At 36.5% G+C, this 72089-nt stretch overlaps 1 protein-coding gene and 1 long non-coding RNA gene across 2 annotated transcripts; one reads left to right on the forward strand and one right to left on the reverse strand.

Moving 5' to 3' along the window:
• The first annotated feature begins 18876 nt into the window (after nt 1–18876).
• Nucleotides 18877–19419, forward strand: LOC147489683 (uncharacterized). The gene has a single exon (XM_086574702.1). It carries the CDS (start codon nt 18877–18879, stop codon nt 19417–19419), a length of 543 nt encoding a protein of 180 aa, XP_086430828.1.
• Nucleotides 19420–23293: 3874 nt separating this feature from the next.
• Nucleotides 23294–27715, reverse strand: LOC147489684 (uncharacterized). The gene is made up of 2 exons (XR_015203082.1): nt 27499–27715; nt 23294–23627 (listed from the first exon to the last, which is right to left on the reverse strand). It is a non-coding gene; the product is annotated as an uncharacterized LOC147489684 (long non-coding RNA).
• Nucleotides 27716–72089: the final 44374 nt, after the last annotated feature.

Below are 72089 nucleotides of genomic sequence, written 5' to 3' on the forward strand. Positions count from 1 at the left end.
TCAGCAACATGGCAACCCCACTCGATCTGGCGAAACCCAAACTTCACATTTGTTCTTCTCCACCAGATCCAAGCTTCCTTGGGCAATGCAACCGCAATATCCACTGATGCGGTGCATCATTTCCCGAGACCACCCATTCCTAAACACAACCCCCATAGGGGTCGAGTAGAACATCACCTACCAACACTACGGGTTCGCTACATATTAGCAACTCTCCTTCTACAACCACCAACTGCATCAAGCCAAACAATCTTCTCCACCACCTCCCCCAACAACAAACCACCATCTCTCGGAAACCTAATAAATTCCCCACCACCCAATACAAACTCCCACCAGCATAACCACAACGCTAGTTCTTCTTCTTCCTCATCTCTCAACAGAACTACAAATAAACTACTACAAAAACTACTTCACCAACACCTCAACATTTACTATGCTATAACTCCAAGAATTTCTATCAATAACCGGACATAATGCCCAATAGAAATAACAGAGAAGAAACACAGGAAAAATAGCAGCGCTTTTTGGTAAAATTTCTCCAAGTAGGCAAATGACAATGACTATATGACTTCAGAGACCACTTTATATCAACCTCCCAACCCTCCGACAATAACTATATGACTTCAGAGACCACTTTATATCAGCCTCCCAACCCTCCGATCCATATCAGCCTCAATAGCCACAATCTCAACAAAATATGTGCAAAATCTCAACCGCATATGTCAAGTCCAACTTTCTTGATCTCCATATCTCAACATACCATCTACGGATCTCCCTTTTCCAAGGACAACTCACTGCCTCTTGAGTGACACCTTGCACACTTGGCTTGATAAGTCAAGTCTCACGTAACTTCCGCATTTAACAACTGCAAGTCTCGAAGTGACGGTTACACTTCCTAAAACCAGCAATTTCCAAGAAGGACCAAATACAACTCACCCATAAATATGGCAAGACTCGAAGGTTACCTTTTCTTTACTAACATTCCTTATGCTTACAAGCTACTTGATATGCAGATCACATGAAGACAAGACAACACAGGCAAGAAGAAATTTCAAAAACAACAGTCAATTCAAAGGCATCCTACAACGAGCCCTACTGGGCCTCCCCAAGTGGAAAACAACTCGCTATTTCTACCATGAAAAAAGAAAAGAAAGAGGAGCAGCACAAGACATACTCTATTTTATCAGGTTACTTAGAGCAACATCATTAAAAAATCCTCACTAACACTCGTTAAACAATAAATTCAAAAAAACACGAGCCCTGCGTCAGTCGCTTCCACTGCTTCCACTGCCTGGACAACAACCACAGTCGAGGCTCCATCACTTGTCCCTTCGATTGGCGCATTAGCATCCACCACAACTTTCCCCTAACACGTATCAGAGCCCGCACCCACCACAGTCGCAGAAGATACTTCCGCTTCACCACCGCGGTCACCTTCTTCATAATTGTCACCACTCGCATCATCATCACTTTGGGAAATGGCCGTAATCTCTGCACCAGGTGCCACCACTAGTTTTCCATCCACAAGATAACCAACCAGACGATTCCACTTCGAAGTGCGCCTATCCACCAGCCTCTGATACTTCTGCACATCTTCCCTCGCAAACTCCAGGTCCATCCTCATACGCTCCAGCTCTAACCTTTGCCCCTCATACATCTTCCCCAGCTCTGCATGCAACATCTTTTTAGTATTGTGCTGAAAAGTTACGTTAGCCAAATCTTTCAACGTATGCATCTTCGCTGCCTCAGTCGTATGCACGTCCCCACGCAATTCACAGCCTCTACCTCCTCAAGACGTGCCCTTAAATCAGCAATCTCAGCCAATTTCGACTGCATCTCCATATCAAATGAAGCTGAAGCCGAAACCAACGCCAACACCTCCAGCTGCTGCACGTAGAGCATATTCTACACCAGCACACACTACACTATATTGATAGATTTGTAACGGTTATCTTGTGTTGACATAAAAGCGTGACAAATAAATTTTAACGAATATTAGTCACGTTTGTTATCCATTACTAAATTTAGTCATGGATAATATATGTACGTCATTGAAATTAATTTCAGTGACACATAAAAACTGTTACAATTCATTACCAACGTCTGTTAATTTTGCACAAGATTTGTTTGCAACTGATAAAGTGTGGGTAACCCTTTCTGACATTTTAAAACCGTTACTAATTTTCCATTACTAACGATTCTGTATCCGTTACTAATAATTTTTCATTTATAAAAAAAATAATTGATTTTATATGTGGGACTACCTATACTTGCACCCTTTTTAGTCCACAACTAGATTTTGAACCCGGGCATACGCCCGATATCTTTTAGGTATTTTACGTATATAAATCTCAATATTCGAACATTGTTTATGTACTGAAACACTATTAAGATCAAATGTGTTTCATGCTCCAATACATACTCTATTAATTTATCACATGTGTCCTATGCACTCCAGGTAAGACATCCATTTCCGATTGTGGTTTTGGTCTAGCACTTTTTGATGGAAAATATTTAAGTTATATGGCTATTTCACTGAAGTCTCCTATGAGTATAAACTACTAAACCCAGTGACCCACTATTAACATTACTAACAATTTGTTTCATCTGCACAATCTCTCTCTTCAAGTATCACTTTTATAATGTGTGATTCGTGTAATGTCGGACTGAGTGGAACAATAACATGTTATACAAAAATTAATACAGAGAACATAGTGTCTAGACTATTTTTGAACGTACAATATAATTTCTTTAATTAACTATTGTTTTGTATAAATTTAAGTAAACAAACAAACTAATAATTGAAACAATGCAAATCTTCAATAATCATGAATTCTTCTTTGTCGTCGGTTATGCATTACCAGTGGTGAAGATAACTAAAAAAATTCTAAAGAGTTAAGGTCAACAATTTCTGAGGATCCCAATAGACGTTTATACATACTCTCCCATGTAAAGGTTTATATCAAAAAGTTCCCAACTTATAAACATTCCCTCTAAAAGAAATGTAACCAATGACTTCTGTGTTTGATGGACTATTCAGACTTACTTCAGGGTAGGGGTGCAAGTGGATATCTAGAATCCGATTTGAATTCATATTCGAAGAATATAATCGGATATTATCCGAAAATTTCGGATATCGGATTCGGATTCGATTCGATAATTTTTTATGTCCGAACTGGTTTTGGATTCGGATTCGGATAATTTTTTATGTTCGAACTGGTTTCGGATACGGATTTGGATATTGCCAACATCCAAAAATATCCGATCCGATTTAAAAAATTAATAGTTGTTATGAAATCCGTGGGCTTATATGGATGCCCACCATTGATATGTGTTATCCTGATAATCCTCTATCTTGGTATTTATCCTGATAATCTTCTATCTTGGTGTTTATCCTGATCATCCTAAATCTTACTGTTTATCTTGTTAATCCTTTATCTTAGAAAGGAGGTTACCTAGTTGTATATAAAGGTAGCCTCCTCCCATTCAGATTTACCTCAATGAATAAGAATTCTCTCTATCTCATTCCCTCAATGATTCAATACATGTTAAGTTAGTGTGGTGTTCTCTCCAAATCGGTTTAATTCTAACAATAGTTATTATATATAATTTATTTATTTATTTATTATTGTATAAAATATTATATAAAATCATAAGCTAATAATATAAAACTATAATAAAAAAATAATAATAATAAATGACAAATATATATATTTATAATAGTTTTTATAGTGGTAAAATGAATTATTCAAAGAAAATAAAATTTTAATTAATATTAATTTTCGGATCGGATATTATCCGATATCCGATTCAGATAAATTTTTGGGTTTTTTAGACTTTGGTCCTACACATAGTTGGTTTATTAGACTTTGGTCCATAAAAACTTGAATATTAGACTTTAGTCCTAGTTCTGTTTGTTCACCGTAGTCAACTCAATTGACTAACAGTCAACATGGTCAATTAGCTTACATACGACTGAGTTGACTAACGGTGAACAAACAGAACTAGGACTAAAGTCTAATAAACCAACTATGCGTATGACAAAAGTCTAATAACCTGGACCAAAGTTTAATAAACCAACTATGCATAGGACCAAAGTCTAAAAAACCCTAAATTTTTTAATATCCGTCGGATTCGGATATCGGTATAAATTTTCGGATTCGGATTTGGATATAGGCATATTCGAATCCGAACCTATCCGTTTGCACCCCTACTTCAGAGCTAGGAGGACCAATTGTTTGCCTATTCCCATGGTTGACCTCCAAGTTGGCTGGAGTTATTGTTTGAAGCTAAGGCAGTTCCAATGCCTTACTTGGAGTCCTTGTGCTTATTTGGAGAGTTAAGTTAGATGATTCTTGCAGCAACAAAGGGGGATAATATTGAGATCTCTCAGTGGGTTCAGGGGATCAGAAAAAGCTAATTATGTCCTAACTCTAAGCCATCATCTACGTCTAAGCTATAGCATATGAGAAATTTTTAATAACTGTTTGTTTAGTTGATAGTAGATTATGAAAGATTTCTTAGGGAGTCCGAGGATTCAAGTTAAAATTCTAATGTTACACAACTATCTCTTAACAAAAACCCCATTCAAAGTGTTGATGTTCTTGAATACTTATCGACTGTCTATAGACAATATATAGCTTGCAAATTCAAGGATATTCTATAGCTTATTATCTTACCTTTGCAGGAGCAAGTTGCAATTTCTTACTATATATATACAATTTATAGCTCACACATTCAAGGATCTTATATAGCTTATTATCTCACATATGCAAGAGCAAATTGTCGTTTCTTGAAAGTATAGATGGGAAGATCGAAGTAAAGAACTTGATCGTGTGGGAAATTATGAGAACCAGGACTGAAAGTATATATAGAAATTCCAATTGTATTATTTTGTTTGTCAATGAATCCGGAAAAGAGATTGGACTTGTACAGAAGCAAAATTGGAAATACCGAAATACACTCGAACCCTTCGGCTATGTGTTCCAAAGAGAAATTGGACTTGTACAGAACCTATTTTATGGAAAGTGGAAATACCAAAAATACCATAATACACTCAAACTCTTCAAAGAAATTATGTGTGTTGTGTTGTACAGAATCTATTTTCTTCAAAGTGGAGTTAGATATTGACTTGTTGTGGACTCTGTAAAGATTATGTATATTTACTGATGTTGCATATGGAGCAGACTTATATAATTTTCCGAGCGAAATTGAAGACTCCCCACTTTTCGCCAGGCCCCGAATCTCTAGAATGTCACCTGTTTGCTCTGGATAATATACTATTTGATTCTCTGGCATTTTCATCAATGTTGATTACCTTGAATCTGGTATGTATGGTTCATCAGACTGCTTTATTATGATAGTTTTAGATAGTACATATATTTAAGCTATATTATGGTAGTTTCGCATAGTACACATACTTGGAATCGATTGAATCTTCGATTTTATATTGTTTCTGAAAAAAAGCTCAACATATTAAATATTTTATGCCCTGTCAAGAAAATATATATAAGTCGAGACTCGAGAGAGAGAGATAAGCGGAGGCAGTATAGAAAGCTTTGCCAATTTGGAAGTCTTTAGGTTTCTCAATAAGTCAAGAATTTTAATTGAGAGAGAAGTCTACGTGGCATTATAGGGTTTCTCAAGAAGTCAAGAATTTTAATTGAGAGAGAAGTCTATGTGGCACTGTAGGGGCTATTATAAAATGTTAATTCTCATATTAGAGTGCCACCTAGGATAGAAAAAATTCTCCATTAGAGGGCTCTAGTTTAGTATATAGATAGTAGATATATCAATTGGATTCTTCCATTCATCGATAACTCAATCTAGTTAACACTGGTCATTAAATTCTTCTATTCATCCACAACGAAAAGTAGGGGTGACTTCGGATCAGATCGGATCGGATTAACTACCTTTTTCGGAATTTTTCCAAATTTTTTTCGGAACCTAATATGCTAGCCAAATCCGATCTAATTTTTTTTCGGATTCAAAAGATATTTCCAATTTTGAAACTTTCGAAAATTTCGGAATAACTCGGAAATTTCAGAATACTTGGTAAATTTTCAAAGATCTCTTTATTTTCAATTATTTTTGGAATATCATACGCCAATGTTCATTGTAGGGAGAGAAAACCATGTCCACAACACCAATGTACCAACAACAATACGCACTTGTTTACTGAGAAAACTCATTTTCATTCAAACAAGTGATCCAAGAAAAAACGAGAAAAAGAACCTGCAGCCACCAATAGCAAGCATTGCATTCTATTGAGGTCTGGGTATTTGTAATGTTTCAATCTTTTTTCGTGTGTGGAAATTGAAACGTGAAGTGTCTGCATAAATAATGGATTATGGTCTTGGACTCTAAGCGGCTTTTACATAATATTCTATCTATTGGAATTTGGCTTTTGGATTGGTGCGAAGTCATTGTATGACTTCAATGACATTTTTTTTCATATCATTGTTGTTATGATTGACGGCGGTGTAATGACAATAGAAGAGGTCCAATTCAAGTGGGGAAGTAGCGGCTAGGTTATGTTTTGTTTTGTTTTGGAAGTAAAAACTAGAAAATGAATGAACGGTCGAGATCTAATCAAGTGGATAGTGAGAGAAGTATATATTTTCGGAATAAATTGGCAATAATATCGAAATTTCGATTTTTCGGATCGGATCGGATTTTAGAATTATATCCAAATCCGATCCAATTTTTTTTTCGAATTTTCGAAATCGGAAAATCGGCCCATGAAAACTACACCTTAACTGCACCAATTTGGTCGGATTTCGGAAAAATCGGAAATTCGGCAAAAAGAGACACCCCTAACGAAAAGTAATGAAAAACAACAAAGGTTATAAACGCCAGCGCCAAAAGTAAATTAGCAAACTTTAGCCCAATCAAATCACCTTTAGCCCAATCAAATCATTCAATTCATCATAGTACACTACACAAATAACATATATCACCACTGCCTATTTTGTAATAAAAACTTTATAAGCAAAACATATATAAAACAATTGTGTTTGACAACGAACCTAATAATGCACGATCAAAGCTGTTATTCTGCACATATTCATAGACTAAAATCCTATTCTTTCCTTGAACACAACATCTAATCAATTCAACAAGGTTTAGATGCTTGACATTGGTGACCACGTCAATTTCAGTAAAAAATTCATGCACCCCTTGCTTCGATTCGGTAGAAAGTGCTTTCACAGCAACTTGCCTTCCACTTTTTTAGGATTCCCTAGCAAATAGAAACGAGAAAATGAAAATTTACACGTAAGGACTATTATACCTGGCTTACTCTCTAAATTTCGAACGTGATGCTGAAGTTCATAAACATAGGAAGAAAATACCATTCGTGAAACATGACATCGACAAGAAGAGAGTTATATAAGCAAGTATTTCTAAAGTACCCAATACAAAGACCCAGGGGAGAAACTCAAACACTTGAGTATCAAGTTGTCCATGGTCTGTTGCATTTTCAAAGTTAAACAAGATTTTTTTTTCTTTATATATTTTAGGCCTACTTAAATGATTAGTTTTCTCACCCAACTACACTTAACCAGTTGACAATTAATGTTTCATGACCAGAGATGTGAATGCAGCTGAAAAAATGGTTGAAATGGTGGAACTAACACACTTGATTGAAAAAACTATGCTTACAGATCCTAGAAGGTTACTCACACACCAAACGACATAAGGACAACGCAACATTAAGTGTTGGAGTGAGAACCCTTTCTTGCTTTGGCCTGTAAGTATGATAGCTAATTACTGTTTTTCCTTGTCCTAGGACCTCTTGTCCTGGTTCAAGAACGGTGGTGTATATTTTTCTAGGTTACATTGACACGGACACTTGTACTAGTTCAAGAACGGTAGTGTATATTTTTCTAGATTACATTAACACGGGCACGCGTGTTGGTGTCCGACACGGATACGGGATGTCGGATACAGCGAGCTATAAGAGATTGACTCGGAGAGTCGGGGACACAGCGAATAATTAATTATTTTTTTAATAATTATAAATTAGAAGTTTTTTTTTTTTTTTTTTTTTTTTTCAAAAAAACAAGAATAAATTGGGGAGAAAAGTCTTACATACAAAACAAATATTAAGCGAATAATTAATTATTTTTTAATAATTATAAATTAGATTTTTTTTTTAGAAAAACAAAAATAAATTGGGGAGAAAAGTCTTACATACAAAACAAATATTAAAAATATTAAATTGATTAAAGTGATATAAAAATACAAAATGAGCTTACAAAGTTCAGAAATACACAATGTTAGAAACTGGACTGTTTTTTTGGCCCAATTTGGTTTATTGGCCTAATTTGTTTTTAAAATGTCTGTCCATAATATTAGAAAGACTCAAGTCAAACAATTTAAATTACAAGCCCAAGTAAAAAGCCCACTAGGGCTTAGAAAAAGCCGATCGTGCTTGTCCCTCTTTCCCATCTCCTTCTCCTGCGACTGGCGGCTGCTTTCTCCCTCTCTCTCTCTCTCTCTCTCCCATCTGTTGCTCGGTAACCATCATGTACGTTATTAGACAACCATCTTGCTCTTTCTCTCCCATCTCCTCTCCTGCTCTCTCTCTCTCCCCCATCTATTGCCGTATCTCGATGTTTTAAGCCGTATCGACTATCCGTGTCGACACACATTTTTTTCAGAATATGCCGTGTCCATGTAACCTAGATATTTTTCTATTTCTTTAGGGCCAAGATTCTAACAAATAGGCGGCTTAACGGTTACCTGTAAAACCAAAACTTTGTAGAATATGGATTCTTTTAGGAGCCAGATGGAAAACAATTAAAGTGTGAAGACACCGAATAAGTTAAAAACTTGAATTAGAACCACTGATAAAAGATACCAGAATTGGAGCCAAACTTGCAGTCTATTCTTCAATTTAAGACCTGAAATAGTAAGAACATAAATCAAGGTTAAAAACTCACCATGACTGAATAATTGCAAATTCAGAATGTTCTTTAGTCTACCTTGTCTGGTCATTCGGAAATAGTTTAGTTAGCCTGCAAAAGGTAGCTGCAATTTCTCCATTAACCAAACAAGGCATTATTGCTGAGTATTTCAGAAGTATTTCTCTATCAACTAAGAGCATCTCTAGGTGGACGTATCCGTGGTCGCATTCTTCAAATTTGAAGAAATGCGTCGGAATTTTCCGGAATTCCAACTCTAGGTGGTTGCATTCGTGGTTACATCACCTGCTTGTTCGCATTCTTATTCGCAAATTTGGCAATTTGAATGCGGATGCGGAGCGACATTAGTAATGTCGCGCGCCATTGCAAATGTCGCCCCAAGTTTTTTTTTGACTTTGACCAGCACCAGGCGCCAGTGGTACTGGCGCGCGCCACTACTATTGTCGCGCAAGTTATTTTTTTTTTAATTTTTTCAATTTGGTGCGACATTAGTATTGGCGCGTGAGTTTTTTTTTGAATTTGGGGGCGACAGTGATACTGGCGCGCGCCAGTACTAATGTCGCGCAGGTGGGTTCCCAATGAATTTTGCGACCACGAATTTGCGACCACTTAGAGTTGGTCGAAATTTGCTATCAGATTCTGTGGTAGCATTCTTCAAATTTGAAGAGTATGCTACCACCACCTAGAGATGCTCTAAGCAAGTATTTATGAAGTAGCCAGATTAACACCTTCCGTTTTAATGTTTTATAGAGCAATCATATACATCTAGCAAAGTGCTTCTGAAGGCATGAAGTAACTACAACATTCAGTTACAGTGTTACCAAATAGGACACCAATGCTTAGCGGGCTCAACAATTTCATCAACGTCATGACCCCACAAAGCAATTTTGCTATTAAATTTTAGGATATTCTCGTGGTAGCCCAGATCTAAATTTTATTATGTCAGGCAGTCTGACCAAATTAAATGCCCTCTCTTTCAGCACCACATTTAGCTACAATAAGTGGAGGTCTAACGCTATATTATAGTCTTACAGATCATTTTGGTTTCAAATTTCGTCAACTTTATGAATGCCAACCCTATCTATCCATTGTTTCTCCAATATCTAGCAGAGCTTTGACAAGAGATTCAACTACATTATTGCAAAGACAGAAATGGAGGAATGTATAACAAGGATAAACAGTAAAGATTAAACAAACTACCTGCTGAGAGGCATTGCTAAGTTGCTGCTCAAGATCCTGCAACTTCTTTTCCTTCTCTAAAAACTCCTTATCCTCCTCAACCAATGTTCTGGGATATAAGATGCACTGAGGGAACTTAACAAAGTTCTAGTCCATCTAAAAGACATACACTAACAATCACGACTAGCTATATGAGAAACTTGTGTGCAATCCACAAGGTGATGTACAAGAGACAATTAGAGCAACGAAATATTAAAGTGGTTGGAATTATACCATCCTATATATACACATGTAAGTACCATGTTGACCACGTGTATGATACTAATCGTGGACATCCTTGCTCATGCTTTAAAGACACTTATCTATTAACTCAAGTAACATGGGTACAACCTTGAAATTAGTTTTGGAAATGCTTACCTGAAATCTTTCACGTTACTTTGTTTGTTTCTTTAATCTAACAGCTCTATCACTATCTCATATTTGACCCAAACTCATATTTGACCCAAACATTAACAAAGTCAACTTACCCATACTTCTTTGGAAAGAAGTATTCACCTGCCAAGTTCATCAGATAAATAATTAGAAGCAAAACATATAGCAGTATATGGTTTCAAAATATCATTCTACTTAAAAGTGTTAATTTTGTTTTTTTCCCCATTTGATAACGTGTAAAGCAATTCCTACTAGAAATTCTCAAACAAGTCAAGCAAGAGAGTTAATCTTTTCATTATCTTGGACAAAAGTGATGTGCAGGGTAAAAGGAACAAAAGGTTTAATAATGGACGATTATGTGCATATATCTAAATGCAATGTATGTCGCAAGCTATATAAACTGACAAGGCCAAACACCTCTTTCTATAGTTTTATTTGTAAATAATTAGAGTAAATTTTCACATTAACTGATTTTCGTGGGTATTACCATTCTCATGGGCTGTTTGGTAAAAATAAGGCGTGAATTAGAATTCCCGTGAGAATAGGAGTATAGGACTACTACTTTCGTGTGAGAAACGGGAATAAGATTTTAGGGGAATTCTCTCAAAGTTAGTTGTGGAGTTGTTACGTGCCTATAAAACCACAACTCAACTCGCCATCGTCTTCACTATTCGAGGTAACCATTCTCATAAAAATTTATGTTTTTTTTTTTTTTTTTTTTTTTTTTGCTGATGTTAACCATGTCTTCTTCACTTCACTCGCTTCTTTTAACATTTTGTGATCAGTAAAGTTATTTTATAATGAAGATTTGTCACTTTTATGGGCTTTTTGTTTCGTGTTCCCATATATTCTATGGCTTGTATTTTCTTTCTTCTCCCAACCAATCCACCTTGAAAAATCACGACGCAGTTTTCTATAGCCCGACAAGGATGACTTTGGTTTCAAGTCAATATCCATACAACCTTTTACTCGAACGCATTGAAAGTGCCACCAAGAAATATAAAAAACCTGATAGGTGAGGGGCTTTGGGTCCGTTTACCGTGGCACACTACGATGGGTCCGCGAAGTGGTCGTGAAGGTTCGGTCGAAGAACATCAACTCGGGGAACTTCGTGAATTTGAAAATGAGGTAAACAGTTTGTGCATTTCACATTGTTGTGTAATTTTTGTTTTGCAACAAGCTTAACAATTCACACCAAAAATTTGATTGAAACGTTCTTTTGAAGAAACTGAATGTAAACACAGTAATGTAATTACCTGTCACAGCCCGAATTTCTAAACAATTAAAAAATGAATAATTGAAATATAAATATCTCAACCATCACTTGGTTCAATTGTCTAAAAACCCAGGCTATGACGGGGGGATACAACACATGTCAAAACCTAAAACCCACATCACAACAGGATCAACTTAACAACAAAAATCTCCAAATTCCTCAACTATCACATTATTAAAAACTTTCTTCCATCCCAATACAAACATAAACAAACTTTAAGAATAACAATTTCCAACATCGTATTCTCATGTCATATAAAAAATGTAACCTACGTTATTACATCCTTCCAAAAGATCAGACCTAATAAAAGAACTAACGGACTGCTCCAGGCAAGAATCCAAATCACATGCCGTGGTTCCACTTCCTTCAACCTATGTTCCCAAGAATACACCCACGTTGCCAAAACAAAGCAAATATGGGTCAGCAAAATGGAATTTGCTGGTATGAGTAGACTAACCACATATAAACATTATCATACTTTAATTATCCAAACAATCATGTTATATTTTCCCATAACTTAATCATTCACAGCTTGGAAGACAGGTAGTTCCGTCATTTCAACCGGCATAGCTTCTTCCCAAGCAAAACTTCCATTATATTAACTCATTCAAATCACTCGTTTTAATATCTAAATCATTGCATTAACATTTACCGATATCCACTGCTGTATAAGGGTAGGACCGCGTCCCTGCACAAAATGTTATTAAGTCCTACCCTCCTGCAAAAGAAAGTTAGAACTTCTACATAACATATGTAGATATTATTTTAGGTATTCAAAAGTAAACCCAAACACACTCGCACAATCAAATTAATTTCTCTTATTAATTAATCAATTACTTTTCTTATACACATATTTCACAACCTATGTACCTTAGGTCATTCCCGCCACATTCAAGGAATACCCAACCTTACATTCCCGTACACTCAAGGAATACAACTAACCCTGGGGCTTAATACCTTAGTTCCTCTCAGGGTAGTCCAAACAATCCGGGTCATTCATGGCACATTCAATGAATACCCGGGTCATTCATGGCACATTCAATGAATACCCAATTATAACGCTAACGGGCCATTTATGGCACATTCAATAAATGGCCACCTAACATATGACGTCAACAGTCATAAAACTCAATTCCAAAACTTGAGACGTGGAGAGTTCAAAAAGGGTGCGGTAAACTTATTTACGCATTATTGAACTTTATTTCATATATTATTTCAGAGAACGAAAGAGTATCTTGATTCATGTATTTTTGGTTTACGCGTTATTAATTTCATGGATGTATAAGTGTCATAACGCTGTATATCATAAGAGATTGAAATATCATGTAATAGTTAATACACGTACACACGTATATATATACAGGTCTTAGCCTAAAGTCAAACACCTATCCCAATAGACTTAATCATAGCCAAGTCAAAGGTCTTTATGACTATGTCTCTAAAAAAAATATAAATCTTGTCACGTGTCTAAAATACGCCATATCAACGTCAAATCTTTATTTGATAAAGACAAACCAATTTATCGCGGGCTTCCAATATTTTAAAGATTTGATTTGTCCATACAATCTACAACATAAAACGTAGCACAATTAAACAGTCAAAAGTCCACAATCAAAGTCCAAACCAAAGCCCAAAGGTCTAACTATTTAAAGACCCAATTTGGATCTATATTAAGTCCTATGGACTGGCCCCAAACAATATTAGAAATTGGCCCCAAACACTTAAACTGAACTGGCCCAAAACTAAAACAAAACCGGGCCCAAGCAAAACAAATGGTTTAGGCCCAAACAACTTAACCTAAACTGGGCCCAAACTAAACAATCTAATAACCAAAAGGTTATAACCCGGTCCAAAGGAAACTAACTAAGGCCCAAGCCCAACAAAAAAACAGACACAGTATCGTCTCTTCCTCCTCCATCTTCCTCACAGCAGCCTCCACCACCGGATTGACCACCACCAGCCACCCACCTTTGGCCCTTCAAAACCCAGCGGTTTTAACCCCCATGAAAACCCCCACCTACCGATACCATCATAACCCGATTCCCCTCATCTTCAAATTCAACCCCCGACCGCCATTAACGCAAATTCCAAGCTTTTCCCAAACTTTAATAGCACCCCTTAACAGCCCTCACACCCTACACTAGCTACCCCATCACCAACAAACCATTCAAGCCGACAAATTAAATATAAAACATCACGAGTTCGACCAACATCATAACACAGTAAATATAATACTAACGGTTCAAACTATATTGGAGGATGGGCGTGCCGCCATTGACGCCCTCTAAAAGCTTCGACAGCACCCACGAAAACCTCCAGCCACCACAAATCGAAATCCCACTACCTAACCCACACCACCAACAGCAAAGTTTTCTTAAATAAAACTGGCGAGTTCTTGTTGGCCGCCATTGATGCTCTGTCGAAGCTCCCAACAGCCTAAATTATAACCGACTTTACTAATACAAAAACAGAACAAATCATGGACGAGAACGAACAGGAAAAATCACAGAAAACATCGTACTCTCGCAAAACTGTTATACTCCCGTAAAACTGTTATCTCTGAATAAACTGTATAGGCGATATGCGAGAAAAAGAAAACTAAAATACTCACAATAACAGTTTATATGGACAGTAAATTCATAAATTCTAAACAGGCGAAAATCATAGTTCTAGTAGTGGTGAGAGTTAACTCTACTCACCTGTAGCGCTCTCCGATTATCAACCAGCTACCAGGAAAAACCTTCCTTTCCTTCCTTCAGTAAAACTCCCATTTTTTTTTTACTAAAACCCGTTTTTTCCCAAAAACTCTACGTGAGAAAACTCCCCGAAAACTTATCCATTTACCTACGGGCTTTTATCCGTATCTGATAGTTATCTATATTCAGTTTAACCTATTATTATTATTATTATTATTATTATTATTAGGAAAACAAAGAATAAAAACACGGGGTGTTATATTACCCATGTTTGTGGGACACCAATTTCAGCCCATTTCAAATGGTGTTGAGTTATTTCACCACTTTGCCAAATTACGAGAAAGTTGTTTATTCTTATCTTGTATTTTTGCTATAAAAGCTTTGATGCCATGCAAAAGTTAAACCTAGAGGTTTATTTACTTCTGTTGGTTTTTAGCTTCTGATTTGGTTATAACTGATGACTGTGGTATATGTCTTTCCAATTAGTTCCCTTATGTAGATTCAAAAATTCTATGATTGCTAGCCATGTTTTGACATCTTATCATCATATCATAAACATATCCACAGCTGATAGTCTATCTTTGATCTTATTATGGTTAAGTTTATCACTACTTGACCTGAAGAACATTTATTTTTATCGAACCCGAAAGAACATATCTCTTTTATTCTTACCAAGTTTTTAGTGAATATAGGAAAAATTGCATGAATTCAGGTCCAACAGTTCTAATTCGTCTGCTACATAAGTGCATATGGTTGAATTCAAGCAAGTGGGTCTATTACATTATTATGTTCAAGAATTTTACATGTTTGTTTATTTGTATTACAGCTAAACCTTCTGTCAGCTATGTGGCATGAGAATTTGGTTCCTCTTATTGGATACTGTTATGAAAGTGATCAACAAATACTTGTCTACCCCTTCATGTCGAATGGATCTCTTCAAGATCGCCTCTATGGTACCTTTCAATCTAAATTCCTGAAAAGCTAGTCAAATAAGTCAAGCTGTGTTAAAGTGCCATGAAATGGTCAGTTTTCTATATGAACATCTAAACTTTTGTGCATGCTCTACATTCTCCCGGTGATCCACACTTCAGATCAGTAAACTGTTTTATTCTAACTACTTTTCATTTGAACATTTTTATTCTTAGGGTGTCAAGTAGGTCCTGGTGAAACTTGGTGAGAAAGGGCCAACCTTATTCATAGAAGGCGGAGAGGAAGCAATCAGGCAACCCATCATTGCTTTGCCGCAGAGTTATTGATACAATTGGTGCCGGTGATACTTTTTATCTTTGCTTTTCTTTGTTGCACTAATAGAGGGCAAGTCCAAAGAGGAATGCATGAGATTTGCCGGTATGCTTGCGCTTTTTTGTTTCATTTCATTTTTTGTTTTGATCTTATTCGTGTTTTCACAAAATTATCGTGCTATTATTGCAGCTGCTTGCAACATCTCTTTGTGTTCAAGTTAAGGGGAGCAATTCCAAGCATGCCCGAAAGAAAAACGATCTTGGATGCTCTCCGGTCTCTTTGAGATCAATTCCTATTGTCAAAGCAGCATAGTTCTTTTAACGAACTGCTCAAGGCCTCAACTTATATATAGGCATGTTGAAGTGACAGGTTAGATACTGAAGAATGCTTGTGCTGTTGAGTGGTCTAGTAGATCCTCAAATACAATATACACGTCAAAATTTTGTAACGGCTTCTATACTAAATGGAAAGTTTACATCATACAGTTCAGTCCTAATTCTGTATTTCACAAGTTCAATGTACAATAGTCCATTATTAATTTAACAAATTCAGTAACAAAAAAAAAAATCACTTTTTTTATGACGACTGATCTTCAACACACTAGTAATCAACTCCAAATATTTTCACTTCACAGTACACCAGGTGAAAGGGCCAATAGTCCAATACACTACAATTTCACACCATTAAAATTCGTGTTGCACCAGCACCCCCAAGTCCCACGTTGTAAGGTACGAAATTTGATTCACATTTATTGTGCTTAGGAATGTTGTAAGGTATGAAATTTGATTCACATTTATTGTGTTTTGGAATGACTATTATTTTGGTTATATGGAATACTCGAGCAAAAAAAATTAACAAAAATGGTATAGAAAATTGATGTGAGAATTCTTAGCAACCAAACAACATGTAGGAAATTGACACCGAGAATTACCAAGAATTCTCACAGTTTGCCAAACAGCCATAATTCTCACATAATCATGAGAATCGGATTCCATTAGAATTCTAACTCTCACGAGAATTCCTCTCGTTTCCAAACGCACCCTTAAATGGCAAGATGGGCAGTTTTATATTTAGCTAATTTGCCTTCTATGAGATCAAACTTTTCAGGCTACATATAAATAATTATTTGTGTGCGCCATCTGCCATGTGACACTTACAAACAAGTTAACTGATCTTCATCTAAGAAACATTTTTGTAAGCATGTCTGTTTGCATTTTGTAGCACCATGTGCCATGTATGCAACATGAGCAGCTAACTTGAGCTACATCTGAGCTAGAGTCTGCCAGCATGCTCCCTCAAACTTAATGTTTCATTTAGTGTACTGGAGCGATATCAAGTACATGTATTTTTACTCAAACAGAAATATTACGAGAATGACGCCACTTAATGCTCACCCCTACAGACGGCCTGCAATTGAATACTCGCATTTGGCTGCACCGTTAAGAACCTCATCTCTCCGTGCATCTAACTCAGTCATCTGACCAGCTCTAAGGAAAACCTTAGTTTTTCCCTGCAAGTCATTTGCAATTATTCATAAGGAAAACCGTAGAACATACAGTCTTGCATTCTCAAGATCCAACTGAAAACATGATCATCAATATAATGATACAAATTCAAACATATGTAACAAGGAGGGAAGCAACTACACCTCATGCCAAACACTCGATCCAATAAGCTAAAAAGTATACCATAGTTAAGAGTGTCATTCTTACCCAAAAAAAAGTGAAGAATGTCGTTTATAAATAAAATGAAGAATATTAACTACCACAGAAAAACTTCTGAGATAGTGAGATAGGATTGTCCATGTTCTCAAGGAAGATGATTAAATTGGTTCTCATTTCTCAATGAGGGTTTAAACTAATAATGGATGTTTGCCAGGAGAATTTCATGCTTTGATTGCTGCATGATAGGTCAATACAAAAGAAAACGTAAACTAACAATAGAACTGAAAAAAAAATCAGATGACTGATTTATATATATCCACATTGTCGGACTAGAGTGCTTTCACTTAGTAGTAATATTAGCATCCAACATTCAAAGGTATATTACAAATTTAATGGACACTTGTGTTGATTAACTGTTAAATTTTAAGGTATTTGAACCTTAACTAGTTCTTGGTCGATCAAAATCCAAACTTATTCGTCTATAAAATGTATACTACATATTAACCTCTACTACAAGTAATTAAGATGGATGATGCCACTGCAAAAAGGAAAAGGCTGTCGTTTGCTAGATTTTGTATTGAGTTTCCGGTAAATTATGAATACAAAGACGTAATCAACGTCAAAGCTGGGAACTGAGAGGTGGGAATCCCTCTGGAGTATCCATGGAAGCCGATCTCGTGCACAAAATGTAATAAGTTCGGGCATGTAGCCGATAAATGCAATGGAAGATCCACAAGAGTTTGGGCACCAAGGCGTCCAGCACAGGAGAGGAGGCCAGAGCCACAGAGAAACGAATGTGGAAACTACTCAACCAACAGGGGGCTTTGGAACAGCGGAACATACCTCTGAGGAGGAAAATGTATGTGAGACTATGAGGGTTGAGAATGCCATAAACCCACAGAGAGAAGAAATGGCGACAGGAATGGAAATTGTTCCATTCATTCAGAGGGTGAGGGTAGAACCCAGGAACAGTGCTGCAGATGTTGAGGGAGAGCAAGAGGATGAGCCAAATCCAACTACTGTCTCCTGGCAGAGTGATGTGTACTTTTTCGGGCTCAGAAGGAATAGGAGAGCACCCAAGTCTGGAGTTTGCAGCAAATACACCCCCTCATGAAGTTCCGCAAACAAACGAGGAGGAGGTAAATTATGCATTACAGCATAACATGTACGCCCAGCTGGTAGAGGAAGGGGAGGAGCTCGAGGATGATTTATCAGAACTAGAGGAGGAACTCTTCGGGGATAGCAGTTCTGCCCCTATGGTAACAAGATCAAATGTAACCCCTGCAGTGGAAACAAGATAAAAAACTCAACAAAAAAGAAACAAACAAGCAGGTCGACCGGAGGTGGAACCTAGTGTACAAGGGCCGACTCAGAATAACAAAGGGGGTAAGAAGAAAGCGGGCAGGTCAAGAGGGTCGGGGAAAAAGAACAAGGGTCACTAAACTTCTAAGTCTTAAATAATGGTGAAGGTATGTATATGGAATATAAGGGGTATGAATGACTTAAACAAAGCTAAGGATCTAAATAGCTTTAGAAGAGAGAAGAAGTTAAGTTGTTTGGGTTTATTGGAAACTAAGGTTAGAAGAGATAAGTATGAGTTGATTATGAGTATTTGCTGTCCAAACTGGGAGCACATGAATAATTATTCTAGTGACCCTTCGAGGAGAATATGGTTAGCCTGGGATCCTGATGTTTTGGAGGTAGTCAAGCAAGTGGAGAGTTCTCAGATGATCCACTGTACTGTGACCATGCTCCAACAAGCTAGGCAGTTTAAGTTTACTGTGGTTTATGCTAGCAATGCTCGGGCAGAGAGATTATGTCTATGGGAGGAAATAAGTGCCTTGCACTATAACCTTACGACTCCAAGCTGCGTGATGGGGGATTTTAACAATGTTTTGCTGTCCTCGGAGAGAATAGGAAGGGACCCAGTTCACCCAAGGGAAACAGTACCTTTTGCCAGATGCTTGAATGATTCTGGATTGTATGACCACCAAGCTACATGATGTTTTTTCACTTGGACAAATAATGGAGATGGAGCTACTAGAAAATGGTCCAAGTTGGACCGATGCCTGATTACTATATATTGGGCTAACCAGATGAACACATCTAGTGTAGAGTTCTTGACAAATGGAGCATACTCAGATCACAGTCCCATTATGCTTACCATGTCTCACGTGGTTAGACCTTGACCACCTTTTCACTTTTGCAACTTTTGGAGTATGCACTCTGAGTTTCAGGCAACTTTATTGGAAAGTTGGACTATGCCTACACAAGGGAGCCCTCCTTACATGTTTAAAAAGATCAAGCGCTTAAGAGTTCTTTAAAGCAATGGGCTAGAGTGAACTGCTCAAACCTACAAAGGGAAGTCAAAGCAGCAAGGCTTCAGTTAAATGAGATACAAGAACAGCTCAAGACCAATCCTCTCGATCAGGTGGCTGGTGCGCTTGAGTTTTCTGTCAGAGATAGGTTGATTCAGTTGATCAAAATGGAGGAAATGGATATGAAGCACAGAATAAATATTGACTGAATGAAGTATGGGGAGAGATGCAATAAATATTTCTTCAATGTGATGAAGGAAAATAAGAGTCGAAGGTGGTTGTGGGCTATAGAGGATATGGAAGGCAACAGAAAAGAAGGGCAGGCAGATATGGCGAGTGCATTTGTAAAATACTACACAAGGATCTAGGGAGTTTCGTCTACAGCAACTTGTACATCACAGTTCCTGAACAAGTTAGTTTTGAATGAAGTAGATCAAGAAACGGGGGTGCAACTCACGGTCCAGATTACAGGAGAAGAAATAAGACAAGCATTGTTTGAGATGGATGATAACAAAGCTCCAGGACCAGACGGATTCAATACGTTCTTTTTCAAAAAGTACTGGAACCTAGTGGACGAGGATTTCTCAAAAGCTATTAAGCATATTTTTGAACATAACTGCATTCAGAAAGGTACAAATGCCACATTAATATGTTTAATACCTAAATGCATTTCCCCTGCTAGAGTAGATGAATTTCGACCGATTGCGTGTTGTAATATCATCTACAAGTGTGTTACTAAGATTCTAACAAACAGGCTGAAGTATGTATTTCCTCTTTGATTTCATGTAACCAATCTGCCTTTGTTCCGGGGAGAGCTATACAAGAGAACATCCTCCTTGCCCATGAGCTTTTGAGAGGATACAAAAGGAAGCGAGGGTCTCCGAGATGTACCATAGAGCTGGATATAAAGAAGGCCTATGATTCAGTTAGATGGAGTGCTCTGGAGCTGATTCTTCATAGATTTAAGTTCCCACAAGCCTTCATAACATGGATAAAGATGTGCTTCACCTCTCCCTCTTATTTCATTTTAGTGAATGGCACCCTAGAAGGTTATTTTGATGGCAAAAGAGGTCTGCGCCAGGGCGATCCCATCTCCCCATACCTCTTTGTTTTAGTCATGGAGGTTCTGAGCAGTCTCCTAAACCAAGGAATGAGTTCTAAAGCATTTCTCCCCCACTCAAAGTGCAAACAGAGGCAACTCTCCCACCTGTGCTTTGCTGATGACGTACTCTTGTTTTGTAGAGGTGAGCCGGCCTCTATTCATGCAGTCAAAGATATTCTCTCAGTTTTCTCTCAGGCTATTGGGCTGAACCTTAATTATGCAAAGACAACTATGATGACTGGCAGTATTTCGTTTGAAGAAAGTACAGAGTTGGCAGACATCCTAGGCATCGCACTTATCTTTCCCCCAGTTTCATACTTGGGGTTGCCTCTGACCTCTGCAGGGCTGGGCATAAAGGACTGTCTCCCCCTGATTGAAAAGATCACTGCGCGCATCTCCAACTGGAAGAACAAATCCTTATCTAGAGTAGGAAGGCTACAACTTGTGCAATATGTCCTTTCGTCTTTTCAAACTTATTGGGCACAAACCTTTGTGCTACCAAAGACGGTCCTTGAAAGAGTTGGGAAGATTTGTAATAGATTTCTATGGGCTGGGCTAAACATGAAGAGGACCATGCACCATGCTAGTCACGCGACTCTAAGGCTAGAGAAAGATTAGGGTGGATTGGGGATTCTAGATCCTCTCACATGGAATAAAGCTGCCATATGTGGGTTAGTGTTGAAGATTGCACAGAAAGGAGACTCTTTATGGGTCAATTGGACATGGGACCAACAAATAAGAGGGAGGAACTTCTGGACTATGAAGGTTCCAACAGATTCATCGTGGGTGTGGAGAGGCATTCTGAAGCATAGACAACTAGCTATGAAGTTTGTAAAATATTTTATCGTAAATGGGGAGAGTACAAGCTTCTGGCATGACCCTTAGTGCCACTCTGTTCCTCTAATCCAAATGGCCACTGCTCGAGCCAATCTAGGAGAGATCATTCCAGAGAATGCAAAGGTGAGTGTCATTATAGAAGACAATCATTGGAACCATGTGTTACAAGGGCTACCTGGGGAAGTTAAGGATCTAATCATGGGAACGGGAATTAACTCCTTAGACAAGGACACTGTTATATGGGGACCGAGCAGTACAGGAGAATTCAGTGTCAAGTTTGCTTATGCCGTTATCAAAAACATCAAACCGAAGGTAAAATGGTTCAAATTGGTGTGGGGGAAGTTGTCGGAGCCACAACATTCCTTTACTACTTGGCAGGCTTTCGCTGGATGCTTACCTACCTAAAACAGGTTGAAGCAGAAGAAGCTCCTGTCTCAGTCGGTCTGCATCTTATGAAACTTTCATGAAGAGAGTACGTCACATCTCTTCTTCGACTGCCAGTTCTCGAAGGCAATTTGGGAGGAAGTGAAGGAAAGTTGGGCTTACCAAAGACAGCCCTGGGGTCACGAGAAGAATGGAACTACCCGTTTAGCGGTGCCGTAGATGCAATTCTATGTTCTCAGAAGTGGTTAGGGCCCTGATTTGTGCTGCGGTGCATGCCATCTGGTGTGAAAGGAACAGGCGAAGGCAAAAGGGATGGGCCAAGACAGGAAAAGAGGTCAGTGATAATCTAAAACACACTATGAAGGAATACTTGGCCAAATGCTTGATAGAAGTGACTGACAATATCCAGCTGAGAATTCTTTTACAGAGGTTGGGTATCTCCCCAAGATACCAACAGAAGGAAACCAGGTGGTGTAGTTGGGTAAGACCAGAAGTTGGCGAGTTGCTACTTAACTCTGATGGGTCGGTGAAGGACAACATCGCAAGATATGGTGGACTGATAAGAGATGAAGACGGTCAACTGAAGGTGGCATATTATGGCAGATTGAGACAAATCTCAGTCTTATACCAGGAGCTATAAGCCATAGTTGTTGGTCTAAAGGCTGCTCTCGAGATCAGTGCGAGGTATATCAAAGTTGCATCTGATTCTCTTAGAGCTGTAAACATAGCAAACGGGAAGGAGCAAGCACCGTGGCACTGCAAGAATCTAGTAGCTGAGCTTAAGAGCCTTAGTATTTTGTTTGTGTCTGTTAGAATAGTTCATATTTTTAGAGAAGGTAATAGGGCAGCCGATTACTTGTCTAAAGTCTATGACTATTCGGATATGGATGTGGTGTACTTTATACCTCCCCTAGACTCCATTCTAGATTCCATTGTAAGGGAGGATAAAGAAGGAACTGTGTACCCAAAAGTTAGCTGATCTATGAATAAAGGTTGGGGTATCCTTAACCCCTAGCTTCTTCTAAAAAAAAAAAAAAAAAAAAAAAAGATGGATCTAATAGCAGATAAGATTAAAATTGCTCACATCTTCAGCCAAGGGGTTCCAAACTTCCAATAGTCTGTGTAATAAAACAAGTGCAGACACACTTGTTTAAGAAAGAGCAATAGGAACCACTCAAAAAGCAATAGATTCAAGCACTAACTGCAAAATAGAACACATTAAGTATAATCAGTCACTTAAGTGATTTTGTCTTAATTGTATATATCAAGTAATGTCATACTATTACCGACTTAGTGTATGATACTTTGCAAACTCATCAATAAGCCTTTGCTTCGTCGGTTTGCCGGTTTTAGCAATTACAGGCTTAGCCATTTTAGCTACTACAGAGTCTTCAACTAGAGCAATGTCTCACATGTTACCTTGAGTTTTCAGATGAGAAGAGCTCAAATAACCTGTCCAAATGTTGTTTCCACAAGTGGCTGTACTAGACCAGAAAAATTCCAGCATGAATATATAGCAAGAGTTTATTAGAACAGTACATCCATGCACATAGCCACATAGGTAACCAACCTGAATATAGCAAGAGGTTATTAGAATTGTAATGAACTAGGAATAAACTAGCAACAAATTAATTACAAAAGGAACAAGTACAAATGATTCATCCTCACAATGCGATTCTTACATTGACTAGAATGTATACTAATAATATACTTTAAAAATGGGGGTGCATCAATTACCTAACTAATGAAAACAAATTTTGCACTTATGGGTCCTTGGCTTATAAAGATTGACATAGTATGCGAAGGAAAATGTGTCAAGTGATCTTCACTTAGTACAACCTTTTTCTAATAAACCGAGATGTGTCAAGAATAAGAAAAAAAAAAAAAAAAAAGTACTAATTCAATCAAAATAAGAAACAAAAACCTACGCCTCTATTTCCTTTGTACTCGCCACTTTTTAGCGTCAACTCCTTTCATTTGTTCTTCTTTAAATCAAGATACTCTTTTAACATCAATGCTTCCAAAGATATACATTCGATGAAGTAGCTCTTAACAAAATCATATTTATTTGATATGGATATTATAATGAGGAGCAATTTTCCAGATATAATTTGATTGTTATGAGAAAATCCAAAATCCTTGTAGACAAAACCAATCATTAATTCCGGATATAAAGAAAAAAGGCAGGATTTCCACTTCAATGGTGGGAAAGGATTGTGACCTACGACCACCATAAGCAACACAAACAGTACCACAACCTCCAAATATGGATCCCACGCCAATGGACTTTCAAGGGTCAAAATGCCAAGCCAAATTAAGGCCAGAAACAATGAATCAAAGATGAAAGACACAACAAACAAAATAACAGGCTAATTAACAATGGTAACAAGCATAGCAAAGAACGCATTGAATCTAACCATATAAAATGCAGAGCAAAAAACCAGAAACAGTGGTAGTTGTATTATCCCCTAGAAATCCCACCTTAAGTCCACGTTCTCCATTGGCCTGCATGTTGTTCACAGTTCACGTGTCCTTCACAATGGTGTTCCTATTCCCATACCTATTACCAAAACAACATTGTATTTCTTGTGATCTTGGATTGGTGCATCTAATATTACCAGACATAAAAGAAATTAAATATATGTCGGATTCACAAATTTGGCATTACACTATTCTAGCTAGACTAAGTGTATGTCTCATACCTTAGGTTGTTCCCTCCTTGCATCTAATCTGCTCTAAGAAGTCTACTTTCCAGACCATAGGTGACATGCTTGACACACCTAAAGTAAATGATAACAACAAAGGTTCTGAGAAACCCCAAATAATATCAATTTACTCCCTATCAAACTATCAGATAATATTACAAGAATCCTCGCTGTATTTGAAATATGTAAATTCAAAATAGGGTGCCAAATCTTGTTAAAAACTGTCTTAAGCTGCCTTGTCTAGTCACAAAGAGTTCGTATGTGTGTGCTAAGGTGAATGCCTATAAGGGTAGAAGTAGTTGAGAAGAGATGCCTGTTTTCCATATCAAGTTATCCAAAAATATAAGTTTCTGATTTGGTGCTTGTTCAACACGAAAGACAATTTTGAAGTATGTCGTTCACACCATTCAAGGAAACAAACCGCTGTACAATTGACAAACACCTACTGCCCACTCTTGTATGTGAACACTTGTGCTTTCAGGTTTGGACATATGAAGTGCCAAGACATTTCCGATATACACAGCAACCTTAACGTAGAGGAAACATAGAAATACTTTCTCAAGAAGGTCAAACGGCAACCTAAAAGAAAATTCCATACAAATTATACATTCAATCATGTATATAAATGAGAACTTCATCAAACTTAATCAGTTTTGGAGCGAGAAGACCAACAATAACAATAGACTAGATCTAAGCACCAACACAAGTAACCCATAATTTGAAAGAAACACCAAAACCCAAAACTTCACTTCAAGAACAATGCTTTAGTACAAAATTCAAAACCCAAAGTGATGAGATTCAAATTATACAGCTTCATTAATTAATTAAAAACATTGAAATATATTATTAAAACCTTTACCTAGGGATATTGCAACCTTTGGGCTGCCATCTATATTTATGAAAATCACCATCTTGTCGGTCATTTGTGAAACAATTAAATTGTTCATCAATAATTAAGAGGACAAGAACCAGGTGAGTAAAGAGGGTAAAAATCATCCTTTACCCAATTCCCATCAAAGATATCACAATGCATCAAAGAACTAAAACTTCCCACTTTGTTATTCTTCAATTTCTCATCTTTAGTACTATTACCACTAGTAACACTAGTACTAGAACTGTTACTATTAGTTTGTTTAGAAAGTGATGAAGTATAATTATCCACTCTGTTTTCACTGTCTTATCACTGTCTTATTCATAGAACTAGCATAGCAATGATTTGGAAATCCGCAATCATGTTATACTATATTACTACTTATCCACTTTCAATATGAAGACCAACTATTTAGTAAAGACCATAAACTGACCAAACAGTGCGAACTGCAAACAAAAATCGTTTCAAACAAAGCAATCAGCAAGTTCTAACACAAAAGACTAATCTAACACAAATCGTATTACCACGAATGGCATAGCTTCTATAAATGATGATTAAGAAATAAAATGCAACTTATAGGCCATGGACTATGTTCCAAACTTATTTACTTGCCAATTCCCTTGCTCATCTAAAAGCATCCATACTCCTTAGCAATAAACTAATCCAACTTGGACCACAAAACATTCCACTCGATCTATATCATGCAATTCTTAGTCTCATAAATGGAATAAGGTCTTGTTACACTAAAACAAATTTAATTTCCAAGCTTTTGAAAAAAAATATTTCATCCACATGTTGGACTTCTTCCATCAAACTTATGTTCTAGAGCACACATTAATTCAGCATAAATAGGAATTGAACAAACTAGTTGATTCACCTTCGGCAAAAAGGTAGTTTTCACCCTCGAACTTGTCGCGTTGCACCACTTACCCCTCCCCCAAATTTCACTTTAGGCAATTTTAACCCTGGACTTGTAAAACGTATCCAGTTCCATTTTTCCAGTTAATTTCCGGCACCTAAAGAGTGGCGTGGAGTGACGTGGAATTATGTTTCTTACGTGGAATTTCTAATTTTGCCACGTAAGAAAACATAATTCCACGTCACTCTTCAGGTGCCGGAAATGAATTGGAAAAATAGAGCTGGATACGTTTTACCAGTCCAGGGTTAAAATTACCTAAAGTGAAGTTTGGGGGGTAAGTGGTAAAGCGCGACAAGCTCAAGGGTGTAAACTGCCTTTTTGCCATTCACCTTTCCTCAATCCACATCAAATCTTCCACTTCAAATGACACCGACCAATTCACTTACCAATAATGATAATAAGCTAGTAGTAATAATCAACTTTCTCCAATTTACCATTTACATGATTTGACAAAACTTTACAAGTTACATATTAACATTAATCACTTAATACAAACGAAACACCTTACATGATCAAGTAAGATTCAGTACAATGATATAAAATTTTCACCTAGAAAACTCCTACTCCAATTATTACTTGTTGTTTAAGGATTCAGCAAGTAATCAAATCGACTTATACAAAATTACAGAAAGGACATGTTCCATCGAACTCATCATTTTAATGTATACATGATATTCATTAGAATCACAAAGGGTTTCAAAAAGAAAGCAAGGTCATTCAGGATACACACAAGAACACCATTAAAACCAGAAAATCCAACACTAAAAAAACATAATAACAATTTTACAGTGAACTCATTGAAGGTTGAGACGATCTCAACAGATAAGAAATAAACAGTTATAAGGTTAAACAACAACAAACAACTATTTAACATGAAACATGCCAATCTGTTTTTGATTAACCAAACCCCATTTCCAAAGAATTAAAAACCCTAATTATTAGTTACCTCGGCTAAAGCAATCTTTCTTCCACATAACAAACAATTTCGTGTTGAAATATTGAATACAGGTCTGTCCTTTTCGGTACCAAAGCAACTAACTTCAAAAATACTAGGAGATTGAACAAAAAATATCTTATTATTCACGAATTGAAAAGGAAGAAATCGAGGAAGAAATCAAGAAGGAAGATGATTATTACCCAATAGTGGCAGCGGATGAGGCACGGGCTGAAAATAATCCCGCTTAAATTTTCACCTTTTTTTTGTTTTCTTTTCCCAAATTTCGCGTGCGCAGGATTTTCAGCTACATATTTTGAAGGATAAAATCGAATAACCGGGATGAAGAAGTTTCAATTGTGTCACTAAGCTACCCATTAAACCACTAATAGTAGCATACTTTAATTAAACTACTACAGATAGCATATACATTAGTATTGAACAATAAATGACATATAGAATCTAGTGAACGAGATTAGGCACAGCTGGAATAGGAGATAGTGTTGATGGAAAATTCGGTGGGACAATTGGAGCTTCAGGAAGCACCTATGACCTATTAGCTCGAGACATAGTTTCATGTGGCTTTTTAAAGGGTGCGGTGAAGCACTGTGTTGACTATTGTACAGAGTCCATGCTCGTTGTCCTTCTATAGCTCGTTGTCCTTCCTCTATAGAAGCAAAACTTTCGTGCAAAGTATTAGGAAATCCCGTTATTTACTTGTCATACTCAAACCATGTCCTATACAACCCAGGATTAGGTACTTCAGTAATATGATACTCTTACTCACATAGTAAATAATATGGTACTCAAAGTTACATATATGATACTTTGTACGAAATTTGATACTTGACTATTCATTACATATATTGCAGGAATATAATACTATAAAGCCCATAATACTTCAATAATATGATACTCTTAGTCACAAATTCAATAATATGATACTCTAAGTTACATAGACTTCAATAGTATGATACTATTAATCCCATATTCAATAATATGATACTAGTAGTTTCATATATTTCAGGAATATGATACTATCAATCGCATAATACTTCAATAATATGCTACACTTAGTCACATATTCCATAATATGATACTCGAAGTTACATATAATTCAATAGTATGATACTCTGAGTTTCATTTGCCTTTGCAAGGGCGCAGAGTGCGCTCTTGCTTGACTCAAAGTCCAGGCACTTCAGCGCGTGGTGCGCTATGAATTTAGGCCAATGAGTGACGTGGTGCGCTCAGTGTATTTCTGTGAAAAAAAAATCAGTTCTGAAGAAAACAACCACAGTTAGAACCAAACAAGGGTGGGTGGGTTTAATGGGATTTTGGCAGGATTAACACTACTAAAGGAAATGAAACTAAACACAACTAAGATAGCAACGACGCCATTTGATAATAGTTTTACCTAAGTGCTACAAAACTGGTGTTGAGATTGCGTTTAATTATATGATAAAAGTTTGTGTTTAATCATATGATAAAACCATTGTATCTCAAACTATTTTTCCTAAAAAGTCGGCATACTACCTGAGATTGCGTCTAATTAGTGCAACTTTGTTTTGTATGTATAACAACCCTATTTTTATTCTTATTTTTATTAAATATATAAAATTAAATAATAATAAAAAGAAAAGATAAAGATAGAGATAAAGATAGAATCATAAAAACGTGGGAAGTGGGATTAGTAGTTGCTGGAAATAAGGGATGGGGGTTTCGGGTGTTTTGGTTTTACCAAACACTCGTTCTTGTTTTTGGGGAGAGTTTTTTTTATAAAAGAAAAAGAAAATAAAAAGAGAAGGGACGTGCTCTAAAAAGGGGAGAGAGAGTTCTATGTTTAAAAACAAAGAGAAAAGAAAATAGAAGAAAAAGAGGTATTGGCGGCTTCGGTGCGGCATCACTTTCCGATTTTCTTTACCAGACTCTAACTAATGTTTTTGCAATCTCGGGTGAGTAGTCTAAACCTTTTTTTTTTTTTTTTTTTTTTTTATTTTTTTTTTATAATTGATTTATTAATTGTTTTCTTTAGTGCATTAAATATTTGCCTCTCAAACTTCTAGAGCCAAGTAAATTTGTCTCGTGTGTGTGGCTGTTTGCTTGGTCTGTGATGTCTAATTGAGTTAAAGCAGTTAGTCATATCCTGGTTTTTGTGTGTGTGGGTCGGTGTAAAGATATTTGTAGACTGTAGTTATCTCCACACATTTATATTAAACAGAGATAATTTATTAGCTGATAGTAAGTCATGGACTTAATAGTGAAATTTATTAGCCTCATGATATGATTATATACTATGCTTAGTAACTTGGTTGTTAGATAACAATATTAACTTGTTACATGAGTTTCTATATTGGATTGTAAACAAGTTCGTGAAAGAGTGCAAGGCGTAGACAAGTAGATATAAGTAGTTTCTCTTTTAATGCCTCTCCCAACATTTTCTGAAGCACCTAGTTCCATTTTGGGTTTATCATCCTCTGGGGGATTGGACACAGATGTTTGGCATGAATCTCAGTTTAGAAATATCCCTTCTACCTATTTTCCTTTCACCTATTCCTTGCCCGGATATAGTCTGGGCGTGCCTTAGATGTCTTAGCGCTGGTCTGTTTTCGAGCTAAATTTTGGTTTAGTTAGAGTTTGAACTAGTTTTATTTTAAAACATGAGAAAGTAAGGTCTGGAAGTCTTCTTTCCAACCCAATTGGCCTCGTCGCATTCTGAGGTCTGTGGTGATAGATATGATGTCCGGAAGTTTGGTCGACAGAAAACAGTGCGTCAGAAATCAGTTTCTACGCACTGTGTTCAAGTCCAGTTTTATTTTAGTTAGAGTTTGAACTAGATTTTTATGAAAACATGAAAAAGTAAGATCTGGAAGTCTGCTTTCTATTCCAATTGGCCTCATTGCATTCCAAGGCCCGTGGAATTAATTATGGTGTTTGGAAGTTTGACTGGCAGAAAATAGTGCATCAGAAATCAGTTTCTGCGCACTGTGTTCGAGCTTAGTTATCGAATGTTTAGAATGAGATTGGGTATTTTTATAAAACATAATAAAGTAAGTTCTGTGTGTCAGCTTTTCAACCTAAAAAGCCTCGATGTGTTTGGACACCCGTGGAAAGCGTTGTGTCATTCGTAAGATAGTCCGTCAGAAATCTAATTTGCTGAAGATTAAGATTTTTACCGTTTTCGACCTAAGTTTTCTTCTAGATGGGCTGAGGTTGGGACTTCGAGTTCTACATGAAAAAGTATATCTACATACCTTAGTTTCTAAATAATAAAGTTACATGTCATTTGGATAAATGTAGGAAAAACTATAGCATTGACTATGTGGCTGGTAAGAACTACGAAGGCTTGATTCCAATCTTGAAAGATTTGGATACGTAGGCAGGCTTTGAGCAAAAGTGCAGCCACTACACTATACTACACTATATCTATAATGTATATATTAATTTGTGTGATAATTATGTGATTGTGTTAGAAATTACTGTTGTTTTGAGACTACATAAATATATATGTGTGAGATAGAAGTTGTATATGAATATATACTTTAGTATATGTGGATCTGTTTTGGACATTAGTGTGTGTGGACTTGAATTTGGGCTAATGAACTATTTGTTTACGATATTGTGTATATGAGTGTGGTTATGTAAATTGTATTTGTTTGATTATAAGTCTGTTTACATTCAATGATATTTAAGTGTTTGATTTGCCTTGACGTGCGAAAATGACTCTCTGCATATGTGGTCTATTTTGACATGAGTAATGCTAGTATAATTATAAGTGATAATAATGTTTTAATGTGTCGCCCACATCTTTAGAACTCTCCACGCCTCAGGATTTGGTAATGAAAAGAAATGTTTATGACTTGTGATGTCATGTGATAGATGGGTATTCATTGAATGTGCCATGAATGACCCAATCGTTTGGACTGCCCTAGAGAGGAACTAAGGTATTCGCCTTGCGGGTTGGTCGTATTCCTTGAATGTACGGGAATGTAGGTTTGGGTATTCCTTGAATGTGGTGGGAATGACTCAGGGCATTCATTGAATGTGCCATGAATGGCCCGTTAGTGTTATGATGGGTATTCCTTGAATGTGGCGGGAATGACCCAAGGTATTCATTGAATGTGCCATGAATGACCTGATGTTTTGTTATGCCCAAAGGAGGCTTTGTGATTATGTGTATGGAAAGCCCAGAGATGGCTGTGACTCACAAGTTACGAGTTTACAAGATGAAAGTATGTTTCCTGGAGGCGATATCCCACTTGGGACATATGTCTTGTAGTGGTACTCGGTGTGAGTGAGGCACACGGATATGTGTGATTTGGCAAATGTGTGTAGTGCAAATCGTGGAGTAGGAACTAAAGGTTGGGCTGTGTCTTTGAATAAATGAGTTAACGAGATAATTAATAAGCAAAGTAAAATATTGATTTTTACGTGTGATGGAGTTATTGCATATGATGTATATAATTTCTTATGAGAAATATATACGTGGTTTGTATGAGTTGATACTCACGAGGGATGAATGTACTTCTTGGTTGTGACTTTTCCTCGTTCTCATAAGTAGACGAGTGATACTAAAGTAAAAATATATGAATTGTGTGATATTATGGATATGAAGTGTGACGGTGAATAATATTAGTAAATGATTGTGATTTCTATGTGACTGTGAATTGACTATAACTTGATATGTTATTACGAAACTATTAATGACTTGTGATAGTATGAGATCTATGGTTATGCATGCAGAAACTTTATAACGTAATGATGTCATATGAATGACTACCCTTGATATAGGTATTATGATAAGTGGTACTCCCCAAAGATACGGGACGAACCAGGTTACATCAATTAGACTTCAATGTCTTAAATGAGGTTTGATTATGAATGGAAATTTGACTGGCTGGGATAAATCATTTTATTTTGATGTCTAACTCTGTTTTGTAGGAGGGTAGGATCTATTAATCTTTTCTGCAGGGACGTAAATATCCTACCCTAAGACGACGTGTTGGCTTAAAGGTAAGGTATACCAAACTCAAATTTAATTAGGTTATCATATGTACATTTAATAAATGGAATGTAAGTGGTATTGTATTGTGAGTTGTTTTGGAAAGTTGGAATGACGAGTACTGTTATATGAGATTCTTGGAATTTGTATGTTGGGGGTGAAATCTTACTTGGGAAGAAACTACACGCCGTTTTTGGAAAACGGAACTATATTGTCTTCCAAGTTGAAATTGTTGGTAATGTTATATTTATTCATTTGAAAGATTAGTATATATATTTTGTTGTTAGTCTACTCATACCAGCAAATTCAATTTGCTGACCCATGTTTGCTTTGTTTTGCAACGTGGGTGTGTTCTTGGGAACATAGATGGTGAAGTGCAGTGGATAAGGACACGTGATTTGGAGTTGCTTTTGGAGTCTTCTGGTTTAAGATTTTCTGAAGGGTACGGATTTGTTTTGAGATAGATGTAATAGAGTTGGCCAGTTTCTTTGTAGTTTAGTAATGTGATTTAAGGATTGTCCCTTTTAGTTTTCTTTTGATTTCAGTTTTGTATATATATCGTGTTTGATAACAGGGTTTTGGGTTTTGTTTCATCTCGGGTTTCCAGATAATTGAATATAATTGTTTTAAATATTGTCTGGAAATTTGGGGTGTGACAGTATGTCACTACATTATGGATTCCATATAGTAAAGAAGATTTATGTTAAAAAGAGAGTTATGGAGTTCTGACAGGTTATTTTCATACTTGCCATGTGTTCACAGTGCAAACGTGTTACATCAGATTGTATCTTAACTGCTAGCATGGCTGAACAGACATAACAAAATGGGCCATTACCGAAAAAGTTACATCAAAATGAGCAAAAAGACACAGATAAGTGCTTCAGTTTAAAAAAGTTGTCAAGCGCTTGTCGAGTCGAGTGCTTCAAATACATACATCGTGAGCATTATAGAGTTGCAATCATAAAAATGTCAGGTTACATCTTACCAAACTAAAACTTGCAATCAGAAAAAGAGAGAAAAATGTTAGAATACATCTTACAAGGAGCCATGTTACAAAGCTATAACAGTGCAGAAGTTCAAAGTTGAACTTTGCATTACACATTACATTTTTCAATTTATTTTTAGGTTTGAGAATTCAGACAGAGTCATTTTCAGTGTAACAATGGGTTCCGCAGTCAAAGTGGTTGTTTTCTTTCTTGATGCCATCTTCACTGCATCACGAAGCCATTGAAATCCCTGGCAGCTCTTGCATTTCAAATACTTTTCTCCAACATTTAATCCATACTTGGTAGTCTTAACAATCCTCCTCCCCTTACAGTCTTTTGTATTGCATTCACAGTTTACCCAAGGGCACTCGTTCATCCAATGGCCTGGCTGACCACACTTAAAGCATTCGTTTGTTGATGAGCTTGATCCAAAAAGTTGATCAGAAACAGCTTTATCCAACCATTGCAAATAACTTCGACATGAATCATACTGGCACTTCAAGTACTTCCTTCCTGGATTGCTTGTTGTTTGCGATTTGCCCAATAATCGGATCCCATCACGTGTAGCTTCTTTATAGCGAGAGTACATAAATTGGCACTCAATAGCTGAGTGTCCAAGTTGATCACATACCTGACATTCAACCCGTGGTGAACGAAATATGTACTTCTCAATTTGAAACTCATGAAAATAGCGACAATGAACAAATGTCTCGATCAGCAACTAATGCAGAAATTAAACTTCTTAATAGGCTACTTCAGACCAATAGCTCAACCAAGTTCAATTATTCAAGAATTACTAATCCATGAAGGAAGGAAAACCTTCATATAACTAACAAATTTTTTCATGCTATTTATACTTGATAAATTAAAATTCCTCATTAAAATTTATCTCTGTTAACATTTCAAAGATCAAATTCTTCGTGCTCTTTATACTTGATAAAATTCTAAGTGAAGAATGACACTCAATAACTCAAAATTTTCTCTTATTTACCCCTAAAACTTAAACTTAATCAAACTCATGAATTTAAAGGGAAATTACCTTCATGTTTGCAAAATTAACGTGCTCTTATGCTTGATTGGATCTTATGCAGTAGCAATAACTGAGAATTTTTTTTAAAAAAAAAGGTAAAAACCCTCAACCCTAACCCTAGATGTTGATGCTGTTTATAAAAGAAGAGGAAAGGTAAAAGGAGGGACGGGTTATACTGTTGGAGCATACGGAGGGAACAAATGTATTGACAAACTTATATTAAAACAGTAGATGTAGCATACTCCAATTGAGCCACTAGATGTACCATACTACTATTAAACTACTATCTCTAGCATACTCCTATTAAACTACTATCTGTAGCATACTCCCATTAAATCACTATATTAGATTTAATAAGTATTTCGAGCGATGGAAAAGTGGTAGAGCTATATTGGAATAAGAGTCTTTTCCAATGTGTACACCATAATGAAATATGTCGATGATAATTTGAACGCGAAAACGTAGTCGTAATTTGAATGTGAACACTCAAGTACCACACATACCTGTAATTTGAATGTGAACACTTAAGTACCAAATATACTCATAATTTCATTTAAAAACATAGTCGTGATTCAAAAACCAAACCACAATGTTTAGGCATTGAAACACAAACTTAAACACTTAAGAGCAACCCAAGAGTGAAACACCAAACTACATTACAACCAGTCAACCACAATTCTCATATGCTATTTATTGTATCATAGACACATGCTATAATGATTGAAAGAAGATGAGGGCTTCTCACATTATGTTTTTCTGCATTTTGATTTACATTTCTTTTCATACTTACTTGTCTTACTTTATACTATATGAGGCCCTAGTATATATGCTATTATTTGATACTAGGACTACCAAATGGCATTGCATGTAGTAACCTAATTACAATTTAGTAGAAAGTCCATTATCTTTTCTCTTATTTTATGGTTGTCTCCATCAAATGAAGTCCAAATGTATGTTAATTACCAATAAGAAAAGAAAACAATACAAGTTTACAATTTGATATTATGAAGGTAAGCTATACAATACATAATATTTATGTTCTACCTAATCTAACATGAGTAGAATACTTATGTTGTCATTTTCTTTTCATGTGTAGAGTACTTATGTTGTACCTAATCTAACTTGAGTAGCCATCTAATTTCTTTAAAAAAATAAAGTAAATCAAAATAAAAAACAAAGGCTCCATCAATAAACACGCCCCAATTCTGAAACAATTATATACCTAAGATACATGACTTTTCTAGAAAAATTTCAACAGAGTCTCCTTTGTATTTTCAACATTTCATAAATATCAAAGACCTGTCATAACCTGAAAATTAAAATAATATACTTCTCAGTCATTAACCCAGCTACTTAACCATCTCGACGAATGCCAGAGCAGTTAAATAACTGGTTGACAAAAATGAGATCACTGCAATAGAAAGACTTAGTACGCCAAAGAACTTAAATGTCTTGACTAATTAAAGATCATCCAAGCACCTTGTACAAAGCCATTACCGAAAACACAAATTAAATATATACTTTTGTGTCCGATAGCTATCAAAAGGTTTACATCATTAACAAATGATACTTACTATACAACTTTCTAAAAGAGGTCCAAAGATAATACCTAGGGACTTTCTGAGTTCTGATGGTACTTACATCAGAACCTTCCACTAGGTTTGTATAACACACATGTTCTGGATACTAAAAAGCATACTCCATCTAAGAACTAATACACGATATCCAACCTGCGACATTACAATTGATATGTCGAAAGTAACCTCTAACAAAAAGAAAAAGTTCCCTATTTTTACCTAGAACTCTACCCCACATTACCTACAATGGTACCACATCAACTATCCAACATTGCACCTCCATCACACAACTTACACAGATATGGACATAAGTTATAAAGTTCAATCATCGAAAAACAAGTTTTATTCCCAAGCTTAGCAACCTAGCTCTCATTCCTGTAACAGTTGCCTCTTTGACCTAGTTACTCTGACAGGTGCTTGTTCTTTTTACATCCTTTGCCAGACCGGTATCGCTTCTTCCCCCCTGACTGTACAGGTGTGTTCATGGGATCCCAAAGATCCCAGCATCGCTGGTCGTCGAGACTAATGGAAGCGTAGCACCTAAGGGAGCAAGACATGGAGGCATAGTCATAGACCTAATGGGAACTAGTATAATGTGCTATACAGCTGAAGCTAGGTCGTACAAGAACAATCTTACATAAGGAATTACAAGCTATTCGATCTTAATGGCTTGAAATTGTGTATACTACCAGGTAGGTTATAAGAAGATAGAGATTGCAACTGACTCGACATTCTTAACAAGACATAAACCATGCCATGGTCTGTTGAAAATGAGGCGATAGAGATTTGGGAGTTAATGCAACAGCTTAGCCAAGTGAAGGTTGTTAATTTTTTTAAAAAAAAGTCTAATAGAGCAGCTGACTTTTCAGCCTCCCTAAGGGGTCCAGAAGGGAAAGATAGATCTTACATGTAGTAATTCTATTTATGTAGGAAATAGAAATAGGTTGTTATTTAGCACGAAAACATAAAATATTCTTTAAGTGTTAGTAGAGTTTCACCAAGTTGTGTCGGCAATGCATTTGTCTCCTTCAAAGTCTTCTTTTTCTGCGGGTATTTTCTTTGATACTTTTGGTATTCCACGGTGACATTGTAATCAGGTTAGAGGAGCTCTAAAAATATTTTGAATTCATGTCATTACCACTTGCAATAATAAGATGCTTCAGAGTAGTGTGGCTTATAAAAGCCCCACGCCGTGACGATAACAATCTCATTAGGAAATTTAAAATTAATATTGGTTAGACAAACTACCTGGAGTGACATTAAGTGAAGAATGTCCGGGTCGTCGGCGCATACAAGTTTTATTTGGGGGGCCAGCTTTAATTGCTTGGATTTCTCTCTGTTTGGCCATATCTGGCTTCTTCTTCATTGGACCATCTAGATAGGGAAATAATAAACATTTTAGATGATAAGTCCTCAAGTTCTTATACCTTATAAAAATTTTGGGAAAAATTTAACTTTCATGATACACAAATATATAAGGATGATAAGATACTATCGACTTACCATCCATTCCACAATCCCTGGTGCTTTCCACAGTAGTCACAATAGGAGGTGGACTCTGTGGATGACAACCTGTTGAACCTGCTACCTCATCGACGGAGATTGGAGCTGCTTGCTCAATCGTCTCGGACCTCTTTTTCACCAGAACATCTATATACGCCACAAAATGATATATATTAAAGAGGTAGATGAAATGGCCGTATATAAAACATCTTCTATTTAAAGCAACAACCTCTATTTTAACATTCTCTACACAATCTTAGACCATCACTTAATTAACTCCCCATAATTGGTCCATGTAAAGACAAGAGCAGGAGTACTTTTTAAAAAAAAAAAAAAAATTTATCAAGGCAAATTCAAACTTTGAAGATGGTAATAAAAACACATTAAAGTTGCTACGATGAACAGACTTCCTTCTCCTCTCTCTAGTGCGCCTTCCGTGTCCACAGAAGTAGGGAGTGCCTCTGTGCTGCAAAAGGCAAACACAGCCAGGGCCCAGGAGTCAAGAGTGATGACACCCTACTTCATTGAAAAACCCTATTTGTCACACCCTCCCATGATTTTGAACACATAACCCCTAAACTCCTCGCCAAGAGCATCTCCATTAACCTCTAGTGAAATTATCTTTTCATAATTATAATTGTAATTGTTTATTGATTTTAATTATTATACACATATATTACTTTATAATATAACAAAACGCGGGAAACACGTTGCTCAATACTTGTTCTCGGTCACTTTTAGTGAATTCTTAGCTTCGACATTGCACCAACCTTGGATAACATGTAAAAGCCTCAAAGGTGTTCCTATATCACAAGAAACCGCATCCAACACGCCTTCTGTTATTTTTCCAAACTCATTTTCAATGGAGTTATTATGCACACAACCAAGTTTCAAATTTTTAATAGAGCCCAGATTAGCTGATTAGAAGACTGTAGAAACTACATAATCCTCTTCAAAACATGCACATCACATGAAATGAAAATGAAAATAAAGAAGACCTGTTTGGTGAAGAAACTATGTATACATTCCAGTCCAAACATTCCCAAAATTTTACCACTATAACCCAAGTGCATGAGCATGGATCACAATCTAAAGCATGGTTTAATCCTAGGTACAAAAGCAATTCCCAACTTGCCACCACAGAATGAGCATGGTTTAATCCTAGGAACATAAAAACGTAGGGCATACAAATTGTTTTGCGCTATAAGATGTGGGACCCCATCAGGATCACTGGCCACAAATCCACCCCTGCAGATCTCTGGCTATAATATTAAGGCTACTCTGCTGTCCCTTGTAAGACCAACCGCATTCTTCTATATATCCGAGTGTTAGACAAGTCTTCATCTTTTTTATTTTCTTATGGCTATCAGCTCCATTTTCAACTGTTAGGACCATGATCGAGCTATCAAGCAACACCCTACCTGTCCATCATGATCCCTGAGTAATCAACCTAGTCCCTGGCACTCGTCCTCGTAAGACTGCCCATGAGTTTTGAGTTTTATAGTTGACCTCTCTGGAGGTGTCAACAAGAGACGCATTGGCATCCAAAGAAGCAAGGGTGAGCTAAAACCCCGCATTCCATAATGGCATAAAAATAAGACTCTAAGGGCTTTTGGGCTTAGCATCTGAACAAAGACACGACCCGTATTCTTTTATGTTTCCGGTTAGTATTTTGTTTTTCCGGAATCAGAGGAGCAGCCAAAGGGGCACCTATTTGCATATGAAAAGCGGTAAAGTCCTCCCCTTGCTTTCGGGTTAGGAAAATACTCTAACCTCACCATCTAAAAATTCGAAGAAAAGTATACCATATCGAACGAAGACCTATAGATTCCGGATCTGAGATTGAGCACCTTTTCGGCCGATTCTGGGGAAAAGCTAGAGTCATGGACAGTACGAGACACTTTCCTGATTACCTTTTTCCACCAATTGATACAGGACCTTTGGCTTAACACCAGAAATGCTTTACCAAAGGGAAGTAAGTAGGTTCGAAAAGGCTTGTCTCGTCTGGCCCAAATCAGCTTCATCACTAGTTGCAATAATGAATCTAATGGCCTACAATAAAGCCTTTTATCATGATAAAATGGTTTTTCCTACTTAGTGAGCATTTACCTGTAAGAACTTAATTCCTAGCATCCAAAAATGGATAGTTGCAACTCCGTAAAATTGAATGTAGTAAATATTTTCTTACATAAAGAAATATACGTCTAGATGTGGATGACATATAGATATTCTATGGGTCTATTTTCTTATTTCTTTCTTATTCAATTGATAGTTTGTAATCGAGGGCGATACACTGAACACTAATATGAGGTAGGTTGCAGCTATAGTCAGAACTCCAACTAGGCCAATATATAATAAAACATGACCATAACTCTTTTTCTCTTTATATCGTTCAATTATATATAAATAAAATATAGGGTAGGGCTTTCACCTCCACCAATATGATACAACAAACAAAATTTTGGGAGGTTTCTTTTCTTCCTCTCTTATTAGTATTAATGCCTTTGCCCGGAGGCCTTCTTGCACCAGATCTTATAGATAAAAGACTGTCTTAGTGTATGCCCCACGACAAAAGGGACCGACAGTAGTTGGAATCATCAACTTTATTGATTGCAACCCTTTATGGGCACCACTCTATATCCAATTTTTACGAATCTAATAGCCAATCTTGAGGGAAACCCTGAGTGGGCTCATTGCAGATGAACAAGGAGCCTTCATAAAAGGTAGGCTGATTTATTACAATTCACCGTTTGGAACCTTTTCACTCTGCGGGGAGAACCAGCCATGTTAATCAAACGTCGACATGGCCTCGGCATACGAGTCGACCTTTTTAAAAATGAAGCGAGAAAATAATTAGCCTTTGCTGAATCTCTGAGAAAATGGATCAGAGCATGCATAGCTAATCAATCTATTGAACCCTTTTTTTTTTAGGGAGGAGGATTCATCCATGCGACCAAAAGCCTGGGGCAGGGATGCCCGTTATCCCCGTAAGGAGTTAGTGGCTGAAATGTTGAACAGAGCCCTCAAGAAAGAACAACGATAGGAGAAACTTATGGGACTAAAAACCGGGGATCCCGGCTCCCCTGATTTACCAATTTGCTGATGACACTGTCATCATAACGGGTATAAATCGAGCAACAATTACCTTTTTTTCCTTTGTTTTCTTATGGGGGAATTTATTATTATTATAGTAAATAAGATTCTATTTTTGAATGTTCCGGTACTGGATAGGGCATTTGATTAAGGATACTAAACCCTTGAGAGTCGGGATAAAAAGCTCGTTCCTAAGACTTTGTCGATAAAGCGGTATAGAGCATAGTTAAATGCGGGTAGAACGTAAAGTGCATCGAAAGTGCTTGCTTCATCTAAAGAGAAAGAGCTAATCCGAGTTTGTAAGGAGGTTGTAATTTCCTTCTGGCTTCTACCCTCGGATGAAAGAAGTGCACGGGTAGAGCAAGAACTATGACCGGGTAGACCGGGGATGGGAGTTGGCTATGAGCTAGACTAGAGGGAAAGCTACGAATCTAAGAGCAATGCGCTAATCAACCTAGTAGGATCGGGTAGGTAAGTTAATTAATAAGGGTCTCAGGGCCTGGCGATGAAAGCTTTTCAAATAAACCTAATAGTGTTAATAGGGGGGTTTCCCGATTCCTTATGTGATGCCTTTATTTGATCCCGTCCCGAAGTTCCTTTGGCATGATCGGTTTGAAGTTCTTTCTTTCATAAGATAGTATTTTGATTTTCAGAAATCAGAATAGCTGTTGAGCGGAAGGGTTTTGTATTACTTGGTTGGGATAAGGGTGCAGCAGCAGTTGTAAGAGTAGTAGAACCGATCGCAATGGAAACATCTTGAGCAAATCCCTTTCTCATTATGAACCTACTTTCTTCCGTCACGGTAAGAAGCCCAAGCAAATGAACTACATCGAAAGACAAAGCATTTCCCTTCCTCACTACCATCTCGAGAGCAAAGAAGAAGAAGAAAAAACATCGAAAAAAAAAAAGCGAAGCAGCTTTCTTTGGTTTTGCTTCTAACTAAGGCTAAGGGACTTGGATAGTAAACCTAATAAAAAAAAAGCCACCCTAGTGAGGTGCAATGCTGAAACTGTTACCGATAAACCCTACGTAAGTCGAATGGGATCGGGTAGAGAACTAGTCCCTTGCCCGGCGGGATTGGAGGGGGTCTATTAGCACGGGGACGACTTGTTAGAAGAATCCCTACGACATCCTTAAGAGGCTCAAAGATCTTGAAAAAGAACGAGTGAGGGCGTGTCCAATCTCTTTCTTCGCGAGGAACCAAGCGAAAAAAAGAATAAGGCAACACACTCTTTGTCTGAACGGGCTTAACCGGCTTTGATGACAAGATGCTTCGAATAATCCTACAAGGCTGATAGAGACAAGAAGACTAAAGAAAAGAGGGATATGTAAGAACATATTAGTATGGATCCTAGGGAATCACAAACCAAGGGGAATCTCACAAGCCAATTGTCTTGAACATTGTCTTTCTGGAAACTATCAGCCCCTAACTAGAGGGGAATATTGAACACAAACATGTGTATGCCTTCCAAAAGCCCTTCCCATAGCAAGTAGATTCTTTACTTCTCAATACTCAAGACTGTGTCCTGGAAATCTAACCCATACAAGAGCATGACTTTGAAATTGTTTATCACCAGAAAACTTAGGTGACCATTGATTTAATCTCAAAGATCGAAGTGCCTTGTTCCCAAACCCTATGGTAGTCACTTTCATCAGAAAATGTTACCATGATATAGCCTCTACCGAGAGGGATTACCAAACATTATTTTTTGGGTGCCCATAAAACCTTAGTGATGAACCCTTTAAATTTTGATCTTTTGGAAGTCTAGTCTACCTACTAATGCAAACTTGCAAAAGTCAGGACCTTTATCCACTTCTTTAATTAAGTTAAGTTAATACAAGTTGGGGTGTACTAAACCCTATAATTTTTTTTTTAAAAAAAAAAAAAAACTGCACCATTAATAAATTTGAAAACATGTTTACCTTCACGTATGTCTTGCATATCACATTCTGCATGCATAGCTGTCAAGGCCTTGTAAACCGAACTCGAAGAATTACCTGCATAACCAATTGTCGTAAATTCCAGCCCGTAAGCATCAGTGATAATTATTACTTTGGGAATTCAATTCTTTGATGCCTATAGGTATTTAAACAATTCCAGGTTACCATTACGTATTTCTGGCTCAACTTGGGGACGACCACTAGCAATGCCTCCTTCAACATTCTCTACACATCAGTTCAAATATGTGTTTATTCATTTACACTAAAGAGTGCATCATTAATTCAATAAAATTGTACATCACAACCTAAACTTACCACCACGAGAAGCAGGCAGTGTTGTAGTCAACGACATATTTTCATCTAACAACCGCACATTGACTGGAGATGGGACATTGGCTAGTTCGATTACTACATTGATCCGCTCACCTTGTTCATTGGCTTCTATGTCATCAGCGCTGTCTTCACTTTCATAAGTTGGTGCCAAAAAAGGATCAGACTCACTACTCATGTCATTGGAGCCTTCCTGAACACCATTCGCACTCTCATCACAATGCATATCTTCACTTACATCAGCATCACTCTATGCTTCACCAGCTCTTACTATTTCTGAATGCACGGCGAACAAATCTTTTGGGATTACTTGCTCAGTGATACTCTCAAAGAAAGGCACAAGAAATTGAGCAAGGCGGAAAGAGCGCTTCCTCTGCACCAAAAGACAAAAACAAATGCAGTTTTAGCTTCACAAGATATACATGTATGACTATCCACATAACAAAGGTTGAAGTTACTAGCAAGAAGAAGTTTTAAGGGAAATCTCATCATATCATAATCAAGCTACTTTCTAAAAGCATGCATTCTAAACAAATGTCGTTAAGAACATGCATTCTAAGCAAACGTCATTCTAAACAAAAACATAGTAAACACACAGAATGAATTCATAACATATTAACCTCTTCAGTCAACTTATCCCTCAACAATGCCTCGTGAGGGTGCAAGGGTCGAATTTGCGTGACACTGTGGCTCCTATACCACTCCAAGTAAGCTGCATGACTTGCCTCGGTGAACTCTACTTGTTCCTCCCCAGTACAGTCAGACGTACACCATATTTCCCAGTCTGTGCATATTTCTTTGGACGGCTTCTAGGATTTAGGATCATCTCTCCACCTAGGAGGTGGATCCGGTATGTGTTGCTTCCGCCCAAACTGCCTCATGCATCTTTCTGGCATATACCTCTCTACAATGTCGAAGTGTATAAGCTATGTCGATATGGGTTTCGTATATGAAGCGTTCAAAGCAAACTGAGGAGCATTCACCCAGGCGTCCCATGGCTACCATATTATCTAAAATAGAAAACATCATACCAAGATTAGCATATACACTTCTTTGGCATTTACATTCACACATAAATAAGTAGTGATCAGCTCCAAACAACCTAATTGCACTGGTTTTTTACGACGTGGCTAATTTGTTTATGCATGACAGATATCAAGTATATATGCATATCACTAATACCTAAATATCTACTTAAGACAACCATTGCACGACTAACCTTATCCGCACGTAGCGTGTCCATCTTTGCACTTAGATGCTCATACGTGAGCTTTGAAGGTCTATATTTGACGTGTTTCCACTGGCAAGCAGCTAAGAATTTAACAAAAGCAGGACACCTTGGCTGACACATACAAATCCTTTCGTAAAACCATGCCTAGAAGCAAACATCCACAATTACAATCCAATACATAGTTAATTAATAAAGAACAGTCCATAAAAGAATTTGAAGCTATAGTGTTACACCACTTACCAACAGTAGAGTTGAAGAGCCACAAACATTCAAAACAAAATTACAGTCACTTTTGCGGTCTTTGTTATTTTCTTTACGACGAAGTGATGCCCGCATGAGTGACCTGAATAGGAATGCAAGCACAGCAATACCCCAAGCATACGAGGCACAATTCTCCGTATCGGTCAGGAATGGTAGATACTTTGTATGCACATGATAACCTCCTGGCTCTGAAAAAATTGTGCTTCCAATGAGGGATAACACAAACGCAATCAAGCGTTGTGCTTCGCTCACACCTGCTCGTCGGCGTACGAAGGTAGTTTGCAGCCAGCACAATTTCACTGATTTCCCTCTTACCTCTGACTCTGGAGGACTTAGGCCCAAATATTTCTTACATGCTTCATGAGCGTCCAATTTTGAGTTGCCCACAATTGGTTTCCCAATTACATTTAAGCCTAGAATATAGGCAACATCCTCTAGTGCAATTCTTGCTTCAAAAATTGGAAAGTGGAATGAATTAGTCTCTGGTCGCCAATGGTCAACCAAAGCAGATATCAAGTCCCGGTCCCCATGGAACTGGTCTATTTTTCTCAGGTGCTTGGAGCCCAAACCTGCGACCATTTTCTTTTGGGCTTTAGATAATATCTAGTCATTTACCTTTTGATTGTGCTCATGTGTACGGACCACTGGTCGAACCTGTTACTCATTTAGACAAGTTATTGAATGTTAATTAATAGAAGCAAACTGAAAACTTATAATTAATAAATAGTTGAAGATAGCTAGTTATCTCTCCGTCCATGAGCAAAGATGAAACATGATCATCTTGTTAGTATAAATGCTGCATAATTTGTAGTCCATGCTGCAGGGTGTAGTAGGAAGTACATTAGTAGAAAAAAGTTAGAGCCGAAATAATTAAACTAGAACAGTTCATACAAGAGATAAGAGATTAAACAAATTGCACGTTACATGGATTGAATATCTTATGATAAGGTAGTTAAAATTAATGAAGGGAAATTAATGGCCAAATCACATATCGAAAACAATCTTAGGCAAAGGAGTTGAATGTTCTTATTAATTGAACATTTAATAGTTGCAACATAATTTAACAGAGTTTCCGCAGATGACTTCTGCTGCTGATCAGCAAAACGCACCCCCAATTTGAAAATGAATAAAGACATCACAGAACACAAGTAATGAAAGCATGTCAGCTTCTCAAATACTTCTTAGTAAGTTTCACATTAAATTGAATAGAATATAGGTGTCAGTCGATGCATTTTGCATGTTGTATAGGGAGAAAGTAAAAGTAATCTACACAGTTAAAAGGTTACGCAGCTCACAGTTTAGGAGAGTTCTTCTTGTACTCCAAATACTTAGAATATACCCATGCTACAAATATTGGGATAATCCCAATGAAGAATGAGACCTGCAATAAATACATATTTGCAAAACCATATCAGTTACAGACTAACATATAATAAGAAAAAATGTGACAATTGACAAAGAAAGGTATTGATAGAGGACTAGACGCATACACACACCCACAAAGATAGAGCATTAAAATAATTATCATACTTATTATGTGAGAAAAGATATGTTGCAAGATCAAAATGTACATGATCTGAGAGTTATTAATTGTCTCATAATTCTTACGTTAAATAAACTACCCCCAGAGAAGGCAAATATTCATCTTCCTCGACTATTCTTTTATTATTTACCGCGATCAAGACAGTCATGACTTCATGGGAGTTGGGGCTACTTTGGATGTATTTTAGGTCCATAATTTGGATTTCTTACTTCCCTCAATCTAGAGCCGTCTCCTCATCTCTAGTCTGAAAAATGATGCAAGAGTAGACTAATGGGAAGAAAAATGTTACTGTAAGTCCTTTTTACTCTATTTTTCTATTTTTCGGTTTGATTAAAGGAGTAGTAGCTACTCTATATATCAATGAGGATGAGATATCATACAGTACAAAACAGACACACGAAACACAAAAGTAAGACATCAACAAGACAGACCACACAAACAACAAAATACGCCCAGAAGGTACAATACTTCAAGCTATATATCAAAGATATCCAACTGGGAAAAAAAAATAGTAAAAACGGATATCTCTCTCAACTTGTGTTGCATAAGTACTGCACGGACACAACATATCTACCCTCAAAATGCATTGACAGCTCTCTAATCGTCTTCTCATATGACTTAGCCATTCCCTCAAAATGCAATGACAGAGCTCTAATCGTCTTCTCATATGACTTAGTCGTTCCCTCAAAATGCAATGATAGAGCTCTAATTGTTTTCTCATATGACATTGCCCTTCCCTTAAAATGAAATGACAGAGCTCTAATAGTCTTCTCATATGACATTGCCCTTCCCTTAAAATGCAATGAGAGCTCTAATTGTCTTCTCGACACAACATGGCCGAAAATGGCAATGCTTCATAAACCAATGCCCCTCTAAGGAAAGTATTCGCTGGAACCAAGCAAGAAACTATAAGTCCTTCACCAATCCAGGGACTTCCAAATAAACCTCAAATAGAGAGCAAAATGACACCAAATATGCCAAGAAAATAGAGATTGAATGAGAGTGACTGGCACACTCCCCATTGTAGGTACACAAAGGCCTAAAGCTCACAATCAGTTTTCTCCTCCCAAAAAGGATATCTCTAGTATGGATATTATTCTTGGTGGTACAACCAAGTAAGAAATGAGAATCAGGAAAGGACTTACCATGCACAGGTTCTTAGTTCTTATGGGTAGAGAAGACCTGCACAACCTTCTCAAATGACGGAAGACTCTCCTATGAAAATCTATCCCTCGCCCATTCTCAAACCTATACGTGAACTCCCGCGAAAAGATCTTAAGACCTTGGAGAATACCGCATCCATAAGGATCAGGTGATGACCCATTAATATCTCATTTTTATCTCTCTCCAATTCATTATTAACCAAAGCAGATATCAAGTCCCTGTCCCCATGGAACTGGTATATTTGGGTACTAATCATCCAAACAAACATTAAATAGATTGCCCAGGACCAAGGCAACTGCTAAATATATTGCCCCGACTAAATCATCAACTAATTGGCCGAGTCAAAATCGACTTGACGAGTAAGGAAAATAATTAGTTTTAGTAATTGAAACAATGAAACAATGAAACAATGAAACAAAACAAGCTTATAATGAGTATATATATATATATTTTATAACAAGCATATTTGTGATATGTACAATTTAATAATATCTTTCACTCCACACTTCTTTGTATATTGAGGACACTATAAATTACCCACACGAGTTAATAGTACAAGTACAAAATAAGATTTAGAATCCACATACCGCTTCTACACAAGAAACAACAGTACAAACCCGTCGATCTCAAAGCTTTGATGCATTTTTCAAAAGATTGATAACCAAGACAATATGAGTTTCTATATATATATATATATATATATATATATATATATATATATATATATATATATATATATATATATATATATACCAGCCCCGCTCTTAGTCGGACGTCCGTTTACGGACTTTACTTAAAAACCAAAATTTTGAAATACTAAATATACTCTGACGAAGGGTTTTCTCATGACTCGCTCCTTTTCTCTCTGAAGGCCAAACTTACGTTACTATTTCCCTCCCTCCTGGTACTCTCTTTTTCTCTCTCTCATGGGGTTCCTCTTCTCTCAAATTCAAGGCATTGACCCCTGCACGCTTTGTTTGTACCATGTATTTGAGTGTTTGGCTGCTTGGAAATAACCTTCTTATCCATGTCTAGTAGGCTCTCTAGGCTCCTGTTGGTATCCGTCTGAACAAAATGTGCCATTGCTTGCACTGTGTAAATTTTTATGTGCAAATCTTGGCAAGCTTGTTGTTTTAGTGGGAGTTGATTTATTTATGTAAATTTGATACTAGAAAAAATAATCTTGGCATGTTGTCGGGGTTGACGACAATTGGAACAAGGGAATTAGAGAGAGGAGGATGGTTGAAATGAGATCTTCTTTGTGTTTGACGTTGGTTTGCTTTGGTTTTGGATGAACTAAGTTTGACATTTTTTGTATCTGTTTTTCACAAGAGAGACAGACACAACACTCTGACAATGACCTTTTCATTTTTTTCCACAATCCAACCGGTGCTCTTTTAGGCACCTTTAAATCAACAACATGTATATTTCAAATCGTTCCACAACAAATCTATAAGCACATTAAAACACTTTAATAACCGTCTCACATTTAACAATATAAATTCATCGTTAGTAAATCCACAAATGCTTTGCTCCAACATTTTATCCGGGTTGGTAACTTGATCTAAATCAAAACTAAAGTGAAGTACCAATCTGAATTAGTATGAATTACAAAATAGATTGGGTAGATTGGGATGAAGCAGCAAGTTAAAGATGCATTTTGTTTGTTCTTGGGTTTGGAGTTTTGTTCTCATCTAATCTAATTTCCATGTTACGTTAGAGGGAACCATTTAGCTACTAGAACTTAGATCCTTTAAATCGCAATACATACAGGTGGAGTCAAGAACCCAAGTTAAACTAATTACCCATGCTTCCATGCTTCCAAACATGAAACCTTGGGCCTTGCATGAAGAAAACAAACTAAGAAAATGAGCATTTCTAGAATCTAAAAACCTAGGCACTATAAAGGATTCACAAGAAAAAAATGAGGAATGGCGAGGACATATTGCTAGCTTCTTCCATTAAGAACAAGAATAGACATACTATCCTCGTTTAATTGCTAATTTCCACCTAGCAATCATTAGTTCCTCAATTGCATTTCAGTAATGCTCAAACAAGAACATGAGATTGAATCAAAAGTATTATTCCCACATGTGAAGAACCAACACTATTCCCCATGAGAGAGAGAAAGAGAGGGGAGGGAAGGAAATAGTCACGTAAATTTGGACTTGAGAGAGAAAGAATCATTAGTCATGAGAAAACCCTTGAGATTGAGAGTATATTTAGTATTTTGAAATTTAGGCTTTTAAGTAAAGTTCATTAAAAATGTCCGTCTAAGAGTGGGGCTGATATATATATATATATATATATATATATATATATATATATATATATATATATATATATATATATATATATTTGGAATATACAATATCTAATTGTTTGTTTCCATAGCTAATTCAAAGCTAAAAACACAAAAATCAAAACAAACTAAACTTAAACCAATAAAACTCAAACCTCTTACCTGAAAGCCGAAACATTCAGTGGAACTCCCTATACCAAACTCATCCAAATTAGTGTTCCCAAAAACAACCCCACCACATTCCCTCACTTTCTTAACTGTCGTGGCATCAAAAGCCACGAATCCCCATCCTCAAAACACTGTTTTTTGGTGGAATGGATATAGAGGGTGGATGCACCATTGGACTCAGCCTAAGAGAATTTTTTTATCCTCTTTTTTTATGATACACATATTTTAAAATATTCCTAATGAGAGACCATATCCAAATCCTTTAAGGTTTGGAATCAAGCCTTACGTATCTCTTAATTCATTTCTAGAATTATTCCTCTTTCTAGGTTTTCTAGGCAACTTGTCAAAGCAATAACTTTCCCTTCATTCATCCAAATGGTACACCAATTGTTAGCATGCCAGTTTTAAAAGGTATTGGAAATTCAGAATAAATTATTAGAAGATACTAGTAATTATAGGTAACTTCTTAAGAATATAGTCAAGAGATCCTGAGTAATATATCCTTTACCAGAAATACCTGTAACTAATATCTTCTTATAATTTAACAAGAAGTTAGCCGTTCTTAGACGATCCCAGTAACAGGTATTTCTGGTAAAGTATATTAGACTCAGGATGGCTATATTCTTCAGAAGTTACCTGTTACAGGTAACTTCTGAGAATATAGGCACCCTGAGTCTAATATAATTTATCGAAAATACCTATTACTGGTTTCTCCTTAAGAATATAGCCATCCTGAGTTTTCTATTATCCTTTACCATAAATACCTGTCACATGCATATCACACTTCGAGAGGAATGGCCTAAACCCATACCTGATAAAAAAACATCAGCATCTTCTCAAACCAAGCTCTTGTAACGTAATCACCAACGAGTTTTGTCTTCGAACAATCCAAACTACGATAACTCGTTGGTGATTACACTACAAAAGCTTGGTTTGAAAAGATGAAGATGTTTTTTAACAGCAAGGGTTCAGGCTACTCCTCTCACAATGTGATCATTGGTGAAGCCTACAAAAGGGCAAATGAAAATTGTCTACCATTCCAAATTGCCCAAAGGATTACCTTAGCATGCCAATTTTAACAAGTATTGGAAATTCAGAATAAATTATTAGAAGATACTAGTAATTACAAGTAACTTCTTAAGAATATAGTCAGGAGATCCTCAGTAATATATCCTTTACCATAAATACCTGTAACTAGTATCTTCTTATAATTTAACAATAAGTTAGCCGTTCTTAGAAGATCGATGAATGTATTTTTGGTAAAATATATATTAGACTTCGGGGATGGCTATATTCTCGAGAAGTTATGGTAACTTCTAAGAATATAGCCACCCCGAAGTCAAATATAATTAACCGCAAAAATACACATTCTTGTTTTCTTCTTAAGAATATAGCCATCCTAACATTTCTATTATCCTTTACGAAAACTGTAACATGCAATATCATCATCTTCTCAAACCAAGGATTGTAACTTTCATTCATTTTTGGAAATATTCCTCTTTCTAGGTTTTGTGATTATCTACAAAACTTGTCAAAGAAATAACTTTCCTTTCATTCATCCAAATGGTACACCAATTGTTAGCATGCCAATTTTAACAGGTATTGGACATTCAGAATAAATTATTAGAAGATACCAGTAATTACAAGTAACTTCTTAAAAATATAGTAAGGAGATCCTGAGTAATCTATCATTTACCAGAAATACCCGTAACTAGTATCTTCTTATAATTTAACAAGAAGTTAGCCGCCGTTTTTAGAAGATCCCAGTAACAGGTATTTCTGGTAAAGTATATTAGACTCAGGATGGCTATATCATCCAGAAGTTACTTGTAACATGCATATCACACTGCGAGAGGATCTCTTAATTCATTTCTAGAATTATTCCTCTTTCTAGGTTTTCTAGGCAACTTGTCAAAGTATTATCCTTTACCAGGAAAAAAACATCATCATCTTCTCAAACCTGTTTCGCTTGTAACGTAATCACCAACGAGTTTTGGCTTCAAACAATCCAAACTACTATAACTCGTTGGTGATTACGCTATAAAAACTTGGTTTTATCCTAGATGAAGAGGTTTTTTAATAGCAAGGGTTCAAGTTACTCCTCCAGCAATGTGATAATTGGTGATGCCTACAAAAAGGTAAATGAAAGTGATCTCCCACTTGAAATTGCCCAAATATTTACCTTAGCACGCTCTATTTCCTTAATCCCAAACAAGCAAATCAAACCGTATCCAACTCCTCTAAAAATCATATAGCATAACCGTAAATCTATTATAACCAGAACAAAAGTAACTAGTATATTGCATTGCAGTAGGGGCATGAGCGGAGCCCCTACGTATGCTATGGTTATTCCACAAATTCACTCTCTCCCAACATTAGACTACATGCAAAGAAGCTTGATATAAAAGCATAACCAACAAACAATCTTTTGGGCACCAGGGTGGATCAATATTAATTTTTGACACTAAAAGTTCTTTAGGTAATCTAAAACTAGAGATGTTGATGAGATAATATATACGTGATGATATGAAACTATGGAGTACTTGTTGCAAAAAGTTCATGCATAATACAGTGAAACTAGCAGGCGCTAGAACTAGGGTTGTCCACGGTTCGGTTTCGAGGCCAGTTCCTAGTAAAATCCTGAGCGAACCAAACCAATCGGTTCCCGAAATTTCAAACCGAAACCGACCCGATCTACTGAAGAACCGATTGCAAACCAAACCGATTCTACGGTTTGGTTTCGGTTTTAACAAGCGAAATCCCATGCACTAGAAGCTTTTTTACATATGAATAGGCCCAAGCAATTGGGCCTATGTCCTCTAGTCCAGTCCAACCTCTTTAATGACTTCTCCCAACAAGTTATTCTTCTACTACCTTTATAACTTTCCACTCACCATTGTTTTGGATACAAATTACAGTTTCAATTAACTAACACATACACTAACCAAACCAATATTACATACACTACCAGAGTTAGTGATTTCACGGCAGATAAGATGCAAATGGAGGAGACCAAAATGAGACAACAACTCATTAAACACAAATGGAAGTGTCCAAGGTAATAAAGGACAATGGGCAGCATTGATTAGGGACAGTACTGGGTTAGTTATTGCGGCAACAAATGGTACAAGGACTTGAGCAAGGAATCAAGTTAGCTTTAAGGCATGGCATGAGCAAGCTTGAAGCACAGACGGACTCCGAGAATGTGGTGGCCAGTGGCGGAGCATAAAAATACTACTAGTCTTGGTAAGATTGAGATTTTAGCTTTACTTAAGGGCTTTTGAGCATACCCACTATTCCCAGTTTTGCCTATAGAGTTAAAGGCTCTAGTTTTTGGTAAAGATGAGAACTTATATGGGTCTAAAAGTAATTTGGTGTTATTTGACGCAGGCATTTCCAACATGGATCCACTTCAACTGATAAGAAAGATAATTTCTCATCTACTGTTGTAGCTAGTAGCCTTGTAGGGAAGCTATCCGATTCTCCCCAAGTTTAGCCTAAGAAAGAACTAAATAAGATGCTTAAGAGAAAATAATGTAGCCAAAATCCCTTTTCCTTCATTAGAAAACTTACGCTTCCTCCTTTTCATCCAAAAACCCCAAAAAATTAACGCACTGAAAACCTTGTCATACTATATGCTTGGATGCTCCGCTAACCATTATAAACATTTGGGTTTTGACACCCGACAAATTACCTTTTATCGCCAGAAAAATATAATATAGACAATTAGAAACCTTATCTATAAAAATTAACTAATCCATCTAATAAAACAGAACGGTGTGGGGCCCGAAGAGCCCGATCCAACGGCTGCAATCGTTTTCAGCAAAATATGACCTGGCAGAAAGGGCAGCTCCCAGCTGGTATGTTGATTCTATCCACAACATCTGGATCCATATGATCAGATCTTATTTTCTATCTGTCCTAACCGCCGCCATCACTCCCACCCCTTTTCTCATCTTGTCAAGAACCCGCGACTGAAGAGAGTATTCACCTCAGTGTCAAGAACCTGCGACTGAAGAGAGTCATCCGCGATTTAGTTGCTATTGTCTGATTTTTATTTCCCTTTTGTTTTTCTTACTTCAGTGTGGTTTACTACCATCTAATTTTTTTAATTCCCTTTGTTTTATTTACTTCCACCTAATTTTCATCTGTGTTTACGCCTAATTACTACTACTTTTACATGCGAAATAATCACTACTACTTTGTCTTTTTTTTAGGTGCCCTTTTTTGTTGCAGATTCGACTTTGACTTTCAATGGTACGTGCAGGAAAGCAACTTAATGTTTCGTTATCCCCACCTATCTTTTTATGTTTGTTTCTACAGAATTTATTGAGTATCTATTTCTATTTGTTTCTGCAGGAGACCTTATAAGGATCTTTCGAACAATGAAAATAGTATTTATGTTCTAGTCCAAGATGGACTCTACCTTCAGCCACCTACTCCTCAATGACTTGCTCGCTCCCAGGTATTACTATCACCAATATACATTACTAATAACTTCTATTAACATACTTAGAGTTACCCAAATTGTCCTAGCACTGAATTGAACTTTCACATCAGGTTTTTTTAACTCTCTTTCAAATATTTATAGCTTCCTACGCAACCAATTCTTGACAAAGGAAAACTCCCAATGGACTCCTATAAGGAACCTTCAAACCATAACAAACATGTCTTTGTTGCCCCCCAAGATAGGCTCAATCTTCAACCGCCTCTTGGCTTCCAGGTATTTATTGCTAGCATTGTCTTATGCTAAGTTGCATTGTCTTATTTTTTTTTTCTTTATAAATGTGCATAGCCCATCGGATAGGGTTCCTCTATCTAATCTCCCGCCATCCGGTTCCCATGTTAGATGAGTTTTAATTTTAAAAAAAATGTAATGGCCTGATGTATCGTGTCCATAAGGTGTTTCACTGCCATTTAATATACTAACTTTATGAATCTCATTTCCCCACTTGCGAATTATTTTTCTACACTGTTCCTTATGTATATTGCATTGTCTTATTTCTTCTTTTGCTTTATAAATGTGCAGCGCCCATCGGATAGTGTTCCTCTATCTCATCTCCCGCCATCCGGTTCTCATGTAAGATGAGCTTTAATTAGTGTCGTACTACTATAATTGCTCATGCATTGTCCAAAAGTTTCAATTTGGCTATATATTATGTTGCTTAGTTAGGGGTGGTCATCGAGTCGAGCGAGCCGAGTATTGGCATGCTCAGATTCGGCTCGTGAGTTTTCGAGTCAAGTTCAAGCCGAGCTCAAACTCAAGGTCAAGCTCCACTTTGTGGTCAAACTCGACTCATTTTGAATTACTATTAGCTCGAGCTAGACTCGATTTTACAAAACGAGCTCGAGTGAAGCTCGAGCTCGAGACTCGTAGCTCGTGAGCTTGCAATCCTTGCATCTGGAAACAGTGGCATATCCGCATATATACTCAAAATTGTTGAATAAACCCCATTTTTGTATGATTTAAATACAAAAGTTCCAAAAAAAACATTACATTTCAGTTTTCACAATGTAGGAAGCGCAAAATAAACCATAATTCCCGAAAACACCCCTCCCTCCTTTAAATACCTTTCTTCTTCCCTTCCTGGAAACAACTGAGAGCGAGAGAAAGAAAAGAGAAAGCAGCTAAAGGCTGCAGCTACTTTCGAAAACTCCGTAACCCCTTAACGGGTTCGGTTCGGAAGTTTACTTCAAACCCATGTCTGAATCTCAACGTGCTCAACCACCTTTATACAAACAACATTCTTTATCATCTGACATGTATCGAGATGAAGCATGGTTAAGAAGAAGACAAAACAGCAAAAATAGAATAAGCAAAAGTGTTACAGATGATGATCTAGATGAACTTAAAACATGTATGGAGTTGGGTTTCTGATTTGATTCACCAGATTTAGATCGGAAGTTATCTGATACTTTTCCAGCTTTGGAGTTTTACTTTGCTATTAACACACAGTATAATAACAGCGTGTCTAAAATCCCATCTCTATGCCGTTTTTACCTTGTGGGTTCATAAACATTACATTTCAGTTTACCTTGTGGTTTAATATGTTTATGGGCCTGGGTATTTTTCTAGATCATATATGATATATAGAAAAAAAAATTTTAATAAAATAACAAGTAGCTTGCGAGCTACTCGAACTCGAACTCGAAACGAGCCTAAAACTAAGCTCATATTTGACTCATATTTTTTCATGAGCGAGCACGAGCCGATCTCAAAACAAGTTGAGCACCGAGTTGCTCACGAGCACCGAGTCTCATGACCAACCCTACGCTTAGTACTTCTCCATGTAGGAAAACAAAGTTTTAGTTTTGCTGCGTATCTTTTTACGTTCGTTATTTCTGCTGGATAAGGGTAAACGTCGTCTAATGAACCCTTCTAGGAATCCTTAGGACAAGAAAACAAATTTTTTTGTTCCAGTCCAAGATAAACTCTACCTACAACCACCTACTCCTCAATAACCTACTTCATTGGTTATGTAATTCGGTAACTCTCACTAACTTCCAACTCTTTCAGATAAAACTTTTTTTTCTTCGTGTATATACTTTGTAAAGACATATTACTCTTGGTTTTAAATGGGAGATATTACTACCATTTGACATGACATTTCTTTAACTATTAACCTACTAGAAGGAGAACCTTAGCATTCACCTCCCTCACTTCTAAATGTTTCTGGGTAACTATGTATGTAAGCTCATAGTCTTAGAGTTAATTTTTTGCATTTAGTTTACATCGATTTATACTCATGTTCCTAGACGGTATTTTTTTGAATATTCTCTTCCTAAATACATGGCTCTCCACACCCATGTATGAAAATTAAACTCAAGTGCTTGCTTGTGTGTCTTTGTACTTTTTCGAGGAAGAAAAGATAGGGCCTAGAACACCCGTGGTGCCTAGAGTGAGACTAGAATCCAGATTTATTTTCTCTTGTTAGCTCGGCCCCGAGATTGTGGGGACCCTAGGCCAACTCTTATATCGGGGCCTTGTAAAACCCAAAAGTCCAATAGAAAATCATTATGCAGATTTTTTTAGAACATTAATTAATTTTATATCTCTCTTCTACCATTAAACATGGTAACCTTATGTTTTCATAGCTCCAAAAAGTTCGACTCCCTCTGCGGCATTTTTTCCACACAAATAACAAAGTGAAAACAAAACTTAGCCTAGTATGTACTTGTAGATAACCTTGAGTGGGGGCCTTTTCATTGGTCTATTATGTGGGGGCCCTAGGCAGCTGCCTATGTTGCCTACCCCTCAGAGCCGCCTCTGAGTGTTATATTACATGCAACTCTCTGGAGTTTGCTTTTTATCCATACATTTAGGCCTTAACTTTAATTAGTCTTAGGAACGATTAGGTGTAATTGTAATCCAAAAATAGAAAATTGACAAAATAAACTAAACTATTAACATTAATATGATTTCGATTTAAAAAATTGACAAAATAAACTAACAATTGTTTGCTTTTCATAAAAGATAAATTAAGAAGAAACCAAAAAATAAAATAAAGAAAAGGCTTGTACACTTCAATTGTGTAAATGGTGAATACTTGTAGTGCTCACCTAGCTTCGCTGCTACTCACCCTCACTCAAATTTCTAACTCCGCCACTGCACTCAAAATATAAAATGAACATAAAAGAACACTGGAAATTACTTGGTCTTGAGGCCAAAGCTGTCTCCAACCAGAAAATGAACACGACAATCTGCAACAAATTAATTTGAGGGGGGGTTAAAATCCTATAAAAGTGAGAAACAAAAGAAATCAGTGAACAATGGGGTTGTAATACCTACTTGAACTGGTAGAGGATCGCACAAGAAATATTAGGAGATGGAAGTTTGAAGAGGCCTAAAACAAAGTTGTATGAGAAGGGGAGCCAAAAAGACACGATGAGCAATTAAGTAAAGACAGTTGGTGTTTTCGGAGAATTGAATTCGGTTGAATTTATTTGAACCAACCCCAAATTTTAAATTAAATATGAGGCGGTTGAAATACCGATGAAATATCAGTTGAAATAACTGATATCTGAGATATTTGCGATTTCCTAGTGTTTTAGGTGGCTTTAAGGACACGATTCAATTCAATTTTTTCATATGAGCGCCAACAACGAAAAAGACCACCCAAAAACTTGCGGCAAATTTGGGTCATATATCAAACGGACTCCTACCATCAACCCACGAAATATCGGTCCTTATCGACGATTTATCCCATTTAGTTAGGATTAATATGTTATATATAGGGGTGGCAGTTTTGTACACGACCTACTAACCCGACATGAAATTAGCGGGTTTGGGTTAGGAAAAAAGGCTTTTGGGTCATTTAAGGGTTGATCCGCCGAACCCGTCAAATAAATGGGTTGGGTTAGGGTCACATATGTTAACCCGTTGGTAGACCCGATTAGTTCTCGGAGCCAATGGGTCAAGACATCAACCAGTGACTAGGGTTGGAAATGGAGCAGGTTCGGGTCGGGTTTTAGGTCAAACCCCTTTACCATAGTAGGATCCATCGGGTTTAGAATATCCATATCCATTAAAAACACAAACAAATACACTATTGTAATGATTTTCATATATAAATGTACGATATAAATTAATTTTTAGGCATCAAATTATGAATCTTGTTAAAATGGTTCGAATCTCGGGTCGGATTCTAGTCACAAACATAGAAACCATATCCGTTAAAATGGATTCGGATATGGTCGGATTCGGGTTGAATCCCGTACCATTTCCAATCCTACCCCGACATGTATAACCTTTGTTTTAAGATATGGCTAGGAGGGCATAGATCCAGTACCTTGCCATGCAATACACCCTCAACTTGTGTGTATGAGTGGCCCAGATTCACTAGCTTTTTCTCTCTCCTGACGCACACTAGCTTTTCTCATTTTTTAAAATCTCACTATCCCAATAACCTAAAATATACGACTAAAAGGAAAAGGATTAACTGTCATATTGATTCATTCGATAAAGATATGTTTCATTATTCAATTTTCATTAATCCTCTTCATTAATATGTAATTAAATTATTGATGGTTTTTGAAAATTAATACATGTTTTATTTTATATATATATATATATATATTATAAATATCTGACCTCTATAAATATAAGAGGGCATCTAGGGTGCATCAGTATGTACGCGTGTCTTGAGGAATGAGAGCCGCTGATGAGTACTTCTTTGTTGCAATACACCAAAGATTTGTGTGCCATATTAGTGGCCCGGATGCCTGCATGGGTGCACCCAAATGCGATTACTAGCTTTTTTCGGTAAATATAATTGTGAAATACTAAATATTTTGCATACAGGTTGTGTGTGAACCCCGACTTCGGATCGGATCAGATAAAGTGCTTTCGGAAAAATTAAGACATGTACTAGAATGACAATATTGATTTCTTGAAGTTGTGATTGATGTCTATAAGAAGACTTTAATTAAAGTTCGGTGGTATTGCTGGGCTTTACCATGGCTTCAACATTATTGTTTACACGGGTCTGTACTTTGGAATGTATGATTCTTTGAAGCCAGTTCTATTAACCGGAATTATGGATGATTTTTTATACGGAATATATGATATACTAAATAGAGTCGGTACTAATATTATTGCTCAATATTTATTCGGTTAAGTTTATGGTGTATTTTACATACATGTTACTGCCTCTACATGTTATCTATGAATTCGATCCGAAATTGAATTCACCGCTGGCTTAGCAGGTCGTATGTTCGGTAACCTGTTATATAGGTGGGTTGGGTTTGGGGTTGACAAACTCAACACGATTAGTAATTGGGTTGGGTATCGGTTTTCTATCCTAACATATGACCAGAATATGACACGACACGAACCCGACCCAATACAACCCATTGCCACCCATAATAGGGACAAAACTTATTTTTTTTCTTTATTGTCCAAATTGATTTAGGCGACATGAAACAAAACAAATTCCAATGTGTCACTTAAAATCTAAATATCTAAGGCTAAAATTATTTAAATTACTTAATTAAATACGTGTATTTTATTCATGGACATCAATAATAAAATGAGGTTCCTAATGAAATTTTGCAATTATGTGTATTTTTCAACAAGAAAATTTTGGGATGACTATAGCATTGTACAAAACATAGTACAAAATTTGAGGATATAAGTGTTTATCGATACCCAATTTCTCGATATGTATCGTGGATATATCCCCCTCTTTGGGGATATTTGACATTGTTTCACCAATAGTACGAAATATCACGATATATCATGATATTTCATGATAAATATCCATATGTCAACAAAAGATATATAAATATCACGATATGTTTAGAGATATATAAGACTGCAAATATCCATGATATTTCGGCAATATTTGCGATATTTATTGATATTTTGCAATGTTTTGGGATATTTGGCGATATTTTGTGTAGGTTATTTAATATCTACTATTATATTTCAAATAAATATAAATTATTAAATATCATGATATATCAAAGAATATCCATAAGAGGGCATCTAGGGTGCATCAGGGTGTATGAGTGCACAGGAATGAGGGCCCTTAGACAGTACTTCTTTGTTGTAATACACCAGTACTTTTGCCTAGGAGTGTAAAAAAAAACCGTTGACCCATCATCTAGTAGGGTACCCGGTTTTCACCCGCCACCCAAACCCACACCGACCCGAAAAAAGACCCGCCCCGCCCCGCCACCATTTTTACGCGGTCAGGCTATGGGTGTAGGTTATATGCTCAAACCCAACCTGTCAAGCCGCCCAACCCGCACCGTGTCAAAAACTGTTGACCCGCACAATTTCAAGACTCTAACTCTAATATTTTTGTATTTTGTTTATATTTTCTTTTCACTTTTGTAGGAATTTGAGAGATATGAATACAAACTTATGAGTTCAACATCAATTTCACATATTCAAGTTTGAACATTGGGCAAATATCAAAAGTTTAAATTCAACTTTCAAATTTTGGAGAAGAAGAATCATTCATCCTTGTATTAATTTTGAATTCTTTTAGTTTATATTTTATTGTTTTGTACCATAGATCCTCGCTCCCATCTTCATTTTATCATGCTATGAAAAATAATCAATTTACAAATGGTAAATCACGGGAAAAAAAATTCAAATTTACAGATATGGTTTTGGGTTCAAGTTCAAGTTTTTTTTTATTTTTTTTTTTTTATTGATTGATTCTATTTTTTTTCTCTATGTTGTGAATTGGAAATATATTACTTGCAGAATTAAAAAGTTTTTTTTGGGTGAAATTGGGTTAAAATGATAATTTCCATCCGACCCGGATGACCCGCCCAAAACCCTCCCCATTTTACAACCAAATATTCGGGGTGATGGTACTAAGACATGACACTTCAACCCGCCCCGCCCCGCCCCATCGGGGACCACTGGATTTGTATCCCCTAGACCCGTTCCGCCCCGACCCATCACTATTTGACCCGCGGTTGACCCGGCTCGCCCCGTATTACACCCCTACTTTTGCCTATATGAGTGGCCCAGATGTTATACGCTGAGTACACCCTGCGCACACTAGCTTTTCGGTTTTATTAACCAGATTGATTTTGAATTCGGATAGGTAGCATAAAATAAGCGTGAAAAACAACAGGGGCATCGCGCGTGCCTGAATGCTAGTTCAACTGTAAATATCAACGATATTTACAATATATGCGATATTTTGCAATATTTGGAGATATTTTACGATATTTTATATAGTTAACAATTGTATTTAATATTTGAGGTTAATATTTATGAGAAATATTTATCATTATATTTCAAATAAATATAAATTATATATCATGATATATCAAGAAATATCCACAATATCTATGATATTTGTCGATATTTTGGATATATCCACCATATTTGCATGTGAAACCATAGTACAAAATATCAGGATATGGGAAAGTATCGATCCCTGATTTATGGATATGTATCGTGGATATATCTTTCTCTTTGGGGATATTTGACATTGTCTCATATGCAAATATCGTAGATACATCTAAAATATCGATAAATATCGTGGATATTATGGATACCGAGCGACTTTGTGTGCAAGGTGTACTTTCAGCCATATAGCATTTGGGCCACTCATATAGGCAAAAGTACTGGTGTATTGCAACAAAGAAGTACTGTCCAAGGGCCCTCATTCCTGTGCACTCATACACCCTAATGCACCCTAGATGCCCTCTTAATAAAAAACCCCGATTCCAAAATTGAATCAGACAATATGTCACATAGTAATTTATTCACTTTCTAGATTGAATCAGACAACAAGGTTAAAGATTATCCATTTAAAGATGTGAAGGCAGACTGGGTACAACCTCATGTACTGCTAATAGTGGAGGAAGCAGCTATATTCAGCTCAATATACTCACCTTATGGAAAAGCAGGGTAAACGGTGTTAGCTTATGTACATGGTTAATTTCAGTAGAACTTCATCCAAACCATACTGAATACCTTTTCTTTGGTGTAGGGACTTCATCGTGGACTTCAACAGATGGTTGGAGAACAAATCCACATTTAAGTGTTTACTTGGGAATGGTAGAGTAACTAGCTTCGTATGTTACGATCGCATTTTGTTGCACTATTTTTTAATTAGAAACTACTAATGCTTTTGGGATTACAAAAGAATTTAATTACCTTGCTACTTGTTATATTTGGTGTAGTTGGTCTTTGCTTGGTGTGCGTGCACGCTGAGCAAAAACAAACAAGCCCAATTTAACTACAATAGGCACTATTACTACCCTTACCTAATGGGTACGAGTAAGGTATGAAGTGAAAATGGTTTTGTTCTATAATAAAAGGCTAACATGATGATGTACCTTTTGAGTACCCAATGTTGTTTTTTGTAGGTTAAAACCAAAAATGAGATGCAGCTAACTTCTGCGGCTCGTGCAATTAAATTGGACAATGATATTAGCGAATATCGAAGGGTAAGATGATTCTACTATGACTCATGGTTTGATATGGCAGTTCCTAACTTTGGTAGAGAGTTCCACCTTGAACTACTTTTGATTGTGGTTGTGTAGTGGTTTGTGCCCGACGTCGACAACAATCACTGGTGGCTATATGTCTTTGATCCTAATGCTCGCAAAGTTGTGATATTGGACTCTCTTGCAGGTAGCACATCCTACATTTGTGGAGGGACGGATTCGATGAAGTCTATGGTAAGTTTTGTAACTTAAAAGTATTTTTGTGATCATTTGAGAATATCTCACACTCCACGCTTCATGTTTTCGAACTAAATTTGACTTTTGTGTTCTCTTAGGTTACGAAAATGCACTACACTTTGTCTCTGATTGGGGATTTCCATGCCAAAAATTGTGATGTGAAAGACTGGGTTATTGAGAAATGCAAAAATGTGCCAATACAACACAATGGGTATATACCTTATCTTATGGCCCTAATTAACTTATAGTTTCAAATTTGAGTTTAGTGCAATCTTTGAAAGTATAGTAACTACATATCTTTATATGTATAGCTTCGACTGTGGGGTGTTCATGATGAAATTCATGGAGCTTTGGGACGGGGAAAAGTTGGTACATTGGTTTGATCAGGTAACAATTTGACAAAATCTAGTATGTTTCTCAATATGTCCAATTAATTATCTATAGTTTGGTTACCTTAAATCTTCATTTTGACTAACCACGCGGATTTGTATATGAACTTGTAGGAGGATATGGCTTATTTCCAACAACACATTGCTGTCTCAATGGTAATGTCGAAACTAAACAAAATGCGCCCATAGATGATATGGAGAACGTATGCTTCGAGAAGTTTGCACGTCTTTTTTGTTGCCTCGATAGTTTGGAGACGTTGAAACTCGAAGACCTAAGTTTTTTGTCAATCTTTTAATTAGCCTTTGCTCTAATCTCTATCGTAGTGTTGTTCTATTTGGCATTGCCTCAACCAAATTGACGTTGGAACTCGAAGACCTTCGGTTTTTGTGAATCTTGTAATAGTGTTGTTCTTTTGGAAACTTAATCGTATGTGATTTCAAATGTAAGTTGACTTGTGGTGGTCTGTTTTGGTTATGATGGGATACAATGCTATTATTTCTCTACTTATATTAACTTTCATATTCATGACTAGTGTATGATTTATAGTATGATCTATTCATGGTTTGTTGGTTAGGATGTTCACAGACTGTCAAATTGACAATTATACCACATAAAGGGTCATATGCATAACTGATTTCATAGTACTGAACAAGCCTTAATAAGTTACATAGAGTATCATATTGAAAACTATACTACATAAAATATCATATTCATAACTGATTTCACAGTACTGAACACGATTGCATATGTCATATAGAATATCATATTACAAATTATACCACATAAAGTGTCATATTCAGAACTGATTTCCACGCCTGAATATGTTATATAGAGTATCATATTGAAAATTATATCACAATAAGTGTGATATTCCGAACTGATTTCATAGTACTTAACACACCTTAATATGTCACATAAAGTATCATATTAAAAATTATATCACAATAAGTATGATATTAAGAGCTAATTTCATAGTACTTAACATGCCTGAATATGTCACATAGAGTATCATATTCAAAATTATATCACAATAAGTGTTATATTCAGAATTGATTTCATAGTAGTAAACACATGTAAGTATGTCACATAAAGTGTTATATTAAAAAGTAAAGCACATAAAAGGTGATATTGTCTGAACTGCTTTCAACTATCATATCTTCATTCCAAAACTAAAATGAAGTCAGTTTAACAGAACATACACCATTTAAAAAGGAAAAGGAAACAAGCCAAGTTTTTGATTTCATAAAAGAGCTCATAAGCTAATACAATTAGTCCATTCTTCAAACAAGTAGCTCATGCAAATATAACTACGATACTTAGCTAACATAACTAAAACAAGACCAACTCGAGCCCTAAGTGCTAACGAAATCTGGATACTTCATTCCAATGTCATCACAGTCAAATCCATAGCATCCACAATCAAATCCATAGCATCCACAGTCAAATCCAATGCATCCTCAGTTGTAAGCTCCTAGTTAATCTCATCAACATTCGTTTGCTTTTCGGGGGTGTTGCTTCTATTATGCTTTCTAGCAGTATGGTTCATCGGTTAGTAATTTGTATACTAACTCCCCCCTGAAATCAGTCCTCGCATTTTGGTGTAATTTTGGGAAGTGATCAATGGAACGTGCCTTCCACTCCATGAATTTGCACACAAATAGTCCGCAGTCCACCCTAAAGCTCAAACAAAAGAAGTATTAAAAATCTCACGTCACATTTTCAGTGTTCGACAAACTTTATCACAAAAGAACTAGGCTAGAAGTACTTACGAATCTAGTCGTTATTGAGGGGACTTTCCAATTTCCAATAACGTAGCCTTTAAAAGGGGTTTCTTGCTCTTCTTCTACACAATGTGTTCATTTAAAATTGTATAGACACGTTCCATCTGTGTTGCCATTTCAAATTGATAGAAGATATGACAAATATCATCAATCAAAAATACTCTAACAAAACCTACAACTTAAGATCGACAACAAAACAGTTTCACATGCAAGTGCACAAACTCAAGTTTAGTAACTCACCACTTTTGTGGCATTCCCGTAGGGAACAAATGTGAGGGGATATCTTGTGTTCATTGAATCAAAGTGTGTCCATATGTTATCCATCATGTTATAATGTAGGAGCGTCCAATGGTGTCCCCCATTTTCTTTGACTGTTTTTCCACTATTCAGAGGAAAGAATAGATTCTTAACATTTTCATGAAGTTGATGTAGTGGATCAATCAAAAAAACCTTCTCAAGGTGTTTTGCACAAATCACAGCAGTCTGTCAAAAAATATTAATAATAACCTGATAAGAATACCTCATAAGAATACCGTTAAGAATATATAATGAATATACCAATACCAATAGTATGCAACACTGTGTATTATATAACCCTAGGTTTCGAACATACGCAAGTCATAGTCTTCTCTATCTCTCAAGGATACCAATTTAATACCTGCATAGTGCATCCCAGAAGTAACTCAATTTTCATCGATGATATATTAGAAGTTGAGAACAAAATGTGTGTTTGGCTTACCTAGCCATTAACAAATCTATCAAGCATCAATTCTTCCAATCAAGTTTACGTGGTAATTTGAATTGTGTCTCCATCCCAAGCAACGGTGCTGCAATGAAACACATACAATATGTACACCAGTTAATACAATAACATATACATCTTGGTGATGGCCTATTCAATTGTCATTGCAAATACATACAACTACGCATTCTTTACAGTCAAATGAACAGTAGGCATCATAAAAGGTTTTCAGATAGACTTAGATTTTACATACTTGACATGTACAGACTTGAAAAACCTCCCAACCACTAGCTGGTTTCGAGAATTAAGACATTGACACGCTGTTGAAGATTCTACTGAAAGTAGCTTTTTACCAAGATTCGTTATAGGCGGACAGTCGTCAACACATATTACCGTAATCAGTTTCTGTTTTCCCTCTCTCTCATTCTTCTTCTTCACTTTTAGTGTAGGCGTTCTCGTCCTTTTCTTTTGATTTACAACTATTCACCGCAACTCCGGTTGCAGCTCCTCTTTGTTGGCTTCATTTGTTAGCATCACATCCACTGGAACATACGGTGTCAATGGCAATGCTTGGATATCATTATCTCTAAAAGGTGACATCTCCTTTTCAGCCTCAATCCCAGACTCCTTCTTGGACTTCTCTTTAGCATCCTCTTCTCTTTCTTTTAATTTGGCCTTCAAGGCTTCATTCTCTGCCCGCACGCTTTGATTTTCTTCTTCAAACTTAATACACCTTCCCCTTAAGTCCTCTTACTCATGGAATCGGATCACTTGTCAACGTAACAAGCTCCACTTCCTTAAATTTGATTTCAAGTCACCGAAAACACCGATAATAACTTCACACAATAAGAATGCAATGTAAAGTGTTCATTTGACATTGAAAATAGGGATTTGTCTAGACAAAAATTACATTGGAAAAAGCTACTGTCGAATGCATTTGACATGTTTCATGATCAGTGTCAAGTTCATTTGACATGGGAAAGAAGCTGAACTTCACAAGTGATAAAAAATCAAATCAATATGAAATGAACTTGACATTGCAACAAAGTTTTAGATAGTGAAAACAGCTTCCATAATTGGAATGAAATTCTGACGACATCGAAATTTCAAAGAAGACTGATAAGGGGAAGGGAAATGACTTCAAATTCTAATACATTCGCTCACCTTGTCCACGGTCAAATTTGACAAAGCCTGGGTACGAAGCATTTTGATAAGTGTTACAATATCCCATCTTGCGAACGAAGGTACATAATCAGCACCTCTATTTGGCATTGCATCAACCAAATTGACGGATCGCACAACCAGTACTGATATCAAGAGCCACAAAAATAAATAGTAAACATGTAAAAATGAAATTAATAATAAAATGACAAAACAACAAGGCTAAACTAGAGTGAATTCAGATTGTAAGTTACCAAAAGAAGAATTGCGCAAGATTTTACTTTTGTAGGCTCACGGTAGTACATCTTCATTCGGCACATAAGGTTTTGATGTATCACTTTTGGCCAGGATACTTCATTCATTTTTTTTACACTCTCTAAGTACTTTAAAAACCACCACTGTGTTCTTGATGGTGTTGGAAAGAGAAGAGTGGTGATAATGTATAATGAAATAAGTTTGATGAAGTCATCTTCATCCTGCTTGCCATTCCATAAATTCACCACTTTATAAATAGCATTTACAATCAATTCCTTGGACAAGTTCTTTTCTCTGCCAAAGTGACGAATCACAAACCCCGTTTTACTCAACTCGTCCGCATCTACGTTTGTAGTCACATGACTCCCATTCATTGGCATACCAAACACTCTAGAAACATCTTCAAATATTTAATTTGACAAACACCTCTCCTAACTTGAATGCTTCTTCCCTTTCATCGTAAGTTTTAATAATATCCACTATGATGCTTGTTTTTACCAACATTTGTTTGTCCAACAAATCATCAAAGAACACTCTAAAAATGTGACCAAATGGTGTTCTACCCATTAGATCATTGAAATCAACACCAACTTTTTGACTCACGGAGTTTATTGGCAAGATAAAAATTGGTAACAAGCTTGGAGCTTAAAAGGATAAGATTTCGTTTATTTCTTATCTTCATCCACTACCTTCTCTTCCTTCTTGTTCTTGTTATCTTCATCCACTCTCTAACTACCACTTCCTTCCCTTCCCTCTTCTTAGCTTAACCTGTATTTCCTATAGATTATGCATGGAAATAAGTAATATAATAGAATTTATTCAGATTAAATCATTTAATAGCATTACATTCCTCTAAATAATCCAACCTCAAAAACTCAAATGCTTAAAATGCTTAAAAATCCAAAATTAACAACAAGCTTTGTCTTTGACCTCTCTCCGCATCACTTTTTGCTCCTCCTCCCCATTGACTTTAAATGCACATTTTCCTCGTTTTTTTCTCTTCTTTATCAGATCAACCGCTTTCATAGGTGTTGCTTTAAAATTTAATGGTTTTTTTTTGTTGGTCGCTTTTCTTCATATTCAGAGTGGATTTGCAAGCTCTGTACTTTTAGGTTGTTTGAAGTTTGGAGTTTGGTTCTACCATTTAACCAAAGTCGGAAGTTTGGAGTTTGCTGTTTTTACTGTTGATAGAGAAGAAAGAAAGAGAAAAGAACAAGGCTAAATGGGGTTTGACATTTGAATTGTGGGCTTTAGGCCCAAACTCAACTATAACACATTGAGATATGCCACATAAAGTATCATACTGAGATCCGCTTTCATAATAGTTAACACTAAAATATGTTATATAGAGTATCAAATTCCAAATTATACCACATAAAGTATGATATGAAGAAATTTTATCATTTCAAAAGACTCATGGATTGACAAGTTCCAACATTAGTGAACTTTTTCCTGAACTGCAAAATCACAATATCTATCCAATTCCTGAAGCCAAAATAAATACCGTTGTAACAATTGCTCTAACTATTACAACAATCGCTAAATCTTCTAAGAAGCTTAGGAATAACTGCTTCTAACAACAAAATTACTCTACATTGTTCAATTGCACATCTTTTTTCCCTTACATCAAATATCTATCATGGAAAAAATACCCCATCATCCTCACTACAAAATTTCTCAACATTGAATTTTTCTAGAGTGTTGTACCCAATATCATAACCTGAACATCACCACTAGGAACATGACCAATAACTTCACCATTAGGAACATCACCACCACTTCTTCCCCGTAAGTTCAATAGAAAATCAAAATAAAAGAGTTGCGCGAACCATACAATCTAAGTTTACACTATAACGTCATCCCCATCTAAGTTAAACAAGTGTGAAACCAAAACATGTGTCGTACCTTACTCACCATTGTGTTTATGCGGATGTGGACACCTAGGCTTTGTGTGCTCTGTAGATTGGCAGTTGCTACACTTGTACCTTTGAGGTCCTGGTGTTCCTTTATCCAATTTCACTAAGGCCACGAAACAAACAACATTTACTTACTTATAACCCAAAGAAATAAAATGTCATGTGCTCCAAAAGGAATTTTCTAAAACTAAAAGTGAGATGTACATGCATGCATGTTATTATGATTTCCCACACCTTGTAGCAATATATTTTGATGTAGGTAAAAGATAAACGGACACTCTTATCAATGCCAACTGTTATCCACAGGTCTATACGGAAATGAATTTTATAACATCAAACTTTCAACTTACACCCTCAGATCTCTGCTCAACTCGTCATCTTCCTCATTTAAAGTCGCAACTTGAAAGCGGTCGCGCTTAACATAGTTGTCATGTTAATACTTGGACTGTAAAATAGTGAAACACAACGAAAATGTTGCCAAAATAAAGGTAGAATCAACAACTAATCAAAAGATACAATTGGAAATATAGACATTACAAAGTTGGGACCATACCAAAGAAAAAATCGCAAAGGTAAATAAAACTTACCTCCATCTGTCTCACCATAATGGCCACACTTATTCTTATTTGTCTTATTGTGACCTTGAAGTCTGCTAGGATTTTGCGGTCGACCTTTGGATTTTACATGTGGGGGATCATTAACCGATTGTCGATGTGTGGTTTTAGGCGGAGTAAAAGGCATCTCAAAAGGAACACGTGGGCTTCCTTCATAAGCTAGTGAAGTCTCATCGGTTATTGAATTTTCTGTTGAACTGTTAGGCATCTCAAAAGGAGCATGTCGACTGCCTTCAGAAGCAGATAGATTTCGGTTCTTTGTAGAAAAAGAAGCTAAAAAAACTTTGAAAGCTTCAGTGCTTTCCTCTATTTTGGAGGCCCACGAACCTATCTACCTACATTTGGTTGTAAGATCATTGAAACGTATGACAGAGGCCGCTCAGTCAGAAAAGTTGGGTTCTCCTAATCGAACAACCGATTTAGCATCCCGTGTCCATCTCCTTAAAAAACTGCCCTGAGGTATCACACCAACGTCCTCATGTTTGTAAACTGAAATGATATGCCTACATGGAAATCCAGACGACTCAAATAGCCCACATGAACAGCTAGCATCCTATAATACAACATTGTATCTCATAGTCGACTTTTTTTGCCTATTCAAATGGCGACTCATGGTGTACACACGAATATTGTCACCCACATCTTTTTTACCGTCTGCAGTGTACATCACTTCGTCCTTTAATTGCTTCTTAAAACAATTAAAAATAGCTCGCGTATATATAGATGCAGGCTGATTTTCATAATCGTTCAAGTGGGTATAAATGATTGGTTTGGTTACTTTCGTCATCACCTCTTCCTCGTGCTCGGTCTTTGGATATTTTGCAACTACCACTTCCATTTTCCAAAAACCTAGTTATTGTTTTTATTTAAATTTAGCCATTAATACAATTCAAGTTCTTAGTTTTAATTTAATTGTTTATCTTACTATCATGTCTTCTTATCATTATTTATTCCATGATAGTCTATTGAACCATAGCTAAACCTCCATTAGAGGGGTTTGATGAAGCTTTGATAAAGACTTGATGTGTTAGTTAGAATTATTGCTTATTCAAGAGTTTTACTCTAGAGGTTGGATTTATCCACTATGAGAATGGGTTAAACTTCCTCTCATGCTAATTATTATTTGGTTAGAGATATCATGAATAGTTAGGGATCAAATACTTAATCTTTATTGGTTAGGATTGCAATAATCTACACTAGCATATTAGGAATTTATCTAGGTGAATATCAAATCCCCTAATCCCTTCTTCCCATTTAAAATCTTAATTATTAAATTGCCTTAGTATAAACTAGACCATTAAATCTTAAGTAATTAGTTATTTTATCATATTAGTATAATTACAATTATTGCTCTCATTGATATTATTAAAACCGATAAAACTAGTGAAAGCTGTACGTCTAAATAACTAGGAGTGGAACGAATTCTTTACTCCGTATATTGCATGATAAACAAGAGTAGTAACTTTAATCTAAGTGCAAATTCATGGTTTAACTTATTCCTAGCATAATTAGTTAAGATTAGGTAAAACATCTATTTTTACTATTATCAGGAGTGCAAATGAGAAAATTACTGATACATCCCTTTCCAATTATTACTACATTCATTTTATCATTTTAGATTTTATCCTAATGGAAGCTCAATTTGGTACTTCAGAGATAAAAGAAGAAAGTGTGCCTCCTTCAACCCTCATTGAAGGTGCACATTTTCTTTCTTTCAAGGGGTAATATTATAGAAGTTGTTGATAGTCCTTGCACTAATTAATTGCTGACTTATTGTAGAGGAGTTGAATATGGGTGATGATTCGCCTGGCGTTGCAGATGATGATCAACCTGACTATGATAATTTTGATTTCCAAAATCCATATGGAGTACAGTTGACATCCCTGAAGGGGAACAATTGTCGAAGAAATGAGGCGGTTGAGGATGAATTTCAAATGAAGTCGATAATGAAGTTCAAATACTACTGGCCGCCCTCCCGCAGATGAGGTAATGCCTGTTCGGCCACAGAAGAAGAGGAAACCCTTTTAAAAGAGATGGTGTCATAGTGCAAAAGAGAAAGGTGCAGTCGTTGTGGTGCCCTTGGACACAACAGTTCAACATGTGCAACTTCGATTGATGATGTTGTTTGGATTGACTTTTCAGTCGGGGTTCTGCCAAATTTAGTAATGAAGACTTTATTTGCTACAACCATTAGCCGCATTTACATGTACTGTCAATAATAACTTTTGTTTTTTTAAAAAAAAATCTCACTTCTACTTAGAAGATGTTATTGGTTTTTACTTATGATTTTAACAGCTCCGCTTATGGTGTTTTTGGATTTTATAATTTTAGGAATCTATGTATCAACAACCTTGAGTATTTTGTGGTTTGTGAAGTTGCTAGTTCGGTTTGCCTTGAGTATCAGAAATTGTTAATGTCACAAGACATGTTTTGTTTGTGATTATATCAAAGTTATTGT

Source organism: Coptis chinensis, chromosome 7 (assembly GCF_015680905.1).
Source record: "Coptis chinensis isolate HL-2020 chromosome 7, ASM1568090v1, whole genome shotgun sequence".
Classification (NCBI taxonomy): Eukaryota; Viridiplantae; Streptophyta; class Magnoliopsida; order Ranunculales; family Ranunculaceae; genus Coptis; species Coptis chinensis.

What these genes read in the sequence shown, in the direction of transcription:
- LOC147489683 (XM_086574702.1), top strand. Translation starts at nt 18,877, where the DNA reads ATGGTGAAGGTATGTATATGGAATATAAGGGGTATGAATGACTTAAAC.